Consider the following 72,089-nt stretch of genomic DNA (forward strand, 5'->3'; position numbering starts at 1 on the left):
AATAACAATAATATAGTAAAATACATTATTGTGTTTAATTAATACGGATGTAAATGTTCATTGATTTTGCATATACTAAACAGTGTAATATAGCCATTAAATAACTGATAATAAGTATATCATAATGACCTCTACAATTGGAAGGTGAGGTAGGGAAAGAAAAGAATTTTTTTTTCACAAGTGAGCAAGAATGTTTAAAATAATAATAATACATAATCACCAACTTTGTCTAAATGTTTTAAGTTTAATAGTTAGTTTATTAAATTAGATGTCTAGTATTCTAACATTTAATATTTAAAAAAAAATAAAACTCTTTATTGTTAGACATACAATATAATTAAATATTGTAATATTAATATAAAGACAATTATTATAATATTATGTAATTTCCCGCCTCGAGCCTTCGTTTGAATTCTTTGTTTCTGATTATTGGTAGCCATCACTTCCATAAACGTAAAACACAACAGCACACATTGGTAAAAAAATAATAAAATACAATTAATAATAATAATAGTAATAATAATAATAAAATCTGAGATAATTCTTTGGAAAAAAAAAAAACATAAAATATTTTGGAATTAAAAAATAGCTAGGTAATTATAATAAAACATCTATAAAATTGAAAAGTTAAACAATAATATTTTTTTTTAGATATATAATATTGTACATACAAATTTCCACCATACATCTCACGTAAAACATTAAAAATCACAAATTTTTAGGGGGGAAATTATCATCATAAACACTTTAACCAATGAAAGGAACTGCTACAATAAACATTCTCACATGACTAGTTATTAGTATTAAGTATATTATAATAGAATTATTAATATTTCCCTACTCTCACTACACGTAATAATAATAATAAAAAAAAAATATTCAAATACCTTCACCATATTATTAGAGGTGCTTTTAAAAAATATGGTAATAATTAATAAATATGTTATACAAATGTATGTATATGCGTATAAATATAAATTTAATTAACATACAGATATATTTATCTAATTTTTTAAAGAAAAAAAACCATGTATGTAATAATTAAAATAAAATAAAATCATCCACTCAAAAATTAAATTATTAAACAAAAGAAAATAAAAAACTGCGAATATTCTCGATAAGGACATATATCTATTTACAGAATATCGATACAGGATACTTAAATGTTGTATGAATAATATCACAAACACAATATCCTAAAATACGATAGCGATTAATAAAATAAAAATCATCATTGATACTCTACAATAATAAATTATCTACTGATAAAAATAATTCTAAGATAGATACACCTGTGGACCTTGTGAGATACTTGAAAAAAACATTTATGACCATGGTCCCCCATAAAACTATTTAAGAATCTTATTTTATATTATATATTATAGTACATGATTGAATGATTAACAATGTGAGGTCCAAGTACATGAATAATTATTGCAAGTTAAGAAAGATAAAATTAAATACAGCATTAACGCGGATCATAAATGTGTATATAAATTCTGGGATGATCTGTCCCTATCCTCATATTTTTTTATTTTTAAATACAATCTAAATAAAACTTTAAATGTTTCATATTAAACAAGTGTGTTACCATAAGATTATGAATGCATAATTAATTAATTAAACATTTTCGTCTTTGGGTTTTAGAATTATAATGATCAAATATTGATTTGTTCTACTGTAGCATGTTACAATATTAGCTTATAACAATGTACAGCCTTTACATTTTTGAACATTTTCGCCTTCACTCAAGCTGATGACAGGATTAGGTTCATCTTCTATATGAGCACTTTGATCATGACGTCTCTGTAAAAATTCTTATTGAATGAACTGTTAACAAATAATAAAATTCTAACACATACCTTAAGTTCAGAAGCAATTGTGACAAATGCTTCTTCAATGTTTTTATTTTCCTTAGCTGAAGTTTCTAGCACAGACAATAATTCAGGAAAGTATTCGCACATTGCATCTGCTTCAGACAACTCCACCTGGCGGTTCTCCTCTAGGTCACATTTGTTACCTACATACATAGATTTAAAATGTAAATGTAGTTTTATTTAATTATTTTTTTTTTTTTATTTAGTTAACCCGCGGCAACATAGGCCATTAGGTGTAGGGAGGGTACTATAGGGTTTTAAGTTGAGTAAGTTTTTGGTACATGTGTGTGTTTTTGACAGAAATTCTGGTGGGCACCCGTAGGTTTCTGCTATGCCCGTGTGTGTGTGTGTGTGTGGGGGGGGGGGGGGGCTTCTCTTTCCAAACAGCGTGAACTGCCCGGAAAGTGATGTCGCCCATGACCAACCAAAACCTTAATCCACCCAGCCACTACACCCAAATGTAGTTTTAATTGATAGAAAGCAGGTAATACTATTGTGACAAATTAAAATAGAAACACATCAATTGATTACTACAAATAATTCACCACACAACAACGTAATCATTTCATCAAACAATAGATCGCAAAGACCAATTTATCAATCATATAGGTTTGTTTCATTTTAATTGTTTGTATAGGTAAATAGCTGAAATATAATTTATAATATAAAATCTATTTTTATGATAAGATACCTAGAAATTATAGGCATTGCAAATAATTTTAAGTATATCATACAGATATTTAAAGTATAAAATGTATAATATTATATCTAATATACAATTATTAGTTTTTAGGTTTTATTTTGGATTATTATAAATATTTTTTTATTAATTTCCTACATATTTTGTAAATTATTTATAATCTAGCTACAGCTTTTGTATATTCATTAATTGGAATAAATACCTATTATCCAGTAAATTATTTATGAGGAAATCAAGGGAGACCACTTAAAAGTGTAATATTTAATATAAAAAAAACATTGTAAAAATTACCAATCAATACGAGCAAAACATTAGACGAAGTATATCGACGTACTTCTTCAACCCATCTCTGTAAATTCAGGAAAGTAGCACGTTTTGTAATGTCGTACACTATAAAACATAATATTATAATGACAAAATTATAAATTGTACTGTATTGTGATGTTAACAAGGCTTACCTAGTAGCACCCCATTAGCTGAGCGATAATAACTCTGTGTTATTGTTCGAAACCTCTCGTGGCCGGCCGTATCCCATATTTGGAGCTGTAACATAAAACTACAGTAAGTACGCCTTAAGGTGATTTCATTATTACGGACATCTATACATGATCGCATAGTGTCACAGACAAAGAGGCGATAATTACTTTGACTTTTTTGCCATCGATTTTGATGGTCTTCATGGAAAAGTCAACGCCAATGGTGTTGCCTTGGTTTTCGGCATATGTGCCACTCTTGAACCGCTGAACAACGCATGTCTTGCCAGTGCCGCAGTCGCCGATTAGCACGATTTTGAACAGAAAGTCGAAATTATCCTCAGCTGGCACAGCGGCGACTCCGGACACTTGCTGCTGCGACGACGACGATGACGAACCGGACGCGGCCGAACCGGATGTCTTGGACATGACGGCGGTTCGATAATTTAGCAGCTGAAGACGGATTTCACGTCGGTCGCCTGTCGCATAACCTCACGGAGACTATAGCTAGCTGGTCCAAGACGGTTCCACCGATTTCCCTGTACACGAAAGTCGTCTCAAAGATCTTTTCGGAGACGGGGTGATATCAACTCGACGATGACGCTGGCAAAAACTTATGAGATATATTATGAATATTATTTATTCAATTGACGATTTTATCGTTCACTAGATCAACGGAATTTACAACAAATACAGTAACGCGTACGCACGGCTCTGGGAAAATCATTTACTACAACAATAACATCAGCGTTATCTCTGGCCTTTGTTATCTAAACATATGTTAACGACCACCCCACTGCTACCGTAACCGCGTTAACGCTGTCAGAATGATATCACCATCAAGGCCTCGCACGTCTATTCTGGTACCGCGGTGGTGGTGGCAATCGGGATTCGAGAAAGCGTTTTGTAGGTGATCGCAGTAATCGCAGTAATCGCACTTCGCACACTGCACAGCCGGGCTGTGACAGCTCGATATAATGACACCACTGCCGAATGGACTGTAACTAATAAATATGTATTCTTTAGACAATACTATGACGTATGATCATTTTTTTATTTTTATTAATTTTTTGAATGTACGCATGTTTTAATGTGTACACTGTACAGTATACGTTGTTAGTAAACATCAAACATTCGTAAGATAAATTATTTTATTACCATTGAAATTTAAAATATTATCAAGTTTCTTTTATGAACAATAATGAATATTTATTATTTAATATAATTTCGTTGGCGATTTTCATGATCTAAAAACGATTAGGTAACGAATAACAATTAAGTAGGTGTAAAGATAACGACAGGTAATTATGCCGATAAGGCTGTATCACGCGCAACGTCGTCTGTCGTGTCGTGTGCCTTTATCGTATTCTGATTGATCGTTGCAATCACGATAACATTCCCTAAAGCATTGATACCGCATTTATACTATACTACACTTCTACACATCGATCAATTATTAATAATAATTTATTAGTATTATTAGGTATGTATTACGCGATGTCATTTATGGATAGTCGTCAGTTGATAATATTACAATAATAATTGTAAAATTATCTTATATATAGTTAAGTCTTAAGAGGACGACACATCCGCATGTGTTGTCTCCGTCTTACAAGTGCGAAATATGACTAAAACTGTTTCACGCGAGAAAGAACCGACTGAACCGAGGAAGCTATAGTTATAAGCAAGGCTCGGAACTTATTTAGGAGTTTTTTGAGGGTTAGGAAAATTTTCAATTAATAATTGCCGTTTTTTTCAATAAATTGTTATGCTGATGAAAATATTATACCTATTGAACATTTTATAAAGCTAGCCAATCTAGGTAAATATCCCTGTAAATACAAATTCAAACAAGTGATATTTGAGTTATTGGACTTTGTGTTCTAAAGATAATATATTAATATATCCATAGACCATAATAACAGGTTTGTAAAAAGTGGATGGTATGCTGATTTGAACATTTGGCCGGATCCAATATCTTTCAAATATTAGATACTAGCTGTTTTGAAAGATTTCAAAATTCCGTTTTACCATAAATATATTTTTGGACTAAAATTGTGTCTATTTTAGTCGAAATATTAAATTATTTAGCCGATATTTTAACCATCAACAGTGATATAGTATTGTGTACCGTCAGTGGCGGCGTGAACTATTTTATTTCATGAGGCAAGTATATATGCTCGACCACCACCACCTAAATATTATCACACAGACGCTTCATAACTTATATTTTATAATATATTAATAAAATAATAACGATACAACTTTATAGTGTTTCCGGTTTCGTGCAGTTACCACGATACCACGTTATAGTACACACTACACATAGTGTATTTCCACTTTCCAGTAACCGTGAGGTACAAATTATCCTAATTATTATATAATTAGTATAAATAGTATTAGTTGACCACTTGACCACATGTGTATTTTAATATCCATTCAAGGAGGTACCACCACCTAATCGGTCGTGAGGCAATTGCCTCATGAAACACCCTATCACGCCGCCACTGTGTACCGTATAATAAAGGGATAGTAATAGTCGACAACATCGTGGACATAGACCAGTAGTTGTGCCTTAAACAAAATTAATATTTTATGGTCAGTATACCAACTATCGCGCTCTTTAGTTTTACCATCATTATGCCAATTTGTGCTTGCCTTTTAGTTTTCTACTTATTTATGTTATATAATAACAATAATTTATAGCTTGAAAATTAAAATTATTAATATTGATAAATTGATTAATTTGTGACTCTGCTCCTGCCATAGTTAAGTAATTTTTGTTTTCGAAATAGCTGATAGTTGATTTGCCGACAGAATTTTATAATATTATCTATGCACTGGTGAAGCATGTATTTCATTATCGTCAATACTAAATACCTACCATTATATGAATTAGAGTGATAGACGAAAACAAGTTTTCACTTTTTCAGTGTTTTCATTATCATTTTTGTTAAGCATACTTATATTTATTGTTCTAATAGTGTCACATTGCTAACATTAGTAACATTATTATTATTATTATTATTTTATTACTTATAGAATGGATGATACCTACCAGATACTTTTATATGTACAATATGTTCATTTATTTATAATTTAGTAATTAACTCTGTTTATTTACAGAATTTTAACAGTCAAAAAGTGTATAGTTAAAAATACTTTTTTAGATATACTTATGGTATTCGTTTGAGTAGTGTTTGACGTTACAATATGGACCGTTTCAATAATTTTATTAATTCACCTAGAAAATAATTCAATATAATAAATATTAGTCTATCGATCCTAAAATGTTTTGAGCTTAATTGGTACAAAAAAGATCATTTTAAGTGCAAATGGTAAACTATCAACATCGAAACGTTATATCTCGTATACATATTAAAATACGTTCATTATATATATTTTATCTTATTTATAATTTTACTATTAACTTAAAGGTAATATCTAAGTAGGTTTTTTTTTAGTTACACCATCATGCAAAACAAAATCCGGTTTGTCCAAAAATGTATTATAATTAAAAATTCTCGTTTTTCTTTTGCTTTTCCCGTCGCTTTTGTAAAGTATTGGGAATTTAAAACATAATTTTTCATTACATAGATAGATAAATTTGTTGTGTATTATTTTTGTATTTAACAAAGAACTTTAGGTAAATCACTTCCCAAAAGTTAGCATGAAGTTTAAATTTTAAATTAATTTAATTTTTTACACTCACAATATACATATACATTATCTGTTGTAATAACGCAAAAAAAAAAATGAATAAAGTAAAATAAAAAGTGAAATATATAAATATGAATAAGAATATAATTAAATACAGAACCCTGTAAATATTTTTATATTAAAAATTATAATCGAATTGAGAGTTAAAGTTAAATGTCTGTGTCGTTTCTTACTCTTAAAAGAGCTGGAGAATATGATACTAGATATAAATATTAAAACTGTGATGTTACCTTCCTCCTGATTGTCGCAGGGCTCTCGAGGTTGTGATTCGAGAAAATGATTAAGTACACCGTACAAGCACGTACCCATGATCAATTTAGTAGGTAGGTATAGTACGTAGTTAGTCTGTTTGAGTGATTTTATATTTTTACAGTATTAAACTATTATTAAATATTAATAACACCTGTTATCTACTAAACCGCACGAAAATACCACGCTTGAAAATGCTGTTTTAATAATTTAATACTTTCATAATTCAATATTTTATTGTAACGTAATAAAGTGTTGTTTACAAATACAAAATAATTATATACCTAAATTTCATGTCCATATAATTATTATCATCGACACTCTAATCAAACAGTTTATATATACAACACATCTAAAGTTTATTTTTTGAAAATTTGATCCATATTAATTTATGAATTACGTTTTAAAGCCTATGAGCATATATATAATACATTGATACTTACTATATTGTACTATTATACACCTAATTCCTAAACATAAAATTGTCCACATCTTTATTATGTACTCCACGCACTATGTGAAATTACGGAAACATTAAGCTTTATTTATTCCATTGTAGGTAAGCACAGTAATGCAGCGTTGTCTACATTGCCGTCACCAATATAACTAGGCATATAAAAGCAAAAAAAAAAATTATCCATGGGCAATGTTATGCATAGCGACAAGTTACAATAGCAATGGTAATGCTTTACGTACGAATATATTTTATCGACAATAATAATTTTTCTCCGACGACCGTTTGCAGTAGGTGCCTATTATATCGTTATGCAACTACATATGCGATGAATCATAGAAAATTATAGTATAATATTACTGCAGCGGAATTTCTTCCTGACTCTATAATAATATAGTCTATTATATAAAACACACAATACACATTCATACATAATATATAAACATGTATTATGTACAAAAATATCTAAATCTGTGGCCAAAAGTTCGCGGACAATACGCATTTTTTTACTCATTCTATCCCAGATAAACATTATAAATTAAGACAATATTTGTTTCTACTATTATGTATTATAATATAATTGTATTTAGCACTAAAGGTATTACAAAGATGATTATTATATTGATTTTTCGTTTAATAATAATTTATTTTTGTTTTTGAGCAGTGTGAAGTACACTGATTTAAAATGTCTGCAATATATACATATTGATCGGAAATTTACAATAGTCTATTTTATATCGCAGCATCTCTATATATTGTATATTAATATTGATCATTGTACATGGACATTGTTGCAGGAACGGTGCGTACAGACTGCTGAAACAGCTGTGTGGAAAAGAGTTCGAGGGGATGATGTCGCATTATGTATACTATGCACCTATCTTGCAGAGTACAGATTGGGACGATAATAATATGACACTAGTAACTAGTCTAGGTCGTCGTCGGTTTCACGTAAATATATTAAAATACATAGTATTACATACACATGCGTGTTTTGCGTGCGGGTCGGACTTGATAAAATTCGCGTGAGAATATTATTGACGTGCGCTGCAATATTATTCATAGTGTCACACACAAGCGAGCGTTTTAGTCGTTTTAGACACACAATGTAATAGTAGGTATAATCACATAATAGCCACGGACAAATCGGACGATAAACAGTACGACTATTATTAATTATTTTACGCGAAAATATTCCATTGCGTCCGTGCTTGTTTATGTCGATACCATAATATCATGCACACTTTTCCGCGACCGAATGATTATTGTTACGCAGTGATCATAATAAAGGCAGTACATTAGTAATACAACACACTGACATACTAATCTACAATGATAATAATGATAACAATCGTAGAATTAATATTGTCGCACTTACCTGCGGTCGGTAGTCGGTTGTGATAACGTAGGACCACAATATATTATACGATCGACGACGGTGCACTAAAATATCGAAGTATAATTATTACACGTACATAATACGGGAGAATGGTACTCGCTCATATTAAAATTGAATATTTTTTCTTAAACCACGAGAAAAGAAAACGCCTAGATTGAGCTGTCAAGTCGACCTTGGCCGAGTGCGACGAGAGAAATATATATTATATATATATATTTATACATTGTAATCGCGTCGGACCGTATAGCGCAATTTGAATAGTATTATTAAGTTGCAACAACTGTCCGCGTTTATGACGAAATTATAATAACTCGAAGTAACGTCCAGTTGTCGAAATTTAACCAAAAACATTGTTTTAATTGTAAAATAAATATTTTCTAAAGTAAAATAATTTCTTATCACACCACTCATTGGTTTGGTATAGGTGTTTTTGTTTTCTTCTTATTTTAATCGTATGAACGTTTTATAATATTTTACAAATTGATAAATTGATTTACATGAAATAATTAACAGACATATGGCGGTGTAAATATTTGTTTGGCCGCACAAATATCTTGCAATAATATTTAATATAATATGTGTATACCCAGCATTCGACGTGAATCACATTTTTTCATTCTTAAACTACATTATAGAATCACCATTGGATTGATTTTACAAATTGTATGTTATATGTTATTTTTTACGCATTTCACTATTTCAGTAATTAAATAAAAATATATCATGATAATTTATAGCACGGCGATGTTCATAGGCAATTTAGGTACATCTGTGTCGTGGTTTCATTTTTCGATCTCAAGTCCATTAAGGTGAAAATAATATATCGGTTAACTGGTAACTGCTAATTTGAGTAATGATGAAAAATATGAACCATATTGTGTTAATGTGAGTAGCTTTGTACTTAACGGCTAACTACTTATTTTTTAGAGCAGTTCATTATATGCTTTACCGACTAAGACAGTGCATATAAACCACAATATTGGCGTCTATAGATACGTCGATGGTCTTCTTTACAGCTGGCCTATCGTCATTGTCCATATAATAAATAAATTTCCATATCTAACTACCAATAAAATAAGTAAATTAATTTGTTTATACATAAATATTAAGTACATCCACGAGTACCAAACCTACAGTTCCCTCCCCCACAGTTTCACAGGCTAATGGCCCTTGTTGTCGAAGCCTCAACCCCCCCCCCCCAAAAAAAAAAAAAAAAATAAAAATAAAAATATTAAGTTCCTAACTAAACATTGACCCAAAAAATGTATATTTAATCTAATGCTATACTAAGTTACATAATATTATGTTTGTTTGCAATATGAGCTGTGATGCAAAATTAATCGAGTATGTATTGTCAGGCCCATACTTGTAAAATTAGCCTAAATAAACCATAATTTAGACCAATTGAAGTGAATTTCCTAGCACATGTATTTATATTTTATTTTATCACGAAATAAATCTGAAACATTCAACTTTTAATTTTATTATGTCCACGCTACCTTTAAATTACATTTTTTGATCTTAAATTAAAAATAAACTTTAAACAAATATTTAACGTTTTAATACATATTGCTATGCTTATAAGTCACTTAAAATAAACAAATATAATCTGATTGAATAATACATTTGAAAAACTGATCAATTTTTAATGCTAACGTTGTTGATAAAATTAATTAACTTGAAAATGAATTAAAATTTTGTTTTTAATTTGTTCAGTCTAATAATAATTTAAGTAATTTAGGTGAAGTATATGAAAATGATTGTACAACTTCAACTTCTCAAAGAGTTTGGTAGAAAATTCTCTGATCATAAACTTTGATGTAGAGTTTTGGAAGCAAATTAGATCTAGTCGATACTTTTGGGAGATCAGAATTAAAAATTCTCAGTACTTTTTAAAATAAACGGTAAGAACATGAATAAATAAATGAAAATTTGTTAATATTATTTGGGATTGAGTTAATAAAAATGTTTCGTTCAGTCAAAAAACTTAATAGTGTAATACACCATTTCTCGTAAGTTTTACTATAGATATTCAAAAATATTAAATATATATAGGCACGATTTTTTTATATGCATAATTATATGAAATTATTATAACGCCACTGATTTGTGTAATTATAACTTTTGATACGTACGAAATGCAGTGTCTGGTATATAGGTGTGAACAGTGGTGAACATTTACAGCACTACTCATACATTTATAACAGAGCTTTCGTGTATAAAAAACGTACGATTGATTTATGCGTATCAGAGTGATATAGGTAATAATAAAATAATATGAAAATTTAACACACTCGGAAAGCTCATAAAATTATCAAAGTCCACCAACAATATTGAATAGTTTGATCTTGATCACATAAATGCAACTGTATATGTGTACATATTTTTAGACAAGAATACAATTTAAAACACAGCGTAAAAAACTGTTGTGTGGTATAGTGACATCAATGTTATTATGTGCACTGCCGAATTAAGCGCGGAGCCTAGGAGCCCGGGCTCTAAGCCCTAAAATATTGAAGGTCCAGAAAGGGCCTTCTATCTGAAAACAAGTTCAAAATATTTTAAGTTAAAATTTTATTTTGTTTACACATTTTTTAATTTTTTAATTTTCATAATTATATTATTTGTATTACGCCATGAGTTTCAAAAAAAGAAGAGAAAATAAGATAATAAAGTTAACTTTAAAATATTACATTCATATTTTGACATTTAAAGAATACATATTGTATAATTAATAGCATGTAATGAAAATTGACAAATATTATAAATATTTTAAATATTGTTAAAGATATTTCTGTGTAATCAATTACCTTGTATCATTTTTTTAGATAAATAACATTTAGTTATTGGTGATATTGTAATAAATATTGTAACGACTAAGGGCCCTTTGGAATGCTAGGCTCCAGGTCGGGTAAACTCTATTAATCCGGTCCTGATTATGTGACATGAATTCGGTTGATGCACTACGGTTATTAAAACTATGTAATATCTACTATTTTAGTCTTAGGTGTAGCAAACATTAACGCCTATGCTACTAGATATTTTTCATTTTCAAGAAAAATTAAGAAATCATGAATATATTTCTGGGGTATGATGAGTTGGAAAAATTTCAAGTTGCTCGGTACATTTTGTTCAGAATTGTATTAACATTTTTTTGTTAATGTTCGGCGCTCTTATTCAATAAACAAAAGCACTACAAAAATCGGTATCGCAAAAATTGGCTAGAATAAAAGGTCGGTACCCAACCGAAAAACATATATGGTTGAAAAAATTTAAAAAAATTGTATTAAATAAATGATTTTTATTAACTATATTTATATATAGATATATTAATATATTATTACATCGTACGTATATAGTTTATACAGCGTCAGAAATAAAGTTTAATGCCACTTTTGGTGTATGTACAAAATAGTCACGGAATAAAAACATATTTAACGCCTTATAATATTTTTTCCGGTTTCACAAAACCCGCGTATAAAAACATAATAGTAATAAATATTATATTGATATTGCACAGTGAAAATATTTTCGACGCGAATAGACTTATGCCGTTATATAATATAGTACTTTTACGGTTAAATTAAGTTTACAAAATATATAATATAGTATAACGTATATCTATTTTTAATAATATGTTAATATTTTAGCTATTAGACATTTAATTCGCTAAAGTTCATCTATGGTTTTCGCCTAACTATAAATAAGTACAAACAAACACATTAAATTCTACATAAAAAAAAAAAAAACTTATCAATCGTAATAATATTACGAATCGTACATTATGTTTAAAAATCATATTGATTTCGATTTTTTTCGACTAAATGAGCAAACAGTTTTCATCCTAACTATATATTTTAAGAATCTATACATACTTAAATCGTAATTTATAATAATATTGATTGATTGACGACGTAGTTTTGCACTATGTATATTTCATCGAATACGTCGCGTTGTTGTTTACACATCGCACGCGCTTATTATAAAATAATATTAATTATTTTACGCAATAGACTATAAAATCGAAAAAATAATAATAATAAAATAAAATACAGTCAATGTGTAGTGGCTCGACGCGTAAATAACAACGTGCGTCGGTGTTCGTATAATATATGTATTGTCTATAACTATACCTATTTATGTACACACACACATACACACATTTACTGTCATATAATACATAAAAGGTATATTAACAATAATTATGGGCTGCAAGAAGTGAATAATATGAATTTTGATCTGTGAGCAGTTTGGCTGTAATTTTAATAGCGAAACGTCATACGCGTAACACTATACCGGTCGATTGAAATGGCACATGATATTTCGTAAAAAAATAAAATATACTATGAAATGTTATGATATCCGACCGATTTTGAAAGCTCAAAACGAACCAAAATGGAAGGATATAAATTCCATGTCACGATTAATTATGTCGTTATCTCGTGACAATATATATGAACCGTACATCGCGTATATATATATACATTGTTATTAAATTATTTAAATGGCTAGCGTATAATATTATTTTAAACGTAATATATCTCGGAAATTGAATGTATACGAGTATATTAAAATATGGGTATGTGTGTGTCTTCTATGTATAATGTATATATGTATTTAAAAAAAAAAAATCGTCGGATATATATTTACAAAAAATATGATTATTACTATAAGTATAATAAGAAACAGAAACGCGGGGGCGATCATTTTCGGGGGTTCGTGTTGTAGTCCACGTACACCCTGACCACCTCACCCGAGTACTTCCTCTGCGACGGCATGAAGTAAAAGTCCGGTTGGAGCTGATCTCCGGGGACCCCGTTCGACTGCTGCTGATGCGGCGGCCCGTGGTGCGCAGCGGACGTCCGGTTGGGCGGCCTTTGCGTGTAGTAACCGCCGTTGTGGTGCGGTGGCTGTTGCGCGGGCCTGGGCAGCGAGTAAGTGCCCGCCGCCCTGTCCTGGTGGTGCAGCTGCTGTTGGTGGCCGGGCGGTGGCGGAGGGCGGCTGTGCATATGACGGCCGCCGCCGTTGGCCGCTGCGGCCGTGGTCGCGGAAGGCCTGTGCAACGACCGCGATTCCGCGTAATGGTTACCGCCGCCGTTGTGCGACACCAACTTTGTGGTCAGTGGTATGGTTGACGTGTGGCTCAACGAGCTCGGCGACTGTTTCTCGTCTCCGTCGTACTGGTCGAAAGCGTAGTTGGTGTTTGGTCCACCTGCGCCGCCGGACGAATAATCCTTCCATGCGGAATTCACGCCGCCGTGATCCTGCGCAAGCGCAAAAATAAGAACGGTTATTGAATCATCCATAATAAAATTTCAAAAATGTGTTATTAAAATCATTATTATTAACGTGTGTATCTCCGCGGGCTTTCCGATCAGATATAGCCGTCGATCATCACGCAATGCGAACCACTGACTTGACCGACATTTTGCGTAAGTTATACTTGGGAACCATAACTCGTCTCATTCCGAATGCCAAATTTAATATCGCTTATTTTTGTCTCGTCAACATTATTTTATTTTTATTTTTTATTGTTTAATATGGCGATAGAGGTTGTGAGTTCTATCATGTTTTTGGAATTTAATATTTCAAAAATAAAATTGGGTTCACGCGTTACGTATACCGAGCAATACCGTTTTATATTCAAATAAGTCACTATATCGGAAAGCCTTTGGTTTTAAGACCGATCATGGTCATAATAAATTATGGTGATAATAAGCGTGAGAAGTCTACGATTTGTGCCGAAAACAACCTTTTTATTTATAAGCCATAAGTAAAATATGGGAATATTATTATTATGAAATACCGAAGTCGATGATGATACGAAAAGGATGAAAAACAAGTATTATTTCTACAAGTCCTCGGCTGTTACAATACCATATGGTATTATTAAAGGTTGGTTTCGGCGCAAACAAAACCTCTCTCTGTGGTTTACCGCCGATGTATATTTTCCCTATTACATATGTACAGTATAATAATAATATATACAGTCACATTTCCCAATGACATAATAAGAATAATATTATAATATTTACAAATACAACATAGATAAAATAATAATAAGTATATAATAGCTAAGACATTTTAATAATATTGATATTGTGAATGTGTCTAGTATTATAGAAGTAGTAAGAGTAATAGTAGTAGTAGCAGAAGTAGTAAAATAGTAAGTGGCAGTAATAATAACAATCATGATAATAATAGGAACAAATGTGCAAGCAGTTATTTTGTTTAAGAAAAGAAAATCGTACGGTGGAAAAACGTGTCTACTTATTTCTGTACAACGCTGGATACTACTTTTATTTGTGTTTCGACCCACATTCATAATCATAATAATATTACGGCAATAAATTCTTTTCTTTTTTTTTATCGGCCTATGGTAGTTATGCGCATATAATTACCACTTTTCTACAAAAAACAAAAACGAACGTTTTTAACACACCGATTTGTACCATAATAATTAACGATCGAAAAGTTGGTAATGCTCGTACGTTTCACGTGCATAGTGAGTAGAACAAGTATAATATTGTTATTGTTGTTATTATGTAATGATTTGTCATTGAACCAACAAAATAGAAGTTTTAAATATATAATACTTAGAAGTGTGTATTAAACGGAGTTATAATGTAGTCTCGAAAAAAAATATGACTTTATACAAACGAATAGAAAAAAACGATCAAAAGAATATAATAGGCACGCATCTACGAAATGGTCGTTTGTAAAGAATTCAGAGATCTAAAAAGGGGGAATCATCGAAAGACCTCGATAAAATATAAATAAAACGTTAGAAAACACCAACTGCATAACACTGTTTTATATGTGTTGGGGCCAAAGACAGAGTTGAATTAATGGAGGGGACGAATGACGAAGCAAAAAAAGTAAATAACTTCAACAATCGAAGGTAGTATTACATAAGTCAAGTTATCGAAGTATTTTAAGTTTGAAAACACTGACATTTTTTAACACAACCATTATACGAAGTAATTATTATTAAAGCCGATAAAATACTCGTATAACAATGTTAATAATTTAATATATGCAATGTCCTATACACATATATTGATATTATGAAAGGTACCCAAGTGAATAAAGTTAGTAAAAAGTATAAAAATAGAATTATAGCAAATATATGATAATGCGTAAAATATGAAAAGCTATTTCTTATATCTCATAATTATTAGTTTTATCAGTTTAAATGCATGTAGATACTCAATTATATTTGTTTCCAAAGTAACTATAGCTGTGTCTATGTATACACTTATATTAGCACATGGCCAGATTTTTAAGTTACATAATTCGTGAAAATGATTTTTTTTTAAGTTTCTATAAAATCTGTTATTATTATATAATCGTGTAGTTAAAAATATATTCAAATATTTGACATTTTTACATTTAATTGCCTAAAATAAACATTTAATATTTAATAATGAAAATTGATAAAAAAAATTAATTGCTTGGTTATTGTATTATATCTTCATTGTAATTAAACTCTCAATTATTAATTCTTATAAGATTTAGATCAATATTTCGGATATTTAAAATATATGAAGTTGAAATTTTTTAAATCGAATCAGTGCACATAGGTAAAAAAACATAAAATAATTAAATTACTCTTTGTTAGCGAAAGTATGAAATAGTAAGAAACTGATAAATAAATGCAATCTTCGTGACTTATAAGTTAGGTGTAAGTTAGGTATAAGTAATAAGATATTATAAGGGTATCACGCAAAAAGAAAAGAGAAACAGAGACAAAGAAGAAGTATTTATCAGACTCACCGGGTAATATACTTATACTATATGCGTTATGTGTGTTTATTGATGATATATATATATTTTTTTTTTGATTTTCGATATATTTTTTAGATTTTGATTTTGATTAGTAACGATGTGTGACATGTTCCGCTCGGATAGGCGCCCAATGACCAGTGGTGTACATATTGTAAGGGTCGACAGGCGGCCGATACCCGGCCTGAGCTCCAGTCGGGACCGAATAAACCAGCTATACAATTATAGTTATATACGATTACTGCAAGCTCGCCAAATGTTGACGAATACAACATTAATAAGCCTAATTATATCATACGACGAAGCTAACAATAATAAAGTAAAAGCTCTACAAAAGCCGTTAATATGGATGAACTACATAATATAGGTAATATATTATAAACATGAAAATGATGTATGATAATTTATGATTATAATAATGTGTGTCGCCGTAAACTCAGAAACGCGTGACAACGACGTGACAATAATTACCTTGTGGTTTGGTCTGGGTCTTCGAGCTGTCTTGTAAATGGTGCATCCAGCTTGAACAATGGCAATAAACACCAAGGCGGAAATGCATCCTATAACGATCCATAATTTTGTCGTGGACAATAATATACTGTCATTGACGTGTTCCTCTAACGGAATCGTGCTGGACACTGTAAATAAATAACATATATATATAATAATATATTATACAGTTGAATAATTGTAATTTCGATAATATACTCAAATGTACGCAATAAACGCATATAAGCGAGGCGATATGGCTGGGAGGGGAGGGATGTGATCGATTACTCGGTATCATAAAAGATTTTCATAAATCAATCAATCAAATGAATTGTCATCACTCATCATATTGTTTGATTTTTAAAGGCCAAATTTTACTAAAAATCGACTGTTATAATATAGTTATATGGATATGAAGGTAGATAGGTACTATCGATAATATGAAAAATTCAAAATAAATAAAAATTACGTAAGCATAACGAAATCTACATAATATTTTTTATCACTTACGCGGTGCTGCTTCGAAAACAAAGTACTTAGGATCTAACGATAGAGCGCCTACGTGGCCGCTGTTTACGGTACTCCTTAGAACACGTTCCAACTGTTCGGCGCCCTCGTCTGTGCCCAGTGCACGGCCACGCGATCCTCCGCCACTCTCGTCTAACTCGACACTCATCTTGGCGACCACGTTTTCGTTTTCCCTGTAATAAAAATAAACACAACAACACTCGATGAAATAAAATAAAACGTTTTAATCAGCCAATTAAAGTAATGTAATCAAAATATTTGTGTGAACGAATGCAGTGAAACTCGCTCGAGACGCTCTCCGCGGGACCAGCTCAAATGAGCGTCTCATGTGGGAGAGAGTCTTAAGCGGCTCCGTCTTGAACGAATTCTACTGTATTATAATAATATTAATGAATACGTACTGAGAAAACTCATCGACGCTGATCTTGTAGAACTCGGGCAACTTAGTCAAGGTCTTCTTGAAACCACTGGTAACCGTGTTGGCTAGGGCGTCAAAATCGGGACTTCCAGCAGGGGGAACAACAAAATTTTCACCCAATTTGACTAATTTGATGGCCACGTTGAACGCAGCTTTCGGGGCAGTCGTGGTAGTCGCCAATTCCCAATCTTCTTCTGTAAACAAATATTAAATCACACCCGAGTCAAAAACATAACTATGTAAACGTTATAATATTTAAAATCCTTACCGGCACCGCAGGATCTTATGCACACTCTGTCGTTAGAAAACATTGGTAAAACTTCGTGTTTTTTGATCTTTTTGTTCACCGGGTTGTAACCGCCTCCTTTGACGATGAATGTTAAATACAAACATTTATCATCCGAAAACATCATATCCTGTTTTTTTAAAACAACGTTAAATCAAGACACATTTAAATGTAATGTTAATAAGGATAGGTTGGGTAAGTTATACCCAGTTAACGTTGTCAATGCAATGTATTTATTTTATATTATAATATATTTTACCATATTTTACAAAAGTAATAATTAGTAGCTCGATTTCGTTTTATATTCTATAATAGACATAATTTGGTACTTACATCATCCTGTTTTTACATTTTTATAGTTTACCGATAAGTATAGGTTGTTGACAAAAATTTAGTTATTTCTTCAAAATAGTTTTCTTTCTTAATTGATTTTTGATAAAGGTTTTTTTTTTTAAAAACAGCATGGTTTTATATATTAGAGATTTTTGAGCATTTCTCGCCAACTTTTAGCGAAAATGTGCATACATACTAATCGGTTTTTTAGTGGATTAAATTCACGAACCTAACTTCTTGCGATATTCAAGTTTTTAATAATAAAATGGATAATGACAATAATAATTACCTTGGTATCGCCGGTCGATCGTTTTCTCATAAAGCTCAATGTCGTCAATCCTTCGGCGGTGTTACCAGTTATATTGCTTAAGTCTTGAGAAGCATCCAACAGCGGAGCTGTATATCCGTTTATCCAGGTGTCCATAAGGAACGGCCTTCCAGCTTTATCCACCCATCCAATAATGGCGTCTGTTTGACTCTAATGAGTTACCAAAAACAAAAGTTACAAACGAAATTCAAATGATGAGGTGTTTATTTTCCTTAAATAATATATAATGGATTGAGCTATTGTCTATCTCTGCACCTATGTAAACAATTTGATACCCAATATATTAGCGATGAGTTTCTTATTGAGATACGTTATCTGAGCATGCACGAATGTAATCGACGCATATTTATCACTCAGAGGAAATGCAGTTATTAGAATAAGCATGTGACAAGTATACACATACATGTGCAGATGGCACATCTTAATAAGAGACTCATTGCTTGTATGTGCTTCAAATATTGGGAATTGGCTCCATCCATACTATGTGTCTAAATCGAAACCAACGATAAACAATATTTCAATTTTGAAATTGTTTCGCAACAGAATATTGTTCCATTGGTGTTTTTAAATGTATGCGATGTTCCAATTATTTTTTTTTTTTTTAATATATGGTAATTTTTAAAACATAGAGTCTACAACCCAAATATTTAGTTGTGTTTCTCATAAACATCAATTATATTTTTAACAGTTTTTTAAATTATAAATTTTTGTCAATGAAATCTGCGATGTAATTAATCTTATAATACCTACACAGTTTACATAATATAAATTTTACCATTTTGTGGTCTTCAGAAAATCCAATACCGGTCCAAGTACTGGTATGCGTGGTGGTGATCGTGAATCGCATGTAATCGGTCTTTGACGAATAAGTCCATACCACGTGGTACTCGCACTGGCCAGCGGTCACGTTACAGCCTTTTGGGGTCGACCACTGACCGTAACAGTTGCTGGGCGCCGGAGTGGAAACCTGCTGGACAGACGGCTTGTTATTACGACTGGTCAATGGATTGTCCGCGGTTTTCGTCGCCTCTTGATCGTCAACCGATGGCTGCAGTCGTCCGGGTTCATCTACAATGATTAAGTACGTACAATTATAGTGAAAGTCATATCATTATACGTTGTGAAGACAAACGGTGCGAACCATGAAAAAGTATTGTCATTACCCCTTACTCGAACATAAGCGTTTAAAAATTAGATATAAAAAATTAAGGTGTATAAACGAGTTACATTAAATTCTCGATTAATATAATGTTTTTTAAGTTTAAAATGTGTATTTAATACTAGACATTACGTATGTACGTGATATATAAGGTATATAAGATATTATATAAAAATGAATTTCTATATGTTTTGGTTGGAAAAAATGTACAAGAATATTTATGATTTTTGTATACGATTATTGTATACATATAATACATTTTATATACATTTAAATTACAAATTTAATATTGATTCAGATAATCATTGATTGTGCTTTGAAAATTCGTAATCTTTTTTATGCTTTAAATATTTTCTGGTATTGATGTATTTTATAAAAACCAATAAATTAGACAAATACTTAACCCTTGTTGAAAGTCTTTCGCGACAACATAAATTTATCTATGAAAGATTTTTAAATTAACTGTAAGTCAAAGAGAGATTTTTAAGATGATCAATAATATCAAACTAGGTTGCTCTAAAGTTTCAATTAGATTTTTTTATAATAACAATTGCATCAATAAATAAGAATTTTCTACGATATTTTTAAAAGATGCGATAAATTTTAGTACCTCTGTGAATAAAATCATATAATAATTACCAAAAAAGTTAATAGAAATTACTCCTCGTTGGGATCCGTGACCGTGATATTTAAGTTCATCTTGCTTGTAAAAATCTTTTACAAAAGCAATATCTTTTTCCAGTCCAGATTTTGGTGAATGCTGATAGTTTTTCTGTTCTTGACCCTTAGCCCAAATCACGTGCATAACATCATCTACGATAGAGTGATCAGTTGGTTCGGTGGCTGTAATTTATTTAATTATATTTTATTACAATCGAATATAGTTGAGAAATAATATATATTTCCAAAAGTATATAAATATTAAGTCACCTTTAAGCTTCTTTCTAAAAGCAATAGTCGTAACTCCATCTTTTTCAAACCCAACTGCAGCGATTAAATCATTCTTTCCACCCCAAAAACCGTCTACGCGTGGCGTTGACCTAATGAAAAATATAATAATATTTTACTTGTAAAAAAAACTTAAAAATAAAATAATTTACCTGTCTCTAGTGTAATAATCCCACACCCTGCTGGCTGATCCTCGAGCACTTCCTATTACTAAATCTGTGCAGTCCATCCCGTTGAAATCAGCTTTAGGTGTGTACGTATTGAGTTTCATTTCTAAAATATGTGCAATCATAATACTTAATAACAGTTAGACATTTGTTCATGCAAAAAATAAAAATTATTGATTCAATTTAACATAGTACCTACTTACATAATTTTAATTAATAATTAAAATTTAATTTCTTAAAGTGCATTCACAAAACATTATAAATAAACAGTACGTTGGCATATTATTTACAATAATATTATAACATGTGATGTTATTAAAATCCTTAATCTTACTTATGTTAAATAATATTTAATATTTACCTTTTTTGACGGGAGTTTCATGTTGATGTTCATGATTATGGTCGTGAGTATGATGATCATGGTGATGATCGTGGTTGTGGTCGTGTTCATGTGATGAGTGGTCGTGTTCGTGTGAAGAGTGATCGTGATGATTATGGCCTTCCTGAACTTTCAACCTTGGTTCTGGCTCTGATTCTGGTTGAGGTTCTAATCGATTTGTTATTTATTATAATATTTTGTAAAAAATGTATCAATATTCCAAGATTGTATTGGCAACTTACCATTTGGGGTTGATGCTGATCTAGTATTTCGTAATTGGGCAAACACTGTAAGAAAATATAAGAACATATATTAAGCGCGTTTTCGCGGAGGTACTAAGAGTAAACAGTTTACTAAAATCCGTTTTGGCGATAATTTTATGTCAAAACTATTTACTGTTTACTAAAATGTTTGGTGCTATCACTAAACGACTATTTCAAGTTGTTTAGTGTTTCTGGTACCTTTGATAATGCTTATAATGAACTTATCACTTTTAGACCAAATCGCGTTTTGGCGATGAACAAATTTGATATGCCAAATCAGTAAACAATCGGCAAAGTTGAGCAAACTGTTTGCTCTCGGTATCTTCGCGAAAACGCGCTTATTATGAAAGTTTTAATTGAAATGAATTATTATTATCAATATTATTATTGCCATTTTTATTATTATTATTTTTGGTATGAAAAAAATTAATTAATAAATGATTATAAGAACAAAATCTTATACAATAATTCTCAGTTGATAATCATTATTGTCATAATAGTGATGATTAACTAACAAACATTATTATTAGCTTTTACTAGATAAAAAGCATGCTACTTGATATTTTCTCAACTGCTTGGTAAAATAATTAATAATAGCTGTAGATATTTTCGGTATTTGAATTCTCGACGTATGTCAATAATATGTTTACATTTCCGATAGGCTTTCTAGAGCTCAGAATTCAAAGTCATAGTTACAAATGTTAAACAATTATTATATTTATTTAGCTGGATTCTATTATACTATGATAACGCAGTTTAATATAATTTGATTTTAAAAAATACATCAACGTGGTTCCTGTGGTAGCATAATTATATTATGAATTTTATGATATTATCGACCGCTTGCTAGGAGTAACCGAGGAGCTGTAATGCAAAATAATTCAGAAAAAAAGTTGTATCTAGCCTAAAAACATATTTTTGTTAAAAAGTTTATACGTAATTAATGACTGGAAATTATATTTGAATATAATTTTTTTAAATCATAAGAAAATTACCTGGCCTTCCATTAGATCTTAATGGTGCATTAGTAGTTGATGCTGCAGCTTCCGGTTCATCGGTAGGCTTTGGTTTTTGCAGTCGTCCTCTGGTTCGGAAAAATGATGGTTTCGGTCGAGTGGAACTTGCAATTGTTGTTGTTGACAAAGTAGTAGGTTCTGATGAAGGTTCTGGTTCCGGTTCTGGTTCAGATTTCTTATTTGATTTCTGTCCAGTTGTTGATTTTGGTTCTGGTTCACTCTTTGGTTCTGGTTCAGTTTTTGGCTCTGGTTCACTTTTGGGCTCTGGTTCACTTTTAGGTTCAGGTTCACTTTTTGGTTCTGGCTCACTTTTTGGTTCTGGCTCACTCTTTGGTTCCGGCTCGCTCTTTGGTTCCGGCTCGCTCTTTGGTTCTGGTTCACTTTTAGGTTCCGGCTCGCTTTTCGGTTCAGGTTCGCTCTTTGGTTCTGGTTCACTTTTTGGTTCAGGCTCACTTTTAGGTTCGAGTTCACTCTTTGGTTCTGGTTCGCTTTTTGGTTCGGGCTCACTAACTGATTCCGGCTCGGGTTCAGGTTTGGGTATTGCTGCTACAGCTTTTGCACCAGGTAAATCTGCTAATTCTGGGAAATTCTTACACTCAGCAGTCAAATCTTTTGGTCGCCAACCTAGCCCTAAGTAACTGGTACTATTTGCTCTCAAGACAACTTCTATTTCGCCTTCTTCTTTGAATATTTTCCAATATAAATGGAAATCACTTGAAAGTTCTCTGAATCTATGATTGCTCAAATCGATGTCATTTGATTTTAAAGACGAACCTGAAAAATAATAATTAATTTTATAATTAATATTATAATTTTAAAGTTTTTGAATTTTTGTTTTCTAATATTGTAGCATGTTATTGATTATTTAATATATTTTACATTTTACGTTGCTTTCACTAAATATGTATAAATATCAATGCTGTAACAATATTGATAGATTTTAAGGAACTATACATCATGCTGCCTCTCAGAGTTGTACTCTACATACAATGGACTCAATTTACACATATTATATAAATATGATAATATATTTTGAAGGTTGAATAATGTCTTATACGTCTTATACCCTTCATGTCAGTGTCAAAATTCAAAACCATAATATATTATTGCAGCTAACTATTCCGTCATTTACAACAGTTAGAACTGTGAAATTATTAAAACTCTCTTATTATATACTTGACATATAGAAATCGCTTCCCCAAATAACATTTAAAAAATAAACACAAAACATAATAGGTATCTGGTATATGTTATAGCTATAAATAAACAGGATTTAATTGATATTGCAACTTTTTTTGCAATTAAGAGAAACAAAATCTGATCAAATGCATAATCGATATACTTTATGTATTATACTTATTTAATTTTATAATGCATTTTTTTTCTAATTTTCCAAGTTTTACAATTTCTGCAATTTTTACTATGTTGTGTGTTTAAATTAATAAAATATTTAACTCAGCAAAATGTATTATATAAAAATATTATTACAAATTTTCTTTATGAGCAAATAATCTGTGGTTGAACCATAAAACCAGTGTTAATGATTGTATTATTATCCATTATTGTTAAATATAAATATATATATATACATATAATTGTATTATCATCGATAAACATATTTTAAGTAATAGAAAATTTAATTTTGAATATAATTTGGAAATGTATCTAATTATATAATTTTAATAACTATGTGATATTTGTGCGTTTTAAATGCAATTCAGTTATACTACTCATTATTTAACTCATCTATGATTTTTCTTACGTTTAGTGCACGCTGGTCCAAACCATCCGGGTTCGCAATAACACTGTTTCCTTGGAGCGGTTGTAGCGTGGACATCTATACACCTTCCTTGATCACCACAATCGTTGTCTTCAACGCATTCATCTTTATATTGACATCTGGAGCCGTAATAAAGTTTGTCACATCGGCACTTTGATAATAAGTAACGACCTTTGCCACTGCAGTCTTCACGGTAATTTTTTTCTAACAAAATAATGCAATCAAATATCAATATGCTCGTACTACGCATTTTTAATGCAATTAAAATAATTCCTTGATTTTTAGATTGTGGAGTTCATCATTAATTGTACGAATAAACCGTTTAAGTGAAAGTTAACAAATTTTTCAAACCTAATTTTCATTTAAAAACCCTTCGAGTTTATGCAAAAAATTCATTATTTTTTAATTATCTGATTACATATTTATGTTTATAAATTTATAATAAAGCAGTATTTCGAAAATTGTTGAAAATATTATTTTCACTAAGAATTCAAATGCGTGTTGTTATTAAAATTAATTTAAATCATGGGTGTTAAATGTGTACTGTAACGATTACAGCGGAACAGTGAACAGGTACATTTATTAAAGTAATTTTGATCACATATTTTAATTTATTCAGTGAAACCTATTAAGAAGTAGAAGTTCGAGGGAAATATGTAGGCAATTCATGATTCGTGATAAATGTTTGCTCGGATGATTCGCTGACGACTACCAACTACGATTTGTGTATACCCTTAAATTACGGTTACGTAATATTTGTACAAATATAAGAGAATAATAATTACTGTTTTTGATATCGACATCTGCGCATGACCAAAATCTGTAGCTATTGCCGAATTCCAATGCTTCTCTGAGTAATCTAATGGTACAATCTTCACAAACGAAATCTCCCGGCAATTGAACAGCGTACGATTGAGCTCTGGAAAAATAAACCAACAACAACAATTAGAGGGGATCGTCATTGTAATGTGATGATATTAAATTGTTGTTATTATTATTATTATTATTTTGTACCATAAGTAATACAATAGATTAAATTATTATTGAAGATGTATTATTGCAAAATAATTATCGAGTACTTAATAAAAAAAAAAAATGTGATGTAACTATTTTACAGTCATAGTACATAGACTTTCTCTAGTCAAGTCAAATAATAATAACCACAATAATACTTACTAGTTAGGTTCAATACTATCGATTTATACAATAAATTAAAAATGTAAATTAATTCATTACTAGAATTATAGTCTTTATAAAACAGACTTCAAAAGTTATGTAAAGAATATTATTGCAGTCACGTTATATTGACCAATAATATATAGTTAATCACCAATAATAACTTACGTACATATTATACGAACCTATATATAAAATATATGATATCATATTTTATTTGTATGTTTAAAATTAAAAGTTAAATTATTAAATGTAACTATCCTCTATTATAATTCATAATATACGATTCTCTTATCTGTTTGGAATTAATGAATAATAAAGAAAGTAAATCTTTTGAATCAAACTAACTTTCGTTCAAAATCAACATAATGGTGTAAATGATTGCCTTATTAGTACAACACACCTTATAAAATTCTAACGACTTATATTTAAGTATAAACCATAAATAATAGATATTACAATACCAATAAATTTAAAGCGAACCGTGATGACTACATCCGTCATAGTAAACGCGATAATTTTTAGATTAGTTAAAAAGTACACATTACTATATCAAATTACAAATACGAAATAAAAAATGAAACAATAGTACAGCATAAAAAAACGTTATACCTAAACTATGTGCAAGAAAATAAAATAAGTAGGTAAGTAGGTAGTTTTTTTTATAGGTATAAGCAGATAATTTAAATAACTATTTATTATACTATAAAATAAAATTATCATGATTTTATTTAAATTTAATATATTAAAAGGTTCATGTTACGTAATTTTTCTAAGGAACATTACTGTACAGTAAATCGGAGGTTTAAAATTAAAATTAGATATTATAATATATATTATTATTGATTCAATTATTTATTCGTAAACATTAGATAATTTGCAGTTACGTGCTTTTAGTATATTATACCCCTGTGATTAAAATATTATCCCACTATTCCCACTGATGGGCCAGTGATGGCACGACTTCAGAATGAATAGTCACATAGCAAACATAAAAAAAAAGTTAAATCACGAACAACTCATAAAGGATATAAATTAATAAAACTAGCGGGAGGGGGGATATGGAAGTGTTAACCCTCAATGCCCACTGGTATTGAAGAGTACAGTAATTACTAATTATTAATTATAAAATACAAAAATAATTCGATCTGAACATACATTTTTTTACCTAGTATGAACGTTTATCAAAGAACATGCCATACCATACAATATAATATATTTAACTTTATACGGTTACCGATATATAGGTATTGAAAAATTAATAGTAAAAAATTAATTGAATCAAAGGGTGGAAGTAGAACTGTGATTTTATACTGGATAGACGGGTATTTGTACTTACAATTATGGTTTGAAAATATGTTTTATTTACTATTATGGTTTCTATCAAGATTTAAAATGTATAATTAAGTATGTGAAAGTATTAGAAATTCATGTTTTAATTTTGAATAAGTGAAATATATACCTGCTTGTAAGGTATGTTATATACAAATATAATATCAGTTACCCACCAATAATTATTACAAGATGGTAATTAATTTTTTTCGACTACACATAAATATAGGTATTGCTTAAGAATAAAAATGTCAACATTAGAGTATATCGCATTATATTCAAGCGGATAAGGTTGTATGTAAGATAGTTTTTACAGAAAATAAAATAAAAGATTTTTTGAAAATATGACACACTGTCAATAATTGTATTTTGTCCTTATCGTTCCATAAAAACTAAAAGTCACTTAAGTATTTATCATAATATTTGTTCGTAGTATTATATGTTTTTACGTTTAAAAATAAAATTTAATATTTTTGCCAGAATTATCTACTGTGTACTAACTGCATATACTATATTATATTATTCTTGTAAGAATAGTATAAAGGAATAACCATACAATGCCCGTTATTTTTTTAAATGTTACCAGGCCATATTTTCCACTTGAGTCTGTTGTTTTTAGAATATTTAAATTATTTTTGCCCCGGAGATGAGTATTTACGATGATAATAACAATAAACGTTGCTATATAAATATTTGTATCATGAATATTAATTTGGCCGTTTGATCAACGTTAATTAAATCAAATACACACAAAACAATATATATACGTATTTATATATTATAATATAGTATATATATATATATATATATATATATATATATATATATATAATATATATAAGTTAAAGATAAAAAGTTTTAGATACCTTTGAAATAGAACAGCATGTCAGTGGAGAAGAGATGAGAAAAAAAAGAAAATATGAACAATTTTACATTGAAGTAGATATCTAAAAATAACGTTAGTTTTAGAAATAGTTTTATGATTATGAATTAATATAATACGTTTTAGGGAAAAAAATAATACTTTATTAGAAGGAATTCATTATTTCAAGTTATTTAAAAAATTAAAGAATATATTTTTATTAGTTAAAAGTTAAATTGTTTAAAAAACAAATGTACCTAGTTATAGTTTGATACATATATTTATGTTTTTCCAAATTTTAACTTTTAAACTATATTGATTTTGGAAATAATAATGTGATATAGACAGTTAAAATGTATAAAAATGAATCTATTTTTAAAAATTTTTTTTTTAAAGCATTAGTTTTATACTCACAATTAATATTTTATACAAGTATTAACAAAATAATCAAAATAATCAATGTTCATACCACTAAATAATACAATTCAAAAACAGATATAACATCGTAGTATTTCACTTTAAATTTAACGACAGTAATTCTATTGATTAATTGCATTTAATTGCATTTAATAATTAATATGTATAATTGATCTAACAGTGATATAACTGATATTATTTCTTCGCAAATAATAATAAGTAGGTAGGTACTCGTACGTCGTATGAGTGCTCGACCAATAAGGCCAATATTATGTTATAGATAAGAACAGGGCTGATTTTTTCCATTTATGGGAGCCTATAGCTTGCAGTATTATCCACTAGAAGACTTAACACAGACTTGGTTATACTTTAAATCTTTTGGGTTTCTTTATTCATATAAATATATTTATATTTGAATATAAATTGATACAAAAAATTTTCTTACATCTTTCATATCATATAAAATCGACAATAGGAATTGAATTCATCGCCTTATAATTGATTAATATGTAGTTCGTATAATACTATAATTATTGCCATGTAGGTATACTTATATTCAAATTAATTACAACTGGTAATATTATGCTGTTTTTGTTTAGATTTTTGTATAAACATCAATATATTAAGATAATATAGTAGTGAGTTAACAAAGTTAATATATCAATATTTGTAGCTATTTTAAGTATTTACTAATTATTTGATAAAAATCGAAATTTTTCAATTAATAATTATAAATTAAAATGTTTAACTTCTTCATCGAATATCAGTTTTTTCCACGAGTCTGTATTATATTATTATTGTAATATAAAGGAGTAATAAAAATATATTACGCCCTAGCCTATGTGACGAGTTTTGTACATCATGAACAATTTGTACGAGAATAGGGCGTATTGTACACTTATTATATCAAACTCGATCATATTATATTATTATATGTATTTAAATCATAGAAGTTTATTATTATTTTACTATATAGATTTCCTTGTTGTCACCACATATATAACTGCAAGGATAACATGTATACTTCATGACTGTTGATTTGATTATGACATTTAGAAGACAAGTATTTATGATTCGTATTTCGTATAACGTCAAACTGATTAAAGATATTCAATATTAAATTTAAATAACATATACCCATATTAGATCATAGACGTTAATAAGACCATAATAATATTTATATATCATAACGAAATAAATCTAAAATGGGAATGGTTTTTAGAGACGCAATTTATATGACATTTTATGTTCACACAAATAGATACTTTAGAATATCTAATATTTTAATTAACTATATTATATATAGTGATGACATTTTAACTTTAAAGTAGGTGTAGGTACCTCCATGTTTTTGCTATCAAATATTTTGTTAAGATAACAAACATATAGGTATCTACATTATTGAATATATTGTATGTACAAAAATATTGTAATACATTTAATTTAACAAGAAAGAAACAATATTCACACCAAATTATATTTTTGTATTTGAACACCGTTTTAATGGTGTTTATTATAATATTATGAATACTGCAATTTATTAATATTGCTATTAGAACATATTTCGACATAGTTTTCTTCTACGACACTTCAACACGAATTATTTCGCCACAAAAACGTCAACTGTAATTTATAATAATTTATTAGACGTAATTATTTCTAAACGCAATTCACTTCCTATAACAGCCGTTGCATAGTAAAATTTACTTTACTGCTTCAGAGACTCGTTGGAATAAAACACGGTGGTACGGATATACTATAATTATTATTATGTCTTGTAATATTATTTTAAAATCATAATAGGTGTCTGGAAATACGTTTTTTTTTAAATTCTGATTACAAATATTTATAAGAAACGATAAAATAAACAATCAAATAAATTAGCTCGTACTTTAATATCTCTATCGTTTATAAAGTAAAAAGTTATGTTAGGTATATTTTTATTATTGTATGTTAATTGAAGTTTATTAAAAAAAAAACTATATATTAAGTCATGTTCATGACAACACGAGAAAATAACAATATTATGGTGCGAGTACACTCCATTGAGTAATAATATTAATTCTCTAATGTGATAATGAAATAAATAAAGATAACTATGTTATTAATAAAATACAATGACAGCTATTAACTATCCAATAGAATGCAGTTTATTTGATTTCAAAAATTATTTTATTTTATTAAAGAACTAATTTTACAATATTAAGCATAAATATGTAATTTCTGTTTCAAAATTTAAATTATTTTTAAATATGTACTTAAGTTAAGTTAATATTTACTTTAATCACGATAACCTGTATAGAGCTGTTAATTGAATGCATTAAAAAAAACTGCTTAAAATGCGCGCACGTGCATATGCAGTTTTGTATTTCTATAATGGTTTCAATTGTTTTAAAAATATTTAAAATTAATAATAATTATCGATTTAATAATAAAATGTAGAATAAACCTTTTATTAAAATTACATTAATTCGTATTCTTAATTAGGTAAATTTCAAATACATTTTCCTCTTTTTTTAAAAAAATCAATAGCAGATACCTTAATCTAACCTGCCATCTGCATAATAGTCTAAGTTTTTTTTCGACACGCGTTTTTGACAACAAAACAATCTAAAAATAACTATTCTTTAGAGACGAAAATTAAATTATTATTAATATCAATATTTATCAACTAAAAAAGTACTGATGACTTATCGAAATCGTCAGTTTAATAACAAAAAAAAAAACCAACAACAATTTTGAATCACAAAAATTAGTAAAATATGACGTTTGGAAAGACGATTTAAAGAAAATATATACATTATTATGTGCACAATACCTAAAATTTTAGCACAAGCAGTAATATAATGTAAATCAAATTAAGATAGATATGTTTTTGGGCTGGGACGCTGGGTACAGGTTAGGTTTCTAACCGATTTTTGTTAGGTCGATTTTCGTAACGCTTTGTTTGTTATCATAGAACCACAAATCAACAATCAAAAATCATAAAAAAATGTAACATGATGCTATTAGATATTTTTCTACTGCACTATATCCAATAGATATATCTATGATTCCTCGATTTCCGAAAAAAAATATATATCTAAAAGTATGCTACTGTATATAAACGAACGAATTTTTTTTTAAACTGATTTTTGTATAAAATAACAAAAAAAAAAAACACACGCTAGTGCGTTTATAAATCACAGCTCTGATCAAATGTTAAATAGTTTGTGTGCTAGAATTATTTTTAGATATTATATTATACGGGTAATAATGATGTTAAAGTACTAAAGTAGGTACTTGCAGAAGATTGATTGTTTGTAATAAGATAATTTTTACTTAATTCAATAGATTGTAGATTGACGTTAAAAATTACCTCTAAATTGAATAGGATTTTTCATAAATATAAGATTTTTAATTTTATTGATGGGATGTTATTATAGTAGGTATACAAGAAGATTTTTGCAAACTTCCTGGAATTGTACTCTGATCATCGCAAAGGGTAATCTTAAAGCATTCGTTTTGGAACGCGAAAGTAGGTAGTCTATTCATTTTATATATTCCCATAGTCATGCATTACGACCAAGTCGCGTTAAGGTTATTATTTAACATTATCGTTGCGTAGATTTTGCCTTGACATCTTTAACTCGGTCCGAAATCGTGAACAGTGGGAACGGCCGTAGTTAAAGCAAATGCTTATATATTATTGACCGCTATAGAGGCACGCTGTTTATAAGCAGGAGTTTAAATCTCCTTCTCCGTCGACAGTTTTCCCACCGAAAATTAAATTCACTAGAGTTTAAATCGACGTGTTATTATGGCAGGAGAGTAGGTATAATCAAAGAAAGCACGTTTTATTATTAATATATGTGTTTATATAAAATATATTTGGTCCGTGTACACTCCCCTCCCCGCCCAACAATTCGCTCAGGCAAGATCCATTCTTGTGTCAATCAATAATAAAATTGGTTGACATGATAATACAACGCGTACCTACGAGTATTTTCGTTTTTTTTTTTTCAATAGACGAGGCGTAAACATGTATCGAAAATGAGATTAAAATATGACTATAGTGACTCAGTAAAAAAATAGCGAATTTGTTTCTCTTTGTGTACCTATGATATAAGTCTAGCCAATCGCCTTTAAATGTTATCATAACTAAATATCAAAAATACAATATAAAAATATAACATTATGATAACCACCTACTATACATAACATATTATAGAAATCAAATCAAAATATATTCACTACACATAAGTTATTTTGAATTTAGTATAACAAAAGTATATAATACCTGCCTACCTATTTTTGTTACCTATACATATAATATTATTATTTACAATAAAATCAAACGTATAATAAACAATGTTATTTAAAAATATCTTTTCGATTTTGTTTTAAGTTTGTTTAGACTGCAGCCATTATTAATTATAACTAATAAAACGTAATTATGGATGTGTTACGTACCTATTTAATATGTAAATATATACAACGAAGTGTAATAAATGCACGAGGAATTTAGGTTTTTTGTTAAAATAGACAATTTTCAAATCGTGTGTCTGTTATACGCATAAAGGATACACTGTAACTATATAATATAAATATTGTTTTGTATACTTTTACTTTAAAAATGTTTTTCAACAATCTGTACAATATTAGCACACTAAAATTATTTGATTAGACTATACAAAAAAAAAAATAACACGAAAAGTGTAATTAAGCAGCCCCACCTATTAGTGAATCTTGGAGTTTTGTATACTTTAATATATTTATAATAATAATAATATATAATATAATAATTTGTTTGTTACGTTTTTATTAGTCATGAAAATGAAAATAAATACAATTTAATTTTTAATTGCAAACTTGTAAGTATGTAAAGTTTTTATAATATTTTTTACGTGAAATGGGATACTAAAATGTATTACGATCACAGTTCATAAATGCATAATTTAAGCATTAATTTTAATTTGCTAAATTAATTAATCTTAGTAAAAGTGCTTTAAGTAGATGCCCACCTAAGACCTATGTCCTATGATCTGTAGGAACTATAGTAGTTCCTACTACCTACCTATAATAGTGATATTTATTAATAAAAGTAGCAATATTTCTAGCTAGTTATTTTATGGCTAGTTATATTATGTGTTTACATCACTATCATTCAACTCCTGTAATGAACCGTACAAACAAACAACTTAATGTCAATAAAAAAGGAATAGTAATATTATGACAGAAAGTAAAAGTAAAAGACGCGTATTCGTCTATTCTAATGTTCAGTAGTTTAAAATATGACGGAAATATAATTTTGTAAGAATAGTACCTACTATTTTGTATCAAATTTAGAATTAAATGTATTTATATGATATGTAATGATATTGAAAAAAGTAAATGTCTTATAATTTACAATAAAATATATTACTATTAGATCATACCTATACCTGAAAAATCAGTATCGGGAAACGAAAAATATTTGCTGCAGTTATAATGATTATTATGATATTATACTACGCAATACATCTTGGAATCCTTTTCGTAATTTTAAAATACAATAAAATCATGCATTGTAGAACCAATAAATTATTTTAAAAGCTACATTGTTTTTTTTTTTTAAACATAAATTATTACAATACAAGTATCGAGAAGGAGGGGTAATATACCTACGGTAGTGTTATAAAATAATCACCCAGTATAACCTATGAGAAAAAATCGCCGTAGGACACGAATACCGAATTCTCACTATATATCTAATGGTTTTTTGGCGTTATCATTGTTAAGTTCTAGTATCAGGCCCAACCTATACCGCTATAGAGATTAACGTTGGCGTGAAACGTCTACTTTCTAAACAAGCTGTGCAGCAACTACTTTTACATATGTAATTATGAATAAATTAAACACTATTTAAAATATTATGTATTTTATAATAATATAAAGTAGTAATTAGTTATAATTTTATTTTGCATGCCTGAAAACACTAATATTTTATACAACTACCTAATATAGATTATAGACGACATAAAATATTATAATTACTCTGCGAATTTTTAAGTTCAGATTTGTTTTTTTCTAAACAGAAAATTAAAATAAATTATATAAGTACATTGGGGGATTACATTTATTTTTATTTTTATTTTATTTACATATTTTTCTAATGAATTTATAGGTGGCATAATTCAATGTTCGAGATTCCTAACATAAACACTTTCTTTAATGCCTTAATTAATAATACGCATCACTAAATCACGACCGTTCTTTGACGATGAATCCTTCAAAGTTTCACACAAATTATAATATCTCTTCCTTGTATAGTTGCGCTACTGAAATTAAATCATCCCTATAGTGATAGTGACTTTGATATTATAACTTTCATTATATACGCTTACCAAATGTATAATTTCAACCTATATTTTTAAGAACTCTAATTTTTAAAACCATATTAAATTATATATTTTTAAGTTTTATTAATAATACCTAAAAAATTTGTTTGACCACAGATTATTGAACAACAAGATTTCAAGTATAAATGCGGTGTTTTAACATAACACATCATATTTTTAAACATTAAATTAACTACCATATATTTTGAGAAAGCTATATTTAAGCAAATAAACTAGTTTATCACAAAAAAATCAACAGTAAATTCTCAAAAAATAAAAAACCATTTAGGTTAAAATATTACAACAATATTGTTATTCAATATGATAATAATAGTAATAATGATATCAAAAGTACATTTTTTCCTAACTGTATTTAATTCGATAAATAGAGTTGTACTCACGTTGCATCAGTCCTCAAAAAATCAGAATCTTTTGTGACTGGTGTTAAATCCAATACAGGCCTTTGATAATTGTCCAGTACTTGAAGTTTAATTCCTCCCTATGTAAACAACAACAAAAACATCAATAAAAAATGTCATCTCATTTATAACAACACATTCATATGATCTAATTAAAAATAAATAAACGTTGCGAAGCAGCTTTAAATTAATTAAAAGAAAATCCATGATTTATAGAAATAATTGGACAATCGACAAGTAAAAGTGGAATATTCACTTATACGGACCTTACAAGTGTATTATAAGCCTAAGTACGTGGTATAAATTTGTGCATATATGTGTTTAAGTGTGGCGCTTCGACTCGAGTTAGTGACCTTATACACTCTAGTGATTCCTAGTGCTCTCGAAACTCCATCAAAGATTGTAACGACAAGAATTCTTGGAGAAAGTAATAAAAATCGTATGAGGCTGGTAAAAAAATGAAGAATATATCTAAAAGCCGTAAGCGACTGTCATTATTATGAAGAAATAACTCAAAGCAATACCCGCGAAAGTTACGTAGTTCCATTTATAATAATATTGAATCTATTTTTTTTAAATTTTAATCGCGAAATTCTGTTGATCTGGTTTGAACAGCTTCTGCTGCAGATCAAACGTGTTTAAATGTATATCTACGAGAGTCAGACACTATGAGAGGCCGTTTTTTAAGTCCTGACATTATATAACACACACAGACCCATATATATACGGCATCAGACATGTATACAGAGCTAAGGTTCTGGGGGTTCAACCCCCCTCCATCCCCTTGAAATATTAGACGATTACTTTGGTATTATAACTTTTTATTTATATTGATTATCGTGTATAACGATATGCAATTCCGTTTAAACTTCGATTATATCAATGATAACGATTATAACTTCACCACTACGAATGTGTTTCTACGAATAGACCTGTCGGTCCGTTAATACATTTGTATTTTTATAAATTAATAGAGGACGCTACATCCGCATTTGTTGTCTTACAAGTGCGTAACCTACCAAATTGTACGCTCAGCAGATCACGTTTAGCCCCGTTAGTTTAAAATTTAGAGTTAATCGACATTTTATAAAAATTAAAGGTAACATTATTATAGAGGGCTTCTCATAGGATTTTTATTATATTTTAATTTTAAAACGAGTTATAAATATTTTAAAATCATAAATTGTTTGTATGTCTTAAAATATTTATAACTCGTTTAAAAATTAAAATATAATAAAAAGCCTATGAGAAGCCCTCCATAATAATGTTACCTTTAATTTTTATAAAATTTCGATTAACTCTACATTTTAAACTAACGGAGCTAAACGTGATCTGCTGAACGTAAAATTTGCTGTGTTACGCACTTGTAAGACGAAGACAACAAATGCGGGTGTAGCGTCCTCTCCTCTCAATAGTTGACCAAACATCTTTGATTATGTTGAAATGAGTTATACAAATGACATCATAAGCTACACAATGTAAATGTAGGACGTTAAACGAATTAAATTAATAATAATACATATTACTGATAGATGGTATAGTATTATACTAAGTTATATGAGAAGTTTAATATGCAATAAAATGGGATAAAGTGTAAGCTTTTTTTCACTTGAGTTCTTATATTATGTATGGATTGAAATTCGTGAAGTCAAATCGTGAACCACAGAAATTGTAGGTATACGTGACAAAAGAAGACTACGTCAAGAGAATTCGAATATAATATATAATAAGTATAACAATACGCCATACGTCACTATACAATATAGAATCGTTTAAAAAATACAATTGCCGATTTATTTGGAAGTTTTTACTACCGGTATGTATTATATAGAAGGACTATCAAATTGCACAACGATCTATTATTATATATTTGTTATTGTGTCTATACCCTTACGCAAACGACTAATTAATAATAATATAATGCTCCCACAATCACCCCGTATGCACAGAAAATCGTGCAGCTCAGATGGATGCTGTGTCCAATTTATACCATTATCGCACTATATATGTATAATAAGTGCGGGTAATGCGTACCACGACGATCACAAGTAATATAATAATAATTATTCGCGATGGAAATTTATAATAATATTGTCATTTTGGGATCTTCGGAGGGATTGCACAACCAATGCAACTAAATTGTCATCGCGTTTTTTTTGGTCACACGCTCCACCGCCAATCGCTGCAGCAGCAGACGTTTCGTCGACACACGTTAAGTACTCAGGTCGTGATCTCGGGTTAGCGCGTTTATTCTACAGAGCTACAGAGTTTGAACTTACCCGGTGAGGATACGCCAGATGCCATGTGACGTTGAACGACGAACCAGACATCAACGAAGTCTTGACTGAGCCTGTGAATAAAATAAAAACGAAAATGGTTAAGTTACTATATAATATTATTACGTGATTTGTGTGACCAGCTGTGGACAAAGACTTATGCAGACAATTGAAATTTGATTGTTGTACAACTGCACACACACACACAAATGCGCACCGGAAAAATACATTTGATAGCTTTTCGAGTCTTACCTATGTGATACCTATGATCTAACTGTATATTGCGTGTACAAAGGGATCGAGCGAACGTTGAGCAATTACAACTATACAATAGTAGACAATATTTCAATTTATCACCGTAGTTTATGTATACAGTGTGTTTGTACTCGTACATACCCGCCCACCCACATACCACCTGTTACATTTGTGTTTACCTACTCCTCTAATCACCTTCTATACCCAATTACCTAAACTTAATTTCTTATAGGTAAATTTGAATGTTTAAACAAAATAATATAGATAATTCAAGTTTTTAAATATGTAGGTAGATACATCGTACATATTATATAATTATATACTTACGTTTATGTATAAAATTATATACATTTGAGAGTATAAAATTATACACATTTGTATAGGTATATACAATTATATACATTTACTAGACATATTATCTATATTATTGTCTAGAAACGCGGTAACAGCAGTTTTATTTTTAATTTAGAAAAGAAAAAAGACATTATACGTTCTAATAATCGTAGATTCTTAATAGGTACCTAGTATAAGTTTTAAACGTTTTCCTGAATCATATTTCATAATCTAAAACCCTCTGTAGAACAAGAAGAGGACCGTCATTCGTAAGTCGTAACAACAGTACAAACAATAAATTATTATAATACCTTGTCGAATTGAAAATATTACAAACCATATTATGTTGCATAAAGTTAATAAACAATAACAACGAGCTGTAATACGTATCTATATAAAAAAAAAAAAAACAGAAACGTCAAGTTTCTAATTCAACCTGCGAGCTTTCTTCAGAGATATTTGTTGTTCCTAGTCTAGAAAATTTGCGTTATTTGGGCTATGAGATTTGAAAACATTGCAAAAATATGTTTACACGACGTGTTTCGAATAGTATAAGATTAAAATTTTGAAAGCCGTTCGTCAAATACTGGGCCATATACCGGACCCGAAAGGCGTGGATTAATCGCGACCTGCAATAAAACAACAGTGTTTTGGGTCTGTTTCAAAATTCTTGACCACAGCCGCGAATATCGTATATATATATGATACCTACGTTGTAAGTGCAAATCGAATGACGTTCGACACTCTCATATTAATAACAATAACAGCAGTGAGCATTTCCTGCGTGTGTCTTTGGCATACGCCACGGAATGCCGATTTTATAGGTCGTCGCGTGCCCGTCGGTCCACGCGGAATACATAAAAATAATAATAATATGATATTATTGCATTTATAATGCGCGTATAACATTATTTTCGTTGTGGTTAGACGCTACACGTATTATGATATGGAGTGTCGTTTTATATTACAATGCGCACACCGGAGGAGACCTACTGACCTTTTATAATATTTCCGTCGCCCACTGAACGTGCGTAAGTTTTCGCGTCATATACCTAGGTATGTATAAGTATAAGCGTATGCAGACACGCAACGCACAAGTATTCCATTGTGCGCGAACGGTTTCGGAACAAAAGCTGAAGAAATGAAGTAAAACGCCAATCTTCTATAGGGTAACGCGTGACGTAACTACCGTCGAAATAATACCGCCATCGTAGGTTGTATAATAACGATGATGATAATAATAATAATAATCTTTGAAATCAGTATTGTTTTAAACCTCGACGGTTTTTTAGTTCGGAGACCAGCATTATAAAATAATATGACGTGTAATAATTTCGACACCACCTGCATCACGTTGCAACGGCGGACGTTAACTGCGCGAATAATTTTAAATGATAATAATTAAATATCCGCATATTATTATTATACCTTATTTATAACGCAAATGAATTGAAATGTTGTTATTAATCGCAGCTAACTGCAACAAATGCGTAGGTAATGGTGTTTTTTGTTTTGTTTTGTTTCGTTTAATATGACCTAATTACACGATATCACTGATCTGAAACTAAAATATTAATGAAATATAATATTTATTAAATTCTGATGTCATACTAAAATCGGTACGTGATCCAAATACATTATACCGAAACCTCTGAACCACGTTCTAGCTAACACCGTTACAATAATTATTTACAAAATCCGTTTCAAATTAAATGCATTAAAATTTCAAAAGCATATATTATTTACTTTTACATTCGTAAAGTAAGTCACCGCAACTCACAAGACATGATACGTATAGGTAAACATTCGCAGAGATGTAGGTATAAGATATGTATAATACAGGTATAATATAATACGCATCATAATATAGGTACCTGCAGTGTCCTTCAGAGTTCGAATATCACGCCATCGTAACCATGATAAACTTACACTCAGAACAAGCTTATTTTTTACATGCGTAGGTACCTTTTTACCTGCAGAACACGTCTTGTTAACAGCACACAATTCTCCCTTTTTTTTAACTGATAGATGTATTTTTTTTTTAAGAACAAACTTCTAGATCATTTACAGATGCAGGTTACATATTATTGTACATACACTTTGTAGTGGAAATGTGTGATTTGCGTAGGCAACATGTTTCCCGAGCAATGTATATGCGATTTCAAGGTTGGAGGAAAGAAGAGGCGTTTTTGGTATTGCACTTAAAAAGTTAAAACGCCTATTGCACCACGCTTAAGTATTTAAGTTTGAAAAAAAAATGCTCACGTTTGAATCAATCATGTAAGATGAAACAAGATTTTACAAGATTTTACAATATTTACCCATTACGTTAAAATAATCAAAAATATTAATGATTATATAAATAAGCTGCAGGTATGCATTTTTAAGTGAGTACTAAAAAAAATTATAAGCATACAACAAGTGTATAATCACAACTTTATAACTATAAGTAACATATTGAGTATATTATTGTTGAGTGTATTATTATTAAATAAAGCCCCTGCGACTATGGTGATTGGCAGAATTGAATTAACATACGTTGACATTCTAGCTTAAATTACATTGAGTACAATATATATAAATTACAATTGATTAATTAAACACCATATTGCACAGATATCAACAGCATATAATTACAATAACTTATTTAATTATTCTAATCAATATACGCACAAGTATCTGACTAACTAAAATTAGTATTTTATTTGCCAACTATATGTTTCAGATATAAGTCAAAAGAAAACTAATCTAATCTATACTCTATAATATGTACGAAAAAATGCATAAATATATCATTTTTTAAGGACAAAAAAAAAACTGTAAGTCGAGTATAACGGTTGATGCAAGTATCGATATTATTGATAATAACATACCTACAAAGTATTTCTAATCGTTATATTATAATAATATATTCTCTTTGGATGTAAAATATTTTATAATTTTTATTTTAAAGTGAATTTAGATACCTAGGTAGTATAATATATAGTCATCATAACTACTCATTTTGACATTGAATTAAAATTAATGGATAATTAATACTTTATAATTCAAATGAACTTATTTTTTTTGGTTTGGGAGACTAAGACTTCTTTGCTATCCAAATCTTTAAACGTCTCACAAAAATACTACACTAATCACTCAGGTTGTAAAAATAAAATAGACCTTGAAATAGATCGTTAAAACAAAATATTTATTTTTAAATTAAATACACTAAAAATGTTTTAGGTTATTTTGCATAATAATAGATGAATGGATGAGTCTTCTGCGGATAAATTATATTATATAGATAATAGTAAGTAAAGATAATGAATAAAAGTGAAAGTTGGAGATGCAACTGCATAGACGAATAGACTATTAAAATAATTTAGCAAAAACAAAAATATAATAGTCTTATTTCATAATTGTAATTAAAACTATAAATATTTCATGTCACAACTGAATTGATTAGTAGGAACCTAAACGATTTTATTAAGTCATATACTAAATCTTAACAATATGATAAGACCATCTTAAAAAGTATGATTTCTAAATTTGTTGAAATTCGAAATTATTACCAATAAATTTAAACACTAAAATATTAGTTGATTCATATTTTATATATTTCAAAACGTAAAAAATATCAATTCTATGATTAACTAAAATTATCTGAACTATGCGTATATGATCATGAATCATGATTTTTATAACGCACGAGTATATTCAATCAGTTAAAATGTTTTGGATTCACACGATCTATAGTAAATATATATTTAATATAAAAAACTAACACACAGTTTGAAATGTTTGAATACTAACAAACATAACAAATTTTTTATGGTTTTTAGCGAAACGTTTAGGTTTTTAAATAAAACCTATAGTATTACATTTTTATACTATTCATGAATAATAAATAAATATATATTTTTTCGCTTAAGAATTCTGTTTCCTAATGTTGTGTACAGCAAAACAGAAGTGAAATTGTTATTTAATGTTCATGATCGCTTAAATCCGGATGACGTTCAAAATGTTTCTTTTTTAATTTGACAGTTACTAATGCATTCAGGTACGAATGATACGATAAAAATTTAACTCGAAAATTCTCCGTCCGATCGCCATAATTGTAAAAGGTATTTTTCTAATCGAAATTAAAATAAATGTCTTTTATGTTGCAGATAAAGGTATACTCACGATCTATCATCGATAATTTGATTCTTTATAGATTTACCTATATTGGTATTTTAGCATCTATACGTTTTCAAAACATTTAAACCTATTATTAGGATAGGGAAAATATTATAATTTATAAAAACTAACATTTTAGACTATAATGTAATATATACCCCACCATTTCATAAGTCATCAATTTTTCTATCCGAGACGCCCAGATTTTCACCTATATATTTTTCTTCTTAGGTAGTACCTAAAACGAACGTCAATCGACAATTTTTTTTTTCTCATTTTATCGAGATTATTTTTAATTAAGAAATACGTTTTCTGGTATACAATTGTAAAGTCGACTACCTGTGTAAAAATAAATTTAAAAAAACAGCGTTGTACTATGGAACGGATGAGTTGCCACGTAACAAACCACACGCGTATCCTCACCGTAGGCTTTCGATATGTTGTGTTGCGTAAAAATAAATATAGATAGGTACAAGTGCGTTTTATAATTTATACACGTGCCGAGCTAGAAAAGGAAACCATGTGAAGAGTATACATAGAAATAAGCGCCGCGTATAATATAATATATGTCTGTTTCGAAACGGTTATTATTTAATAATAATATATTTTACAATAATATTATGGCGAGACGGCGATGAAACGCCTTTGGAAACTCAAGTAAAAATTTAAAAATAAAACTCTTCGTCAATCCATGTTGGCCTTATAAATGGCACGATACATGTAGTGTTGTAAAGTACTTGAATAAAAGTATTCAAATTCTTTTACGAAGAATTTGATTTAAAATCAAATACAAATAAACTACTTCAAATTTTTTTTTGTTTAAATATTTTCTATATTTATTTTAATTTCTTAAAATAAAAATAAAAATTGAGAATATTATACATGATAACTTTTTTATTCTGTGAATTATACATAACGGATAACGGTTATACTTCGCCAAAAAAAACAATTGAGTAGGTATCTTAAAGGTCCACCTATGATATGGTATAAAATAAAATATTATTGCTGTATGAAATTAACGTAAAACATTAAAATCATTTCGATAAATTCGTAAAGTAAAAAAAAAATATTTTATACGAAATTTGAAAATATCTATAAATAGTTTTTAAAAGTATTTTTATATAAGTAGGTATCTACTCGAATACTTTTTTTTGTTAAGTATTCAAATACGTAACTTACGCTATTTACTTACGTAAATACGTATTTTAAATACTTTTCAGAACAAGAATCTGTATTAGTTGTACTTAAAAATGAAACTTTAACAAAACAGGACTTGCATACGACATGTGCGTATGAGTCCGTCGTCGCGGAAATCGCAAAAAATCGAAAAACGACCGAGAGAGACACAAAGTCGTCGTTGTCGATCGTCGACGTGACTTTCACCGATGTGGTGGCCAATTTAATCTGTAACGCGCTTTCTACCGAAGACCGCGGGACTACGGCAGACTTCCTTCGACACAGGATCCAGTCGTACTACGCGTATATCATAGCTTATTCCGGAAGAGCGGCTAAAGAACGTTCGCCTACCTCAAGCCCGCTGGCGTCGTATCCCGCACCCATATGATATACTCCATATGCAAGCGATGTTGATGAAATTATAATTATTGTCGTATATGACCCACACCGTGCACGCGCCGGATGATGACGGACGACAAATTTCGCTCCCAGGAAACAAAAGATGTTTAATATGTAAACGATTGTATTGTACTGTTATTATTATTACAATACGCTGTGGTTGTGCACATTCCATATAATATTATAAATTATTATTAAAGTTCTCCCACGGACCTGCAATAATAATAATAATGATATAGGTGCGTATGTACACACAAACGACGACGACGACGATGGCGGCGGCGATACAAGATATTTCGTAATGGCATGATAAATAATAATACCAGACGCGTCGAAGAGAAAGACGGGCGTGTAGCATAATATTATTATGAAGTGTTGGTTAGAGAAGACGATCTCGAGCTGTGCAGGAGTTCGCGGGGACGGGGCAACAACGATGTTAGTCCGAGAGAAAACTTGTCGTGAGTGATTTTACGCGCGTATTCTCTCCGACTCGCTGTCGTATGGTATGTGTGTATACGCGTGCCGGTCACGAGCTTGTCGTGGGATCTTCTCGCCGGCAGCCGTGAAAGTGAATATTATTATTATTATTATTATTAATATTAATATTATTATCATTATCATTATTATTATTACATTTTTTTTTAACTACTTCGCGCACTATTCGAAACCCGTTGAACGCGTTTGTCGTATACCTATCTTATACATATGATAATAATATGTACGACGGTGGCGGCCCTTGAAAACGTCACAGACCCGGTGGCTAAATAATGCGTCGTCGACGATCTCTGGCCCGACGACCCCAGTGACACTTTGACCGCGCCGTATATCCAAACAACAAACAACTTCTGCTCGATTGTTCTTCGTAAAATTTAAAATGCTTTACGCGCGCTTGACGAGTTACGATACTAATGACCTGCTGCCCTTGAGGGTTAGGTATTTTTTCCGTACACTTCAACTCAACTACTAATACCACTTTCAGCTTTTTCTTTCACTTGTTAGATATTCGCAAAATAACATAATCCACATTATGAAAACAATTTTTCAGTTTCAGTATAAGTGATAATTATATTAAATGATGCCTTATTAATTATATATATTATTATAATTTATAATCATAGGCAATAGTTTTCATACTAAAATATTTGAAAATTTCAGTAAACGCATTACACAATAGGCAGCAGAGGCCAGAGACCACTTTTTTGATTTCCTAAATTCGATTGCTTCCTAATTCTTAAATTAAAGTTTAATGTTCTTTTTATCACGCACCTATTATATATTTATATATACGTTTTAAAGTAATTTTTTTGATTTTTGATTTTAATTATTTAATTTTAGTGACTTAGAATAGCTAGCAATCAACAGAATAATACAGATTTTCACAAGTATATACGCTGGAAAATAATGTTAAATAAATGTAACATAAATAAATATTATATATAATGTGAAATAACTGTTGAACTACAAAACTTATGTATTGTCTATGTTTCCAAGATATATATATATATATAAGATGTTTGAAAAATCGAAGAATGAAAATTCACTACCTATAACAGTTTAATTTTTCCCAATATTTGTCAACAATTTATTTTATTATGTACCTATTAGATATGTTTTTGTAAAAAAAGTTAAGTATTTAAAATTCTTACAAATGGTAAGTACTAGCTGTTATAGGGTGACTAGGTACTAATATAAATGTTGAGAAAAATTATTTCGATTAGATACTCTGCGGTACTTAGCTGTACATAACATTATGTTAATTACTCAAAAAAAATTGTTTTTTTTTTTAAAATTAATTACTCAAAAAAGATTTTCAGGAGCTGACACTATGACTATACCAATAATGATTTAAATAAAAATTTATTCGGATATGAATTTGATAATAAAAACTGCTCAAAAATGCATAACATTAACGGATATTTTAAATATATCAATACTATAATATCAATAAAAAATCATGCTTATGAAAATATACGATTAGCTTACACTATTGTATTCATATTTAGATGAACTTCATATTTTTTAAACATGATATTATAGATTTCTATGGTATGAATTACAAGACAGAACCTTAAATTACCCACATACACATATACACACAAGCACGCGTGCACACTATCGAACGGGGTATCGTACGAAAATTTCTCCAGTAGTGCGTATATCGTTTAACCTAAACTGGTACTTGGTGACGAGAAAGTGTAATTGAAACCATGCGGGGATAAGTGAAACAAATAAAATAAATATGTTCCTCACCGAAGCACATGTATATTTACCTATAATGTTATTAATCTAGAAATTATTGTTAAACAAGATTTCAAACGCGACAGGTAGGTAATGATATAGGTATGTTATAATTCACCGTATATTATAATAATTATAACACACACTAAATTGACAAAATTTTAGTCCTGGTTTGTGGACTGCTAAAATGAAAGCGTGTATCAACCACACACTCGTACTTACCATTATATCTTGAAAGATGAACGTGCTTATTAACGGATACGATTATACCGAATGAAACCATCATAATTAACATTATGCAACGTGGACGTGATTCCAAAACGGAGGTATAAATTTTGATCCACACCAGTCGATTGTAATTTAAATACAAAAAATAGCGTTTGTGCTTTCACGAATATCGCGTATAGTTGTTTGTATCGTATATAAAAAGAGTAGTATAATATAAAGTTAAGATAAATTGGTTACATATATATAATATAGTATATATATAACAGCGTTATTTAAGTTGTTTCTCGCGTAGTTAAACTACCTACTTAAGTACTTATATGTGGTTTTATAAGTACAAATTATCGAACAAACCAATGAGCTCGACTGATAAACTTCATAATTTAGTATAACTCATATAAATATACATATAGTATGAAGACGTACTGCTATGAAGCGTATATATCACGAAAGGCGATTTTTAAATCTTGCATATTAGGTACCTATACGTGACTGTAACTCAACGGTTTAGTTTAGAACATCAAAGCCACAAATTGTATGATAATTTTAAAATAAAACATACTTTTATAGTTATATTTTATTTGGCTATTATATGCTTGACGATTCTTTCTAAAAAATTTAGAACCATATGGCTGAAAGTGGTCATAAGCTTTCATATTTTTAGTTTGTTGTGCATGGATATTAATTAAAATTTAAAATGAAAAGAATATCAAAACGAACATGATTAAAATGTTTAGTACCTATTTTGACAATTAATTGATAACAATCAAAACAATTACATACAACATTACGACATACAATCAGATTTATTGTAAACATTTTAGATGTAAATACTGTACTAATCTTTTATTTACTCATGATAATCGGTTTCATGTGAAATTTGGTAATGAAGAAATGAGTCGTACTTACGTATGTATTGTACAATATCGTATATACATACCTACATATAAAATAAAGAAATTAATTTTAAAATACAAGTAAATGAAAGACTAAAAACACAGATTTTATTGAGTCCAATTTGAAGTATAGGAAATGAAGAAGTTTCTAAACATATAATACAATGATGTGTTTTCTTTAAAAAACATACTTCGTTCTCATTGTGTTTTAATATTTAAAAGAGCAAATATTGTATTGGAAAAATGTTTCTGACTGAAACATTACTTGTGGTAGCCTCTTGAATCTATTCACTATACAGACACATGATGATCCTTTCGCTTCTCACGACTAAACACTTATGAGAAAACTTTTCAACCCGTGGTTGATTGTGGTTTTTGCATACACGTCTTCAGGTCATGGATAGGTCATAGAAAACGATTTGAATAATAGAACAATTATTATTATACTTAAAGAAAAACACTAGGTATAGATTACTTCTCCAAAACAGAGAAGTATAATATTTTATAACGCACAACCGTACCGCAACAGGTCAGGTTATACTCGTATATATGCAGACCTAAATAATAATTCAGGCAGTAAACAAACGGGCGGGGTCCTCCCAAGATTGTTTTACTTTCAATTTCAATACGTTCTTCGCATTCTTCTATTCAAGGTTGTTATCGTTTAAAAATAAAATGATTCTTCTGGCATTCAACTAGCCTTCTAATTTGCATCATACATAAATATTATCGATCAATTTGATGTAAACTTTACATTAATAAATAGGGTGAAAATGATCGATTAACTATTATATCCGAAACCAACAGTGACCTAGTCTCGATATTATCTGTATATCTATTGAAATTAAAATGAATGTAAATAAACTTAAAAATATTGCCCATATTAAAATATATATATAAGTTGTATTATCGAAGTATATTCGATAAATAAAAGTCAAATGTTAACACGGAAGTACTCAATTAGATACAAGGGAGTACATGGAAGTATAACGAACATTTATTCGAGGTTAATTGTTAAAATATCCTTGAATATTAAAAATAAATAAACACACTACTTTCTATTGAAACAGACAATAATAATAAGTACCATAAACTTTCGATTTCATAACGCAATATGTTTGGATGATTTGTTTTTTCTTCGATAAGCGGTAAGTCGATAAATCAATGATTTATTATACAAATGTAATAAATATTTCATAATAATTAAAATCATTTAATTTCTTGAGAAAATAAAAATATCTAATAAATCTCGAGTTTTGAAAACGAAAAAAAAACTATTACGTCCATCCGTGCAAGATTGACTTCATCGTGTGTTTCAAATAAAACAGGTACCTATATTCATTCATATATTATTAAATTATACAATTATCGAGGGGGAGAAGTGACCAGACGGGATTCCAACAACAGCACCATTGCCGCAACAGCGGTGAACAACAAGCTACTACGTTTCGGTATGTCTTCTAAACAAATTACGGGTGTATATTATACTTTACAGTATATTATAGAATACAGCAGCAGCAGCAGCAGCAGCAGCTTATACACCAATAGGTGTTGAATATAATTTTTTTTTACGTTCAGGTGGGCTGAATTCGACCAATGACGTACTATTGTGTAACGCCTGTAGTTAAATCACTATTATACCCATGCCTATGTGTTATATTTTTTCCACCTTTTTCTATTGCAACATAATATTTTTTGTGGTATACCAACACCAATTGCACAGGAACGAATTACACTTGTTTTTTTTTAGTGTATACAAATTCATAATAATCATTTTTAGATATAAATTTCAAAATATCAAAAACACACGTGTCCGATACTACGTTCAATAACCCAAGAATATTCTACGTCGGTAATAAAAAACAAAATATAGTATACGTCCTAATAATATTAATTCTACCATCAAACATACATAATGATACGTACTCATACATTAAAAAAAGTGTTACGTCTTACGTGGATCAATACATACTTAGAATATTTATATGTTACAAACATTACACAATCGGAATTACTTCGGCTATTATATATGATGATATTATTATATAGTGACTACGTTTCGTATCGTATTATCAGATTAAAAAATCCTTGGCCCATACATTAATTTAATGTTTTTTTTCCTTAACAATGATTAACTGAATAAATAAATAATGGTATGTACCTAGTTACTTTGATAGATATATTTTATAAATTTAAATAACTTTTATAACTTATATTATTATGTACATTAAACTTACCTAGTTTTCTCAATATTTCGCTAAGTCATGCATAGTTTTAAATTCCTATATGTAAAGTGTTAAGAGGACGCCAAAAAGGCATTTGTTTTCTAGAATATTATCTAGGGCATATCTGAGGATTTCATTGATGTTATTATTTTAGGTAAGTTATGATCGTTTATAAACTGTTTTATTTTTTGTGCATTTTATCAAATTTTATGAGAGATAAATTTAATCTAATTTCAAAAATTATAGAGTAAAATCACTAAAATGTAGGTATTATTGTGAACATAAAATTTACTGTATTGTACGTTTGTTAGCCAGAGACAAAAAATGCACGTGTGGCATTCTCTTGATCACTAAATCATTCTACGAACAGCAAGTATGTAGATACAATGGTTTTAAAATCAGTATAAATATTTTGATTTATAAATCCTAAAGTGGATTTATATTGCAGCATTTATGAAATTTAAACTATAAAAACGTTCGGAGTTTGTATTACTTTTGCATATAATAACAATTTGATTTGATTTTAAAAAAAGTAATTAAACTTAATTTTTAAAACAAGTGAAAAAAATGTATGATTATGGTTAAGAAAGTCAATAAAAACAATTAATTAATATAGAGAGCTGTAATACTTTCAATGATTTGGATTGAATAAATGTACACAATATTAATACTTACAAACACAACTACATAATATTAATCATATTAAATGTCTTGAAATAAACCCTACGTCTACATCATGCCCTGTAGGCTATAGATATAGGACGTAGGTTTATATTCTCAACATGTACTTTCGTAGAGCTATAGTAGCTCAAGACGCTCACGTAATACTTATCTATTATAATTATTTATTAATACACTATACATAATATTTGAATTGATTAATACAATTGTATTATTATTAATATATACCTACTATTATTAAAGCTCTCAACTATGCATGTCCTTCGGCAGACCCGTCCGATCGATTGCTCCCTCGGGATATCAAAACCTCATCTGCCTACGTCTATAACACTCTATAGACCTATTGTATACACTATGTTGTTATGAAACAAAATTAGTTATTTTGCATCAGTAGACCACTTTGTTGTAGTGTAATATTGGATTTTTGAACAATACTAGTAGAGATATTTCATGGAAAACTTGGATGAAAATAATACTTAACGGCACAATAGTCGGTGCTGTCTATTGTTAATAACACACATGATGGCACATAATATATAATATTATAATATAGACATGAACGTGTACCAAATAAGCTATATAGATCAAAACAGAAAACAACAAATCTATACTGGGTATATACTATGTTTAAAGATTTGCTGAACGATAGTAATTACCACGTTATCATTAATACTAATAAGACATACTTACAAGGTAAGTATTAAAAATAATAGCATGTTTGAAAAACATCAATACCTCAAACTCTAAACTTCCGGAATCACTGGCTGATACCTCAACTCATCTCCGTACACAATACAATTTATAATTGCTTCCAATTTACTCGACCCAAACTTTAAAAAAAAAAGACTTACCTTTAGGCATACCACAAGGGCCGGGCGTTCTGCTAGTATCCAAGAAGTCGAGGTCATATGTTCGGGCTGGAGGAAACGTGAGGGCTACATGGCTCGTGGTACTGCACACCAGGCAAGCCACCACGGCCAATATTAATTCCCTCGAATTTGAGTTCATGACGAACGCAATTATATACTTAAGCTATTCTCAAGCCCATTTCGTATGACCTAGAAAATATAATAAAAATTATAAATATTTGTAATATAGATAATTGCAAATACTTAAAATTAATTGAAAATAATTTTTAATTTAAGTATCTATACAAGCTACTTGGGTATTTTTCGTTTTATTTTTATTCATTCACAGCCCTTAAATGTGATGCAACTCTGAGAATGCTTATTAGTTATTATGATATACAAGTATACAACTTAAGGTTGATATTAAATCAATGGCAGTCAAATGGAGAATGAGGTGAATAGATCCAACTCCTTACTCCGTAACCTTTTTTCAATGTTTAGATCTAATAACCATTTTTGATAACAAAATAGTGGATGTTTAAAAATCAGCCATATTACTTCCTTCTCTATCGTGTTTTATGAAGTATAAGTGTATAACCAAACTAAATGTATACACAAATATATTTTATTAAATTTATCGTAAATAAGTGTTTGAGAAAATCCTTAAAAAATATTATATGTTTGTATATAGATCAAACAATAAACAATGAATACACAAATCAATGAAAATTTCAATTACGTCAACTAACATTGATCCTCATTAAACAAAAATAGTCAACATTCAATTACCTACCAATTTTAAGTATCTACAAAAAAATTAATACTAAGCAATAAGCACTAAACACCGATTAAAATATTAAGCCAAACGTTATAGTTATATTGTCCGGAATATACTTAAGTTGCACAGTGTATACTTTTAAGTTTTATAAAATTAATCGACGACTAACTGCAGTATGGTAAGTATAATATAAATCCATACACAATACGTATTAGTATCATGCTTATAAGTCGGCTGAAACGATAATCAATTTACTAGGCATATTTTGGCGATGCTGACGTTTTGAGCAAATTTCTAACTAGTAACAGCGAACAAACCAATACTCAGTTAGGTAAACCAGGTCGTTCAAAACTGTATCGCCAAACCACACCTATTGTTTTAGACAAATATCTAATATCCGATTAGTCATTACTCATAAACCGATTATACATCAATCATAAATAATCAAGTTCTCTATATTATTCATTTATTTTATATTTTTATTTCATGCTAAATTTTCACAAATACATACATCACCAAACATTTTAAATAATTATACCTATATCATAAAAACTTTTAAAATGCTACTGTCTTTACTTTGAAAATTATTCCAGGTTTCAACTATTATTATAGTCTATCGGATTAATAAGACTGATTAACGACTATTCAATAACCGATATACGAAAACAAACAATATAAAATCATTCTATTTGTTTTTATTATTATTGTAAGTGACAGTATAATATAATTATTATCTAAGAGCTAACTAAAACTAATTCTGTTGACAACATAAACATTGACAATATTCAATTGACCAGAGTTTTTAAAATGTATTATCCAATCGGATTATATGGTTTTATGTTACGCAATCTAAGGATAGTAATATGTAATAGAAAGTTAAATATTTGATAAAGGTTAATTTTAAATTTAAATCCAAAACATAGAATTTGCATGAATATTTTAAAATTAAATATTGAATGATTTAGATTAATTTCATGATAAAATAAATTAATGAAATTGATAAATTCACCCCAAGTGGTCTAAAGTATGGTAATTTTAAGCAAGTAAACAATTATTATGTACCTATTACATGCGATTAAGTGTTGGTACACAGCTCAAATTGCCAACAAAACATAATTATGTAATTTAATAACGTATTAATATGAGATTAAATATAATGTCTGAGTTAATGATAATTTGGTATTTAATACTTAAATAATTTGATAAATTTAGTAATTTTACTGGTGTAGGATACAGATATCATTTTTTATAATGTGTTGGTTATTAATCTAATACGATAAATAATTGAATAAACCTAATAGAAGCTAATACTTTAATAAACGGTGAAAGTTTGAAAAACTTTTAAATGTTACTTTGTGGATTGCCTGCAGTTGTGACGCACTTAATATTTTTTTAAATTACGAAAATGATTGTCTTTTTAAAAAAAATTACTCTATTACGAGTATAACATTGGAAGTAATATTTAACTTACCTTACTTACTTAACATTATGAAGAAATAGTTTTCTTAAGGTAGGTATGTACATACATTTTTTAATCGTTATTTTCTATCGGCTATCACTCAAGGACAACAACCAAGATACATTTTATGAACGATTAATTTTCGTAATAGACATTATATTATATTCAAAGAACATTTATCACTAACCAGTATAAGGATTTTAGAAGGATAATCTTTGATCTAATAAATTCAATGTTTTCAATAAAACATATAATAATAAATAAGTTATTTTTATGACGTTTTAATCTGTAAATAATCTAATACATTATCTTGGTCTTTCCGACTCCGTTCTTTGGATTAGAGAAATAAACGAATTCATACTATGTATATGTATAGTATACCTACATTGTATACAGGCGAGTATATTATTAGAGTTGTAACAAAAGTTTTCAGTTAAAACGGTATTCATTATTTTATCATGAGTATACTTACGTCTAAAATAAATTATAATTTTTTAACAGACACCTGCATCAGGATATGAATTTAAATTACATTCACTCATTCACCTTTATTCCATATTATTATAAGTTAATGTGTTTATTTTTCGTACAATAATCATGCGTATAGTAAAAAACCCGACACCAAAGGGGTTGACAACCTTACAGGAGTAACTGAGTAAGAGCACTAACCTAGACATAATATTATAATAATTAAAATTATACGCTAGCTGGTTTTTTTTTATCTATCATCTCAAAGTAATGTCATCTAAATAATTAGTCGATCCGCTTTTTTTTATGACAAAAGCGTCAACTCATCTCAAGGAATATATGAATTTTAACCATAGAGTATATGTATAACATTTACAACAAGTAGCTTATTATCTACAACGTGAAGATGAATATAATTTTTTATATAACTCCTCGATTTACCGATCATTTTTTACATCGCTGCTGTGCATATACATATATAGCTACATAACGCACATGTATTGCTAAAATTGCCTAGAAGCATCTTTCTATATTTTCTTTTTTATTATTATTTCATAACACAGCAAAATCACCAACGATGGTCAAATCGTTTCCTGGTCACTTATATGATTGACCACATACTTATACTATACTCTACACCGCATACAGACGTTCACGTGCTATATTTGCAGTTTATGCGAGTGAGATAAATATCTTCTTGCCCTCAGAATTCACAAGAATGTGGCCTTATGTCATCATATATAGATATGATATTTTTCTGGGACACCAAACCAGAAAGATTTTTCGCAATAACGCACATCATTACATTGGACCGTTGAGGTGCATTTATATACTACAAAGTAGAACCTACGAAAATCCACACGAGTAAACACTTATAGTATACATGTACATAATAAATTATAATAGTGTTATGTGTGTACGTATCATTAGCCAACAAGAAACCGACCTCACCTCGAGGCCCAATACACAAATACAGTATTCCTCCACACGCTGTATCATTTTCTACATGACTTCCAATATAGTACGAAATTAAAGATTGAAAAAAGTGAGTGAAGATAATCTAACTACACTTACGGAATAAAAATATATTATAATAATAATATATATTCACTCGCAGCTCAAACACAAATGCGTTGCCCCGCGTTAAAGTCACTAACCGCTACTCAGCGGTGCGCCAAACGTAATTTACAAAAGATGTCTTTCATATAGTATCATTTTTTTATATTATTATTACGATTCCAATTGTATGCGATTAATTGTGAATAGTAAATTACAATACCATATGAAATAATGTAACATAAAATATACCTCTAAAAGACAATTGAAATAAAATAACTGGGGAGAAATACAAAATAGTAAAATTGGAAAAGATTTAAATTATATGTATAGCAATAATATTGCTCTCACAATCGAAAATTAAAAATTAATTGCTTAACCCATGACTATTTACGTAGAATAAAAAATAATCCCAGTAAAAACTCAACATACAACTAAAATTATTTTAGGTTTCTAATGTGTTTATATTATCATTTTGTAGTTACCTTTTTATAAAATAACCGACTATAAAATATGTATAGTCGGCTGTGGCTCAGCCGGACCGGGTTCGATCCTCGACCATCGGGCGACATTTTTCTCCGGGCAGTCACGGTGTCCGGAGAACAAGTGCCGCCATACCCCACTTTGGGGCATGGCAGAAACCTACGGGTGCCCCAATAAAAATTCTGCCAAAACTCACACACGTGTAACACACATTACCGTTCCATAAAATTACAGTACTACCCCATTCCCAATGGCCTAAGTTGCCGCGGGATAATTAATAAAAAAAAATAAAAAAAAATATATATAAAATAAAAAATATATATTTTACTCGATATTTTAGCAGGTTTATTGTAGGTATACCTATAATAGGTAAGTTTTTACTCGTAAAAGTAGTATGAAAATCATGCAAGTGGTCATAGATTAATGTCAATTTGTAACTACAACTAATTCATACCTATTTAAAATATTACAAAATCGTATTGAGATTGATTTTTAAATTAGATAGTTAGAATAGAAATATAGTTAGATGCTTATACTGTATAATAAAACAATGTTATACACTTTTTTCTTTTTTATAAGAAGAAATTATATCACCAGAATATACCAGAATTATATTCTGGTCTTTCGCAAACAAAACTGTTATATATTTCAAATGCCTACATCACTCTATTCTAATGTTTATACATCCATTGAAATTATTGTACTCAACGAGTTGTCACCGACATCCAATTACATTCAATTTGCAAGCTCGCAACAACCGGTTTTTACTTCGTCGACGAGATGAATCTATAACGTGAACCGGATAATATACAATATCGCACGGTCAATGGTTAGCTCATCGCAGCAAGCGTCTGCATGTTAGTTCATCGCATGTCATTTCATACCGTTATTCTTATTTATTTGTCGACAAACTAAAATTGTAGATGCAAGAAAAATGTTTGAATACCATTCAAAGAATATCTATGTGAATATTGAATTTATAAATTACAATAAATTCCCTATATATAACCATATGTATACTATTTGTTCAAAATCAAACATCAAATACCAATAATATGTAATTATTTGTTATTGACCAATTGTATTTTGTCTGTGTTGACAGTATGATAGTTAATAAAATAATACACATAACATTATAAACTGCACCAGTAGGTAACATGACATTTTAATATATTTTAATATACATATGATAACAATATTATAACATATGTAGTATTATATATAACATATTATATAATACAAAATTTATATCTATGGCTTTTATAGATACAAGCCTGCAATAGTCACGATATGATCTGTAAATCTAAACGTTTATAGTGTTTAATGTTTATTATTTTTATTTTATACTAATTTTTTACAAGTAATGTATTTATATATTATATACGAACATTATTCGTATTATGAGAAGAGATAATATTAATATGTATAATTATTACATACAAATAGTTTAACACGTTTATCCAGACGTAGATATTTCATACACTGCGTTTATTAGTAATAAGTATTATCAACATTAAAATTATTATTTACTTATTTTTATATAACTAGTATATATATATTTAAGCAGTATTGCACAATTTCTGTACAGTTCGACATTTAGGTTCCGAATTTTTGGCTACATAATATCTTATTATGATTAAATTAACAGTAGCATAATACCAAAATATACCTAACAGACAATAAATTTAAAAAAAATCTACTATGCCCATTGTCACAAATACAATAAATATACATATTTAATATACATTTTGTTGTATTAAAAAGTAACAATGTGCAATAACCTACCTGTAACTAAATATTGTAAAATTTTAAGATGGAATGTGATAAATTCATTGAAAACATATTTTAACAAGGATACCAGAAATCAATACTGTTGCAGTAAAAATAAGAACAAATAAATATGTACCATGTTGTGATTGTATTTTTTGTAAAAAAAAAAAACAAATTAAATATATAAATAACCAATAAAAAAAAGTTGTTGAGAATTGAGATACGGTAATGACATACATTTTTTTGTACTCATAAATATAATCGTAAAGTTAAGGTTATTTGCGCGTTACGATTATAATATAATATTTTTATGTATTTGAATAAACAATTAGGTAGGTACTATTGCATTATACTGTGTGTGACTTTAAATATATTTTACTGATAATATTCTTTATTCTTAATTTTTTTTATAGATTGGCTTTATAATTGTAAAAAATAATTAATGGACTATTGTCTATTACATAACTTTTTATTTAATCACTAGATTGGTTTCCATAATATTATAATAAGTATCGTCTTTATTTTTAATTCTTTCGTTCTAACTATAACTTAGGATACAAAAAATGTTTAGGTGACACTGGACAAAATTGAAAATTATTTTTGTTCGTTTGGTTGTATAATATGTTACGTTTAATAGTTCATAGGTATATAATTCACGTCTGTGCTTCAACGGGCGTTGAATTGACGATTTGCATCACGACAGTATGACAATAACAATAAAATTTAATAAAAACCATTTTGCAGTTTGATTTTAAAGGTTGACCAATGTGCATAATATTTATCGCTGTTAAATTGTGTCTCTGAAATACTGTTGGACGTTGGTTCAATGGAACGTGCGTATTTCATACACGTTCGAGCTGTCCTATACGACATATACGTGACTTAACCTGAGCAAAAAATTTATTTAGTATGAAAGAACAAAAACAGTTATGTTTTAAGCAAAAAATACCTGTCAATAGAGTATTGGTCACGGGTATATAAAAAAAAAAAAATGAAATAAGGCATTAAAAGTGGTTGGAAACAATTCTATAGTAGAGCTATAAAGATATACATAATACAGTAGGTAATAAGTACCTACTACAGGGTATTACAATAATTATTATTCACACAATACTACCGTTGTCCGTCGCGTTTAACATTTCAGTTTAAAAGTTTATAAGAACGAAACCACAAAATATTATAATAATTACTTCAATTAATTTTGACCGATTACAATATACGCAATGGCAATATAAAATTATAGCGGTTGAATGTATATCGATAAAGAAAAATTTTTCCACTTGCAACTGCACGAAATCAAGCTATACACACAATATATGTACCACTGTTTTCGATTTCAAAATATCCGAAACCACATAACAAATAGGTAGTATAAGTAGATACTAAATCGTCGAACAACCAATAGTGAGTCTATAGAAACATTCAAACATCTATCATATAGGAACCTGATTTTCTTCTTTGGAAGATTCTCGCCTTCTCCGAGACTTGTGCAGCATGTGCATTCACACTTGATGACACACTTGAGCTTGGGAGGCGTTTTTAATATAATATATCTATTTACACAGATATGTCGAATACGTTATACCTGCATAATTAGATATTAGAGATTTTTCCTTCGTGACATATCGATTGTTTACGGTTTTGAAATAATACTGTATAATATGATTCTTTTCAGTTTAACCTTGTTATAAACACAACTATTATAAGATTCGACGAAATGAGGTTTCGACATACGAACACGTAATATTATTGTAATTAAAATTAACGATGACTGTTTAATACTCTCATACATGTAAAATATACATTTATATACATTATACATATCATTATTATATTTGTACATAATATTTTATGTGAATATTACTTTTAAACGCAAAATATACATTTTAACCTAATAATAATATTATTATAACAACAATAGTTAGACGAAGATATAATAATTTAAATAATTATATATTTTACTTCAGAGATCGGATAACGATTAATATTTTATATTACCCATTAGAAACTCGAAACTTCACAGACAATTAATATTATATTGATAAGAGATGCGATTAAGACGTCAGTATAAGGACATAACTATTAAACTACAGGCTTAGCCAGAGGGTCATTAACAATAATGTTTTAAAACGAATACACCATTAACTTTAGACTGCGTATAATTTCGTTGTCCACTATAGATGTTTAATACATAATAATATTATATTCATAATTTATATTATAAATTACATAGGTACAATGGATGACTATTCTCAATAAATTCTAATATCCAATATTGTACATAGGATTGATATTTATCGAGAAACATGTATCGGAAATATCAAATTAGATTTCCTAGTTAAAAAAAAAACATAGAACCTAGTGGGGGTATAACATCGTCTCTAATTTGAAAAAGGGTCGACGACGCCAGGTGTAAACCAAAAACCACCATTGACGTAAGACCGTTTACCACGGTCGAAGGAGGGTTCAAAAATTGTTTGTGCTGCGTTATCTTACCTGTTCGTGTAAGACAATACGTAAATTGTTGTTGTTGTGTTGTAATGAAAACCTGTGAACTCGATTGGTTTTATTCCGTAAGAACACCGCGAGCAATACAATATTGTCAAAACAACAATTTCGATTCACGGAATAATACGAGAACGTTTAATCACTCGAGTTTTTACGTAAACGGGCGAGCACGATCGTCTAGATTTCGCATAAAACAAGAGAAAACGACCGACCAGTACGGAACACACGAACGATCTGACGAAGTGACGACACCTGACGGACTGCGGTAGTGCGGTCTGCGATAGTTCGGTGCAACGACGATTTCCCGGTATCTCGGCGGCGCTCACATTTCTTCGTCGAGTTACCAAAGACGCGAGCGCGGGCACGGCTGTGGCCAGACGTATCGACCACCGCGCATGCGTCATCTTGATACAACGTTCACGCCGAACCAGTCGTCGTCGTGGTTACCGAACGGATACGTCGCGCCAGTGAAACGCGCCTTAAACCACCAACAATGTTTATTTTTTTTATTTTTTATTGCTATTAGGTCTTTTACTATTATACCTACTACACCTGGGACAACGTCTATGGAAGATTTTTAAACGTCAAAAACCATAGGGCGTTTGCATGATTGACGAGCTAGTTCAGAATATATAAGTGTTGGTAGGAACCCCGATGAGTACAATTTAAGGGACATTCGCAGCTACGTCGTGTGTCGTGCTGCATGTGCAAGAGCGTGGTAACTATGGTTACAACTGGTATCAATAATGATTTTAAATTAAAGCTATAATCAATTCTTGGTATACTCGATTACAATACTTAGTTATTACATGATATCAAACATGTATGTAATGTAAGTAATGTCCAATCACAATAATGTTCGACGTAGGTGTGAATCAAGTTTTATTAATAATATCATTCGAAATCGTAGATACGACAGTGCTCATTCTATAATAAATAGTCTATCATATTATCACAGATTAAATTAAAAAAATTAATTATTAAATATTATATAATCTGTGATATTATTAAAAGTACGCGCCGTGTGGGCATACCAAAGACCGCGTAGGCCAGATCCGTCGGCGAAGGACGTTGCTCTTGCAGCGGTCATCGAGCGCCTACCACCCGGGACGTCTAGTCTGTCGCTGTTAATGCAGTGCTGTAGTGCAAGCAAGTCGAAATCCTCCGACCTGCACCGACCAACTCCGACCGACCGCCCGCCCGTGGGGTGCCACGCACTTGTCTACCGCTGCCCGTTGGTGTCTAATATACCAAGGTATAATAATATTATTATTATCATCAATATTCTTCATCATTGTAAGAATGCTAGTACATTATATTCGTGTGTAGTGTGGTTAGTTGAGTGTATAATAATAATTGTCGTCGTCATTCTTCTTCTCCCATATGACCTATACGATGAAAACATTGTTATAATAAACAAAAACAACAATAATGCCACAAAACTGTAATTATTATAATATAGCAAGACGTGTGCTCGTATGCGTCTGTGCACAATACAAACAAAGCAGTTTCATCTCGCGAGTCTTTGAATTTTTTCATCTCGTTTTTATATAAATATATATTATACAGAGTATGAGACTAGGGTGTATAATACATATATTATAATGATAATAATGATGTTTGTTATTGTGTTTGGTAATGTATATATATATATGCACGTTGTATCTATTATATAGGTTTAACCGTGTCCACCGCGAACGTACTGCACCTCGTAGCAACAACAACAACAACAATAATAATAAAAGAAGATCGGACTTGTGCTACCTTTATGTGTATGTGTGTGTATGTGTATCGTGGTCAACGGTCTTCGCGCCTCAGTGATATCGATGACAACGTGCAACGGAGTAAAGTCATAGGTATCGTAGGCGCGGTGCCTCCTTACCATCCCTCACAATATATAAGCCCCCTCCAATTATAGATCCCACTCCCTGCCAACCATCCGAACCCGTATCCAATCGGTCGACAGCCGGTCAAGCATTTGAGATTTTTTCCGCCCGCAGAGAGTTCAGACTCGTTTTATTTCGTCATCGTCGTCGTCGTCGCCACCGTCACCGTCATCTTCATTTATCATCGCATCCGGCCAATAACTGCTACACAAGTACATAAGTACATAAGTATACGACGTAATAATATTTTTATGTTGTACCATACGATACTGTAGTATCTAAACAGGAGTTGCTGATGTGTCTAAGTGTCTTCATGCAAAGGTTTTTTATTTTTGTCGACGTAATAATATAATCATCCGATTTACTGACAAAACGGTTTTATTTTCATTAGTGTTTTTTTTTTTTTTTTACGAATTTTCAATATCTACAGCATTTTGGATCCTGATATCCAGTCCTCTGTGGATAATATTATGTATATGTAGTGTATAGTGAAAACCTTTTCAAATAATAACTTTAATAATATAATACGTACATCTATTGCAACAAACAAGAAATACAATATATAGAGACATAGCCACATAGGGAAATAGTCCCTAAATACCATAAATCTCCTAAATATACGCGAAAATCATTCATATTACATTATAAAGACCATTGATACACATAATAATGTTGATGGAGAATTTATTGTTATCAAAATATGTTTTAAGTTTATTTTGTATTGAATTCATCTTAATCAAATATTAAATTATAATAATATATATTGTTATTTTTATAGTCAAGCTATACAGATATTGTAATAAAGAACCCATAATATGATTTGCTGCATACGTATTTTTACTAATTGGCAGAGATAGATTAGAAGATCCATAAAATTATCGAATTAATAAGATCAAACAAAAAACATAAACACTACCCATAACAATAATATTTTGGTATTTACGAAACGTCACCTCATGGCCGCTTAATCAGTACGTCGATAACTATACTAACAGGTGAATTTAAGTAATTGCCTACCCTACATCCTTATTTTAAAACTTGACCATTATACAAACTGTATTTAATGTATCAAAATTCATCGAAGAAGAAAGAATATTTAACTGATTCAAACTTTATTCTCTTGTAATGATTTAGGAATCTTAATAAACTATAATTATTCAATACAATAACTTTAATTTTTAAGCTAATTAATACTTTTAAATACTGTCTTATGAAGAATTTAATCAGAATTGGTACACAGATATTTGTGGACAGAACACTATGCGCCGACTTATTTCTGAATAGGTAACCAAAGTTAACCAATCTTATATTATTTCGATATTATTGCTAGGAATGTAGTGTTATTGTTGAGCTACAAGCGAATTATCGAGATTATATTAAGTTCAGGGACGGCGCGAGGGGGGGGGGGGTGCAATCGGGGCAGTTGCCCCGGGCCCCGCGATTTTAAAATTATAATCAAGGCCCCGCAGTTCTTAAATGATATTTTATACTGTTTAGAGATTAGTTAGTTTGGATAATATGTAATTTGGCTGTTATATATTTTGCCCGGGCCCCTACAAATCCTAGCGCCATTCCTGATTAAGTTTCAAACATATTTTAAAACATTAAGTTACAATCTATTGCAGTGGCGTATATAGGGGGGTTGACCTCCACCCCCGAAATTGTTTAGTGGTACGGCACTCATACAAATTTATTATCCAAGTACCCAACAAAGTTAATTTATAATAATAATTAAATACATTTATCTATAAACTCCCCCCCCCCCCCCAAATTATTTCTTATATACGCCACTGATCTATTGTCTGTCTAATATATTTTGTACATCAAAAATCTCTATTTAATAATTTATAATGAAGGTATTCCAATGTGTTCCCACCGTGCAAAAAACCGTTACAAAAATATAAAATGAATATTCCTATATATTATATGCTATAATTTAAAATGCAATTTTGGAAAATTCTTACTTATAGTGATGTCCACAACCAACTTACATGGTGATATGAAGGTACTATGAATATTTCAAGCCTCGAACTATCATTGTTAAAGCTCTACTTTGATCAATCAACGGCAAGTCTGGAGACATTAGATATTATTATATTGTATTATGGACATCCTATCTGGCGTTTCCAGTAAGACTAACGCTTGTAATTATGTGAACAGTATATTATTATCAGCCTGTGGTTGGTTACGGATTCCACAAGGTGCGTACGTAAGTGTAGATTTTCTAACTCAAAACTTTCAAAGTTATACCAATTTCGTGATTTTTATATGATCTAACCTACTGTGGATTTGATAAATTGTGTAATCCGACTAACGCTTAACAGTTAAATTCACCACAAATTCCACTGATTGAGTGTGCAGACATGCAGTCATTGTGGGTGTGTGTAAAAGACATCTCTAAATATTATAGTTTCAAACCACATCTACCATATTAAATTACTATATGTCTATATCATAGTGACATAGTATATTTGTACATAATATGTTAGTCTATTTGCTTTTTACAAACAGAAAGTTTTTTTTTATTTTTTGCTCGTATAAGAATAAAATGACCATCAATTAGAAAAACAAATGGTTAATACGATTGCAAATAATTAAAATTATTTTATAAATGTTTAGATTCTGAACGAAGTGATGAATGTATTGATTTTACAATGATGTGTTTATTTATTTTTTGTGTCTGTGTATAGCATCACTAGTCGAAATAATGCTTCAATTTCAAACGTTGGAGGTGGTTTCCGATGTGAATACCATTGGTGCATTATAGAGGTCAAAAGTAAACATTTTCCAACAGTTTTCAAAAAATTTGAGAAAAACAAAAAAAAATGACAGAAAAACGGGAATTTTTACGCAGAACCAGTTTTCGACCAAATCGATATTTTTATATGGTTGTAATTCAAAAACTAATCACTATGAATACTTGAAATTTTCATCAAATGTTTATGTTAGTGATATCTATATACAGTTTAATTTTCAAAATGTTTTGACTTTTTTTGAGTTATTTATAGACCACTGAAATTTTCAATTTTTTTGAGAATTTTTTTTTGAAGTGCCGGTAAAAAAATGTTGGACGACCAGAAAAACTTGAAAATTTAATACAAGGTTCCTTATGAGTTGTTCTTATTGTAGCTAAAAAAAAATTAAAAACCATAAGTCACAATTTTTTTTTATAAGCGTTTATAGTTCAAAATAGCGTAACAATAACGATTTATACTGAAACGATTTTAAATATTTGTTATTATTCAAAAAGTCGTAGATACTTGAAAATTTTATCAGTTATTTAGATTGGCATTTTCTTTACATGATTTAATTTTCAAAATATTTTGACTTTTTTTGAGATATTTATAGACGACTGAAATTTTCAATTTGTCTGAAATTTTTTTTTGAAGTGTCGATAAAATTTTTTTGGCCCTATCAAAATACTTGAAAATTAATTACAAAGTTCCTTTTAAGTTATTCTTATAGTGAATAAAAAATTATAAGAATACATAGACACAATTTTTTTTAATTAGCATTTGAAGTTCAAATATTGACAAAAATTCGTCAAAACCATGAATATATTTTTTTGTGTTTGTCATTACGTTATGGGGCAGTAAAAATGCTTCGACTTTTAACTTCAGTACCTTGTTAAATCAGAAAGTGAATCTAGTTGATACTTTGGGGGATCTAAAGTAAAAAATTCTTAATATTTTTCTAAATAATTGGGATAAACATACTAAAAATTAACGGAAAACAGGAAATTTTACGTACAATCAGTTTTCGACAAAATCGATTTTGATTTTTGATGTAACTTTAAAACGATGGACCATTGATACATGAAATGTTCACTGAATGTTTATATAAGTACCTATATTCTATCCACCATGAAATTTTGACTTAAGTTAAACTATTCATAGGTATATGAAATTTTCAATCATTATTAGTTTTTTTTTTAAAATAAAATCGATAAAAATTTATTTTTTCGGTAGAAAATCTTGAAAATTTAATACAAGGCTCTTAATATATTATTACAATAGCAGTTGAAAAATAAAAGAAATTCATAGTTACAATTTTTTTTTATAAGCCTTCAAAGTTTGAATTTTGACAAAATACGTAAAATCACAAAAATTCACAAATTATTTTAAGCTATAAATTCATAAAAAATTTTCTTTTTTAAACTAAGATTTAAAAATTTAATATAAGATTCCTTACAAGTTTTTCAATCTTTATCACAAAAAAAATGTCCACCGGAAATGCAAATTAAATTTTTATAAGCATTTGAATTTCAAATATTGACAAAAATTCGTCAAAACCATGAATATTTGCGAATTTTTTCGTAGTTCAAAATTCATGATATTGTTTGTATTTTTATCTAAGGTTATAAAATTCAACAATAAGTTTTCCATAAGTTTTGCTTCAAATAGCTATACAGAAAATTTGAAGCGTCATTATAGGAAAAATGTTTTGAGCGTTTGAGTTTTAAATTTTTATGAAATCGCGTAATGATAACGTTTTATCCTCAAACCAGGTATATGACGTATATCTATGATAATATAAGGTATAATGAATTATGATAACTACACTAATTGATTAACCATGCCTTATGCAAAATGCGACTTAATTGAAAAATAAAATATTTATTTCAAAATAGAATATATGACAATATTAAAATATAATATATCCTAGACTGACAAATCATCTCCGTTCAGAATCGTTTTTCGTTTACAATGATACCTATCATTGCATTCAAATTTAATCCCATCCATTACAGTAACCTACTGTACAGCAGAGCGACATCCATGACTTACCCGCTTTTTTTTTGTTATAGTTTATAAAAAAAATACTTAGAGATATTTGAAACCTACTTCAGTAGGGAAAAAGTAAATTCAATTAGTAATTTTAAGACGTCAAAGTTAAAGTCACAATAGATTTTAATGGAGTCAGGAAAACAAAAAAAATAAGGAAAACAGGAATTTTTAAGAAAAATATGTTTTTGACAAAATCGATCTTTCTTAAAAAAAACTTAAAATTGTAGATACATAGGTAAACATTTTCATTGCATGTTTATTCAGCTGCGTTATCCCAGCACCCGTACTTTCGAAATCATGAATTATAATCAAACAGTATTATGTACTTTATTTTGTACAATTTTGTACAACCAAAATTAAATTTTGTACATCCCTCAAAAACCCCTTCAAATTGCCATTTCATCTTACGGGTGCCGCGGTAACGTTACCCCAGCACCCGGATCAGTTATTTTTCAAAAATTTCAACTTAAAACCAAACAGTATTATGTACTTTATTTTGTACAATTTTGTACAACCAAAATTAAATTTTGTACATCCCTTAAACCTCTTCAAATTGCAATTTCATCTTAAGGGTGCCGCGGTAACGTTACCCGGGCGCATGTAAACTCCGCCACAATTACCTTTTTTTACTGTAAACTCCGCCAGAAAAAAATAATAGGTGAAATTGGGTTCATGTAAAATCCGCCACTAAAAAAAATTAGGTAAAATTGATTTCATGTAAACTCCGCCAGTGAAGAAAATCAAATAGTAGTATAAAATACTAGTATAAAATCAATATGATATGTTATTTCGGTAGTTTTTAGTGCATTAACTTCCGACCCCTAATAATGAGTCTATGGCTCGTAGATAGGGTGAGGGGCAATCGCCCCCCCTTCTAAAATTATAATTTATTATTAATTTATAAGTTTAATATTATATTTCAAATTTATATTGTAAAATAATATTGTCAAACATAAAAATTGTATTTCCTACATGGCTATAAATACACTAGTAAATATTATTAAAACATAATTAGATAAAGGGCTGCAGTTTGTGTAAAAAAAGTGGCTTTTATTAGACCAAAACATCTAGACAAAACTGTAGTAATTTGGTTTGAGGGATTTAAATTTTAAAAATGGATTAAGATTGATTAACAACATTGCTAGGTTTTTATCGAGACAATTTTTAATATTCTGAAAATTGTTAAAGTCATGATTAAAAATATAAATAAATCGTATTTTATATTTATTGATGGCACAGCTATAATACCGCGACACCCTTAAGATGAAATTTGTAGGGGTTTGAGGGTTGTACAAAATTTAATGTTGGTTGTACAGAATTGTACATAATACTGTTTGATTTAAAGTTGAAATTTGTGAAAAATAACTGATCCGGGTGCTGGGGTAACGTTACCGCGGACCCCGTAAGATGAAATGGCAATTTGAAGGGGTTTGAGGGTTGTACAAAATTTAATTTTGGTCGTACAAAATTGTACAAAATAAAGTACATAATACTGTTTGATTATAATTCATGATTTCGAAAGTACGGGTGCTGGGGTAACGCAGCTTGTTTATTCATGTGTTTATAAAATGTATATCATCATATTTTATTTTATTTACACATTGACATATTCAAATTCAATATTTTCAACAAGAATTAATTCAACTTACTAAATTATTAATAGTAAAATAAATAACTTTAATAGCAATAATATCATAAAATATATATTATTTCATTCTTATATACGAGTGTCGAGTATATTACAAATTTATTAATTTGGTCATACGTTGTACCAATATTATGGTGATTTATGACGATTGAATTGTTCATAACATAAAACATCTCTATACAAAAATATCGTCCAATCAATAATAATTAAAAACATTGAAACGTAATGAATGATGAATAACCGATTTTTCTTTATTTTGGTATGCATGTCAATGAATTTATCATAAGCACGGTTGAACGATCCGAAGGCGTACCAGAATTTCTTATAAAATGTTGATAGGTCGATACGAAACTACTTACAATCATTAGTAGAACCAATAAGTTAGGTCATCGCTATAATTTTGGCAGCAAACATTCTTCAAGATTTGTATTGCTATAATCATTATTCTTATACGCTACAAAGGATAACATTTTTAAATTAATTGTCCATACTATAGTATCGCAATAATATTAGTGATTCAAATACCTAAATATAGCGTGGCTGTGAGTTTCAGTTACTAGAATAATAATTACTGAAAATGTTAAATAGAAAACCTGATTCGGCTACCAGAGCATAATAATGTAAAATAATCCTTTATTCGAGCATACTCCAAAATTTAGAAACTCAAGAAAATGTATTAGCTAAATTCAAAAAATTCAATACGTCAGCGCTCTCTAGCAATGACACTGAGTTGCGTTCACATAATTTTCTTACGTGCGTGAGGAAAAGTTAAAACGACGTCGATAGATGACGCTGTCTACTCATATAGACAAGAGAATTTAATCATAATTCTACCAATCCATTCAAAAAAGGATTTAGTAGTTCACCCAAATTGTGAATTAAATAATTTCTATAATTATAAACATTTATTTTTAAAGGGTTATTATAGTAAAGTATTTTGAGTAAATGTAGTATTTGTGTACTGACCGGTATCGGTATTAGTATTTTAAGGAGTTAAATATAGGCAATTTTTTAAGGATTATAATATAGAATTATTATTATAATATTATTATATACTTATTCATCTCATTATTCTCTTAAAACCACACAACCATAGATTTATTAGTACGATGGACAAAATATGTTGTTTTATTTGGAAAAGAAAAATTGTCAACATCGAATCTCTTTAAATGTATTATATTCAAGGGGCAATATTTAGGCAATTTGCAAAGTCGTCGACGCCTCCCGTGGCATTAAATTTGTATTAGTCTATGAGGAATAGTATAAGTGCGTGAAAGTATGCGGATACCGGCTATCTACAAAAACGCTGCATGCACACGCTTCATATCAACGGCACCGCTGACAAAAAATGAAAAGCGTTTTTTCAGCACATGCTTAACAGGAAAAATTCTCCACATCGTAGAATGGTCTGATTTGATTAGTTTGTTTTCGTTAGAAATAGGATAATTTTTACAGGGAGCGATGAATTTTTATTACATATTGATTTCTTTACTTAAAATAATCCAGTAAAAATAATTAAACCTTATGAGAATCGGTCATATATGTATGTAATTTTATTATATGGTTTATAAATAGAATTTTGAAAATTCAAATCCAATCAGATGACGATTCTCTACGAGGCGTGGGAATTTTCTTGCAAGCTATGTTTTTGAGCAAAACACACGTCACGTACTCGCGCGTGCAGGCTTAAATTTTAAAGTACCTAATCAATGAAGTAATTAAAATTTAATGAATTTTATTATAAAAACATTTTTTTAACATGCTGTAACAATTCAGTATTAAATAATTAACGATGTCCATAAATAATTTCAAATATGTAAATTATCCTATAAGTTGGGTAGGCTACACTTTTAGTATAATAACTATTATATATATCCAATTATATATATTATACACTTTTTAGCCTACTGTTCTATTACAGACAAACTCTGTGATGACTTGCTCAGCATTTTTTAAAGGGAAATTAATGTTTGACTTTTTTCAAACAATGTAGTTATTTTATATAGCAGTAAGCTGGTAAATATGTTATCATTACTTTTTCATGTATTTTATTTGAAAAAACTAAAATAAAAGTTGAAGGTATGTATTGTATACTCGTCTACCCCTGCAGAATATGCTAAAAATATTCATATTCACGGCATCATATAGAGACTTAATATAATATGGCTATTATGAGCATAAGCCCAAGAGATAAAATTATTAAAATTACATTGTTAAATATTTGTTTAATAGCCTAAAGATTTTTAATAATTTTCTTAACTAGGTAGCTTAATTTTTTGAGACATTTAGAAATTTAGAACTATATAAAATTTTAAAAGTATCATTTACAATTTACATGGTTGTGTGTTTATACTTTCAGTTTGATTGATGCATGGAATTTTATTTTTTCGTTAACTCATTTTTTAATTTTAAAAAATATATATTTTCTATTCAACTCCTTTCATGAATTTTTGGTGTACCCAACTTTGATTATTTTAATGCTGTATTAGGTAAAACGATAATCAAACTATTTTTATTGTAAATTGTTTTGTATAAAAAAATTTAAAAATTTACTGTTTATTTATATGATACAGACATACAGTAGGAAATCAATAAATGGTTATATGAATAAATATAGTAATTTGAGGGAATATTGCACGTTGAGTATACAGATTTATAGAAAAGCTTTTTGAATATGTCCCTCAATCCAGTAATATTTTAACATTTAAATATATCATTTTTCTTACCGCAACTCGAATGATTATTTTTCATTTAATAATTTGACGTATTAATAAATAAAAAATAGTATATAGGTAATATTAGAAGTTATATAAAATAGGTTGGTATACGATTGGCGAGATTGTTATTTAATAACATCATATATAACATATATGTATAAGTATAACGATAGCGTTATGCCAATTTTAAATACAAATATACTGATATAAAATATAAGTTCGATACTTTTGCACACTTTTTTTATTTATAGTAAAAAATAGTAGTGTGCAAAACAAATTCATTCCCTTGACGCCATAAAATCCAATCTAAAAATTAAATAATATAATTGAATGTGCATAGTTTAGTATATTCATACATTTTATATGAAAGTATTCTTTTTGGTGTTTTCATTTTTTTTTTGCATATTTTAACGAATTCTTCAAATAGGTATCTTAAACAATAACTATAACTACATATTTCAATTCATCAGAAAAACAAAGCAAATAATAATGAATCGATCAATTTGAAAAAATTAAGAAGGTGCTTATTATCAAGAAATACAGATTTATTAAAAATGATGAGTAACATTTTTGTTATTTTTTTAAATTATTAATGTTATTATTAAATAATGTAGTACCTATACTACCTACTACAACTAATACTAATGATTGATTAATAAATAATTTAAACGCACATTTTTAGATTTTACATGCATATTTTGTGTTTTTTTAAATGTAAATTTTGATTTTATTAAATGCTATGAGTCTCGAATCTTGGATATTATTGACTTTATGATTTATAATATTGTCGCGCATAAGATTTTTTCACTCTTCCGGTTATAATTATAGTAGTTTTTACTGACATTGCAACATTTAAATTACGAAAAAGAAACAAATTTGAAATTATATTATTATTATTTATCATAATATGTAACACATCTTCAAGAATTATGATTTGCATATAGAAAATAATCAGTTGTAATCAAATATCGTCATACACTCTCAAAGAACAATAATTTTTTTTCTTAAAATTTAAAACGCCGCAAAACTGCATAATTATTGCGACGCTTTAATTATAATTTATGCGTCTTCAATTCGTAATGGATATTAGGAAATGGATTAATATACTTTCATAGCATATTAATTTACCTTCACTTCATAGCGTTTACGTTAAAGTAAAATGTAAATTTACCCATACACGACGACTTCGATCGTACGTATGAATAAAAATCGCATGCTCGATCGTATATCATGGTTTTCAGTGCATCGGTAGTCGGTTCTTTGATGACGTGCGCTCGCCGTGCTCAAATCGAGTAAAATATAATATATACACTGTGTGCACTGCACGTATATTATAAAAAAATAAAAAGCTGGTACAAAACAGAGAAAAATAGGTACGTGCTCAACCGTACGATATAATAATAATAATAATAATAATAATATCTAGCCCATTCAGCAGCCGCAGTCGAGAATCGAGATGAAAACAAAACAATAATGTAACTTAATAATAATATTATAAAG

General features: G+C 29.3%; 2 protein-coding genes across 3 annotated transcripts; both read right to left on the bottom strand.

Moving 5' to 3' along the window:
• Window positions 1-224: 224 nt before the first annotated feature.
• On the bottom strand, window positions 225-3,797 carry Rab19 (RAS oncogene family member Rab19). Its single transcript, XM_089220377.1, has 5 exons — window positions 3,222-3,797; window positions 3,036-3,120; window positions 2,869-2,967; window positions 1,863-2,020; window positions 225-1,806 (listed from the first exon to the last, which is right to left on the bottom strand). Exons 1-5 carry the CDS (start codon window positions 3,477-3,479, stop codon window positions 1,702-1,704), a joined length of 705 nt encoding a protein of 234 aa, XP_089076503.1. The 5' UTR covers window positions 3,480-3,797; the 3' UTR covers window positions 225-1,701.
• Window positions 3,798-12,153: 8,356 nt separating this feature from the next.
• nahoda (DOMON-like domain-containing protein nahoda) lies at window positions 12,154-59,834 on the bottom strand. 2 transcript variants are annotated; one of them, XR_016190152.1, is made up of 20 exons: window positions 59,540-59,834; window positions 51,033-51,239; window positions 37,596-37,666; window positions 35,299-35,396; window positions 25,537-25,670; window positions 24,734-24,955; window positions 22,951-23,745; window positions 21,935-21,979; window positions 21,675-21,860; window positions 21,299-21,419; window positions 21,129-21,238; window positions 20,838-21,041; window positions 19,815-20,107; window positions 19,001-19,189; window positions 18,361-18,508; window positions 18,076-18,286; window positions 17,657-17,847; window positions 17,129-17,295; window positions 16,649-16,871; window positions 13,996-14,136 (listed from the first exon to the last, which is right to left on the bottom strand). XR_016190152.1 is itself a non-coding variant. In XM_015511386.2 (19 exons), exons 2-19 carry the CDS (start codon window positions 51,187-51,189, stop codon window positions 13,576-13,578), a joined length of 3,903 nt encoding a protein of 1,300 aa, XP_015366872.2. In that variant the 5' UTR covers window positions 51,190-51,239; window positions 59,540-59,833; the 3' UTR covers window positions 12,154-13,575. The 2 variants fall into 2 exon arrangements, 1 of the variants encoding a protein (XP_015366872.2); XM_015511386.2 differs by lacking the exon at window positions 16,649-16,871 and having other exon boundaries at window positions 12,154-14,136; window positions 59,540-59,833.
• Window positions 59,835-72,089: the final 12,255 nt, after the last annotated feature.

The sequence above is a fragment of the Diuraphis noxia genome, unplaced genomic scaffold (assembly GCF_037042655.1).
Source record: "Diuraphis noxia isolate RWA-SAM2 unplaced genomic scaffold, SU_Dnox_SAM2 contig0002, whole genome shotgun sequence".
In the NCBI taxonomy this organism is placed as follows: Eukaryota; Metazoa; Arthropoda; class Insecta; order Hemiptera; family Aphididae; genus Diuraphis; species Diuraphis noxia.

Coding starts and splice junctions, on each gene's coding strand:
- Rab19 (XM_089220377.1), bottom strand. CDS start 3,479: ATGTCCAAGACATCCGGTTCGGCCGCGTCCGGTTCGTCATCGTCGTCG. Junction 3,121..3,221: donor TCGATGGCAAAAAAGTCAAA/GTAATTATCGCC, acceptor TTTATGTTACAG/CTCCAAATATGGGATACGGC. Junction 1,807..1,862: donor CAATTGCTTCTGAACTTAAG/GTATGTGTTAGA, acceptor GAATTTTTACAG/AGACGTCATGATCAAAGTGC.
- nahoda (XM_015511386.2), bottom strand. CDS start 51,189: ATGAACTCAAATTCGAGGGAATTAATATTGGCCGTGGTGGCTTGCCTG. Junction 35,397..37,595: donor ATCTGGCGTATCCTCACCGG/GTAAGTTCAAAC, acceptor TTGTTTACATAG/GGAGGAATTAAACTTCAAGT. Junction 18,509..19,000: donor GATCGACCGGCGATACCAAG/GTAATTATTATT, acceptor TTAAAAAAACAG/GATATGATGTTTTCGGATGA.